This window comes from Porites lutea, chromosome 9, assembly GCF_958299795.1.
Source record: "Porites lutea chromosome 9, jaPorLute2.1, whole genome shotgun sequence".
NCBI lineage: Eukaryota > Metazoa > Cnidaria > Anthozoa > Scleractinia > Poritidae > Porites > Porites lutea.
Genome location: NC_133209.1, coordinates 9,491,645 through 9,562,405, shown reverse-complemented (window position 1 = coordinate 9,562,405; position 70,761 = coordinate 9,491,645). Strand labels below are relative to the sequence as shown.

Sequence of the window (70,761 nt, the reverse complement as noted above, 5' to 3'; positions counted from 1 at the left end):
AAGACGTCCATAAAGCTTTTAGTTTTTTTTTTTAATTCATTTATTCAATTTTTATGACACTCTTATCAAATCATTTTTACCCAGGTTTTTATTTTTTATTTATTTATTTATCATTATTTTTTTTGCGCAAATTATTGTGTAATTGTTACCATAAATTTTAGTCGATGCTGCGGCTAGTTACGGTTTGCCGCCTAGCCAAAGCTTTTATTTTTTTACTCTGGGCATCCAGACGTTTGTACTGCCATAATAATAATAATAATAATGATAATGATAATGATAATGTTAATGATAATGATAATGATAATGATAATGATAATGATAATGATAATGATAATGATAATGATAATGATAATGATAAAGATAATGACAATGACAATGACAATGAGTATGACCATGTTCCGGACAGTGTACTTGAAACCGAGGAATACAATAATATAAATAATTTTATTGATAACAATGCTAACTATTAAAATCCTATCAATTCACCTAAAAAAAAATCTTCCGTCAACACACTATTTACCATTCCTTTCGTTAAAAAAGAAACAAACAAACAACAAAACAAAAAAACAAAAAACATAAAAAAAAAGACTTAGTTTTGATTAAAAAAAAAAAAAAAAAAAAAAGATCTCACGAGTGCGAATGAGGTTCTGGTTCTGATCCATGTGATGGTTCTGGCATACTCCTCCCCTATTTTGATGGCAATCAGTTGTGCTAAACGGCTTTGATACATCAAGCACTCCTTTCCCATTCCTCCAGTTGTGGTTAAGACCAAAGGTGTTAATGTTCCATGCTCGATTTCCAGAACTCTCCTTGCGTAGAGACGCTTTTTCTCGTTATCATGGATACGATAAATTTGTTGTAGCTCGAGGTCCCTTTACGATACAGCATAGGGTGGCAGACCCTAAAATAGAAGAATGCTGATCGATGTCGCTCCCAGAAACCACGCGCGTGGACATCTAACCTGGCATCCTGAACTTTATTAGATCCTCTGTTTAAATGTTCGCCCGAGACGTCTAGAAGAACTGGCTCGATCTCGATATCGCTACACACCATACTCAGAAAATTCAGCTTTGAGATCTCTTAGCTCGTTGTGGCGTTGTGTAATAAAACCTCCTAGTTAGCAAATCATAGAGCAATCAACAATGAAGGCTCCCCCACAAGCACATGGAGGAGATATCTTCCACCGGCCAGTCGTAGCGTAGTTTAACAACATCACGGAACTCCCTCTTATTCAGGTTAAACCCTAAATCCTGGAAGGGAAGCACTGTAAGAGATTCTGATGATCCCTTTTCTGCTGCCAGATCTAACGCTCGCTGAGTCTTTCTTGGTGCCATCTCCTTAATACGCTCTGCCCTGTGTTCGAGTTCCTTTAATCTTTCACTTCTTATTTCCTGCTATGCTAATTTTGTGAGGGAATCTTCCTGTAACTGATGTGACTGAGATACAATTTGTTCAACAAGGGGCTTTGTTACTTTGACAGACAAGGCATTTTCGCACCTTGCTTCAAGGGACGGGTTTCCCACACCCAGGTCACCCAAGCGAACTGGCAGCGCTAGAATATTCCTTAAGGAATGAGGCATGAGATATTGCATTCTCTAATGTCTCTAATAGATCTTGTGGTTGAGATAGAGAAAATTCAGCTAACTTAGCTATGTCATTGATCCAACTGGATACCTTTTTGCTGACATATTCCTCTAAATGCTCCCTTGGTCCTGTTGCCGCCCCAAGGTGTTTCTGCCCTTGTACTGTTACATTAATGGACGTTTCCTTGAATGCTTCCCCGACACTTTCAACCTTAGCTGGTTTTGCGATGATCCAGCATTTCCTGTCGTTCGGAAAATACCCAAAATCTGGACCAAGGGTGCTAAGAGCATCCCACCACGTCCTAATTTCGGTAATACAATTATAGTTATGGCAATTCCGGATGATGGAAGGAGTGAGAGCAAAATAGGACGAGAAAGAAGAAAAATATCAAGATCTCGCTAGAGAAATCCGAAAGATGTGGGGCGTAAGGACAAAGGTGATACCTATAGTGGTGGGGGCATTGGGGATAGTACTACTCAGGTTAAAAGAAAATCTGAGGACCATAGGTTTCGACACATCCATTGAACTGATTCAGAGATATGTCCTTTTGAGGTCAGCAAGAATCCTTAGGAAAGTGTTGGAGAGAGTAAAAGGGAGCAAAGTAAAACGAAGGACGCTTCTTGGCTTTCCTAGGCAGCTGGTTGTTGCCTGGAGCCAATGAAAACCACACCTTTTTCTGAGAGTATTAGAGTATTTTCTGAGAGTGGTAGGAGCCCTGGGACTAATGAAGAAAGGGCTGACGAAATAATATATACAACAGATCCTGGGTAACATCAAAATACATGAAGTACAAAAGATCACACTACTTGGAACATCTCACATCCTAAGAAAGGCACTCTCCATCATGTTGTATTATGGTATAAAATAATACTACTACTACTAATACTACTACTACTACTACTACTACTACTACTAATAATAATAATAATAATAATAAACAAAAAAGAAAAAAAAAAGAAAACGAAGAAAAGAAAAAAGTTAATCGTTTAAAAATAAGTAATAGATATTAAAGAAAAAAAAAACTCCATCAAAAATAAAATCACAGTAATAATATTGATTAAAAAATAAAATAAAAATAAAGTAAAATTGCTCTTCTACACTGCCCCTTAAAGTAAAATTTTGTTCTTGGCTCTGTAGGAGAAGTTTCGTCTCATATGGAAAAATCAAATCATGTGTATCAGTTAAGCCTCGCGGAAACAAAGGTATTATATATTCCGACAACTGAATAGGCGTCCTGAATTACTTATCAGCGCCTTGATTTGAAATTTTAAACGTTTTAAAGCGAGCAGCTGTACATGACTACAGATCAATATATATTTAGTTAAGTATTGATGAAAATATCTTGGACTCTTCAAAGAATGAAATAAGAGCGAATCTTCATACAGTTTAATGCAACAATTCTAAACGAAAAGCACTAAATGAAAGTGATACGTTAAAACGAACGACCTAAAAATTGTCTTTTGAAATAACGTTTTTTTGCATAGTTAACATGTAGCATACGTAATTGAGTTGAGCGGAAAAAAAGGATATCAGATTTTTAAATACAATAATTATAATTAACAAACGAAAACTAAAGATTATTGCGAAAAAATGAAACTTGACTTGACCAAGGCTATATATACACGCATCTGAAGCTCAATTTGAACCGAGTTTTCCCTTTTTTGAATACTATTCAGTATCAGTTTTCTATACAAATTGACTTTAACGCCCTGGAAAAAAGAAATTGTGAATTTTAATTTGATTTCTTTCCGATGACACAATAAAAAGATAAGCGTTGAGAGAATACAATAGGTCAATTTAGTTACCTTTGAGCAGCGTGAAGTCTCTGTTTTTATCATTTCATATGAGTTCAAACAAGTGCCAGAGGTAATTGTTTCGACCAGGAATCAACAAACTCAAAATATAACATCACGCCAGTCTAAAAAAAACATTTTGTTGTTCGTTTTATTATGATTTTTTCTTTATACTTGTCATCCAATCTGGTTCGGAAACATCAAAACTAATTTATTGCAAGCTACTTTTTGGTATTTTGTTCCATTTCGTTTGAAAGATCCCATTAAATTACGCAGAGTACAGTTTATTTGCTACGATCCGCTTAATTTCTTGACATGTGTCACTTATCGATCACTGCATGGTATTGTTGTACTTCAATTGGCTTTGTTGCCAATTTAGTTCAAACAACAGTTCGTGTGAGCAAAACCTTGAAACTATTAAGACGAATCAAAGAAAGTCATTGATCTTGCCTCGTGCGGACTGAATTAACATTTGTCGTCGCCTGGTAGGAGGCAGAGTAAAAATATTTTATGCTGTAAATTAAAGCCCTTCACGCACAAAATATTGATTATCACCTTGTCTGCAAGGCGTGAAACGCGTTCTGACTGAAACACGACGATAATTAATCTAACAGGATTGTGTGGTGATCAAAGCTTCGATTCGAGGGAAAGATGGATAGAGCAAATCTCTTGCGAAGATCCGTGACTTTTAATGTTGGAGTCTTCATTTACCTAGTATGTTACGGTAAGTAAGAATAAAAGGAATCGAAGTTTCCACTTAATTCAACGACTTTAGAAGAGGAAAGGCATTATTTAGAAGACGCAACTTTTTATATATACATTTTTATTTATAATATTTTTCTTCTTTTTTTTTTTCAAACAAGCTGATATACACTTTGTAGTCATTTTTTTTTTATGGTAAGTGATAAAAAATAAGTGAAAGCTGCAAAATAGAAATTATTTGTCTACAGAAACCGCAAAGCCTGGATATATATATATTTTTAAAATACAGCATAAGTTTCACTTTGTTAACGCTTTAATATCCAAAGGTTGATTTGCATGTAAAATTCAAAAGCTTTAAGATATTTATCGATATATTGTCAATATAATTAATAAAAAAAAAGTTTATAGCTATTTTACCGAGGTTCTAACTCAGAGACGAAAGTATCTAGACAAGTGACTTTGTGGACAAAAGAAAATATCCTTGAATAAATGAATAAAAATAATACTTCCTAGAATTACAAAAAAGCAAGAAACCTAACAACGCTTTTCTTGGAGTTATTTTTGGGAGTTGTAAAATTGAAAGTTGTTTGGATTTTTCTGGGTTGACTTGGATGAATCCCTATGTTTTAAGTGGTATAGGCTAGAAATTGCCGTCTGGCTATGATTTTATGCTCCTGATAAACGAAACTGATAAAAGCGTCCAAATCCGATTAAAATCCCACAATATGAAAACTAGATCTCTTCTGCAAGCGCGTGTCTGTTTAGTGGCGGCCATTTTGAATGTGAAATACGTGGTCAACTGCGGTCAACCGCAGTATGGAATGAGGAATGATAGGGAACTACTCGAAACTCTTCTCGCCGTGATTCTTTTTCTCCAGATGTTAGAACGGCCCTCAAATCTGAATAAAATTCCAGTTCTTTCTGCAAAAAAGTGTTTTTTATTTTATTTTATTATTTTTTTTATAAACGGCCGTTCAAAATACGAAATACGCTTTCAGTCGAAGTATGGGACCGAGAAATGTTTGGAAACAGGTCGAGATCCTTTCCACTATTAACTATTTTTTTTCTCCAGATCGAAGGTCTCGCCTTATATCGAGTTGAGAACTTTACTACTATAATCGTTGAGAAAATCTCTCAATAGATTAACGGTGATTTAAACTCAAAATCGAAGTGCTACCGATCTGGAATTTTCAAAATTGTTGATCTCCAAACTTCCCAGACATTAGGCAATTTCGAGAGCTCACAAGAGTTGACGGGTTTTTTTTTTAAATTTCCGAATAGCTTCCTGGATAGCAGGATCGTTAATTTGGGGGTTGTTAGACTTTGGTACAAGAACGAATTCTTGCAGAGTCTAGGTTTCGCTGCCTTAAAGACGTTAAATGGTAACTGTGTTTTTGATAGGTTTGGTTGCCATTACTCCCTCTCGAGCACAATTTACAGGTAAGGCCACGTTTTTAGTGATTTTCCTTGATTATATAAGTCGTTAAAATGGGCGATATAGTTCTAACAGTATCGCCGGTGAGTATTTAGAGTCACATCATACCGTGGTGAGTCAATACTTAACATTCAAGCAGCAACATTTATCCTTTAGTGATGCAAATGTCGGGATGGTTGCCATCCTCACTCCCTCCTTATGCTTCAATCATATTGCAATATTCATTTTTCCGTCATCGTTAGGGCATCATAATATTAGAGACCTTTAGATTCTAACACGAGTTCGACTACGAGGACGAGATTTTCTTTAAGATACCGCGACTACGGACTACGACTACGGTTAAACATGCTACTGCGCATGATCCAAACCACGTGACTGTTCATTTTTCCCCCGTAGTTCTGCGGCTATGGTGAGTTGTTGAGCTGTTTCGCGTAGTCGCGACTACGGAGAACATTTTGCTCGCATTTTGCCGTCTCGGTAATTCAAGAATATCGTCTTTTCGTAAAATGTTTTCAATTCACCTGCTTTAAGTGAGAGGGAAGCGAAATATGTAAGTTTTGTCTAATTTCTGCTCAGATTTACGCTTTTAATCTACTGTTGTGACTACATTTTTGTCTAGCTAAGCTCATATTTAATTAAGCTTAGCTGTTTATACGCCGAGGAGAAGAGAAATCATGCAGGTAATTTACTTTCTCTTCGCACTTGTAAAGTTTCAATGTTTGTTCGAACTGATTAGTGTGTCTTTCTACTTGCGTAACCTTTGTTTATGCGAGTTTTTGTATCGCATTTGCTGAATGAAAATGATGTAAACATCTTCGAGACAATCGAAATTCGGCATTTCAATACTTCAAACTACATCAGATCAGTAGTCGGAGAAGTCCATCTTCTAAATCTAATAAATGAGCTATTACTATTTCTGTCAATTTCTTTAATATTTGACATAAGTATTCATGGGCGAAAAAATAAAACCTGTGTAACCAAAACTTTGTTCACTAATTTCACCCGACGTAATTGCTTCCTTCAAGTATGGAAGAATTTGCTCATTGTCCTAAAGATAAGATCACATGCAAAACTGACTTGCATTTTTGTGAACTGTGATGAAAACAAGAAAATCTTTGCGTGTTGTTTCCCTCTCCGCCTCTTCTCTCGTAGTCTACTGTCTGTAGTGCAATCTTAACGTTCTATAATTGCACGACTCAATCCAGTGCTACAAACAAAGGACAACGCTCGTCCAGCCGTAGCTCGTAGTCCGTAGTTTCCGTGTAGCTGTCGTCATTCTACTACGAGTTTTAGCGAGAATGTCGTAATGACGGAAACGAATGTTAGAAGTTTTATCATTTTGCAATCGAGAGAGGGCTTAACCTCCTTCGATATGAATAAAAAAAAAACAAGAAAAACAAACAAACAAAAAAAACAATGAAGCTTTCAGGGTGTCTTTTTTTTCTGAGAATACGCGAAAAAAACTTTAAGTACTCGTAGTCGTTATTGTCCTCGAATCTAAAGATCACTAGGCCTTCTTCAGAGTTCAACCAATGTAAGGTAATTTGGATTCTGCAATCCAGAAATTTTTCCCAGTGGAATCCGGGATCCTACGCTTCGGAATCAGTAATTCATTCTGTTCCAAGCATGCAAGCCACGCAAGGCCTAGCGCTCGAAAAGTTAAAGCCTAAATTTTTGTTAAAGAAAGGTTTAATTCTAGGTCTTGGACTTGTTTTATAGCGTGTACGACACGCGGAAACCACACAGAGGATATCTACCGAGAAGTACCCATCAAAAACGCGAGAACCAGTGTAACAATTAGCAGTCCAAACTTCCCCAATCCTTATCCCCGGAACATGCAATGCACATGGAGAATTTTGGCTCCAAAAGATTACAAGGTCCAGATTTCTTTTCTGGAATTCAAACTAGAAGAGAGCTACCTTGACTCTGGTTGTCATGACTACGTCAGCGTCAGGTTGGTGGTACCTCAGCACTTATCAAAGCCAGGTTTACTGATGAGGGTTTCACCACAATTTCTTCTGGAAAATCGAAAATTCAAACAAGGCTTGAAATAGTACAATTTTTTTCTTGGAAATGAAGGGAACGATCCTTTTGCAAAGAGTATCAGCGAAAAAATACAGACCATTGTTGCCTCGTTGCCTCCTCACTCCTCAATAAGATATAACAAATTTTTCACTGTATTTTTTTTTAAGTCCTTATTCTTTACTAAGTGTAGACGTTAAATGTCTGCCATTTCTAAGACCTCCTCAGGTGTTCCCCTATAAACTGCAAGTATGGTGCACGTAACATGGGTTTACATGCAAAAGTAAAAAATCACTGTTCCGCATCTTAAATAAAGTTACTTTACAGCCTCGTCCCTAGATTTCTGGATATAGACCTGGGCCTAGTTGTTCGAAGGCCGATTAGCGCTTAACCCGGAGTTAAATTTAACCCGGGTTTCTTTCTCTTGTGTTCAAAAGCATTTTCTTGGATAGTTTTCTCTGTCATTTTTAGAACTTCCGATCATCAACGCGAAGACAAAAAGAATTAAAACTGAAATGCTTTTGAAGCTTTCAAATCTGAATTCAAATCTTGCACTAACCCGGGGTTATCTTAACCCAGCTTTGAACAACTCGGCCCTGCAGTTAACGAGGTTAATTACTTTAGACTCAGCCAATAGTGCTCCATTTTGAGAATTTCGTAACCTACCAGGACTAAATGATATGATCATTGTTCCACCTATTAGAGAGAGCGGAACTACTTTCAGGGACGGAAGAGAAATAAGAAGGCGTTGTGGCTTTACCAGTCCTCCCACAGTCCAATCCAGCAGTTCAATCCTATGGATAAGATTTCTAAGTGATACGAACAAAAAGACTGAGAAGGGGTTTGCCATTAAAGCCCTCCCTGTTAATGGTAAGAGTTTATTGTCGTTGCTGCACTATTACAGAAAGTTAAAGCTCACCTGGTAAATATTACGTCTAGGCATCAAATAAGTTCTGAATAACTAAGGGGGAGGATTGGTGCCTTGTAAGGATTAGTATGGCCGTGGGAAGAAACTTATTAAGTACATTGGCCAACAGTCCTATTTCAAAACTTGAAAAGAACTTCGCGATATTTGTAAAAAGCTTTTAAAACCAAAAAGGCCTCTGCACATTCTTCATCACTGCATTTTCCCTCATGATGTTCAGTGTGGAAGAGTATCTGCAGTCGATCTGCAGTCGATTACTCGATCGCTTACTCGTCTGAGTTAACTGTAGTATACGTATGTACTGCCTAAACTTTAAGGAAATGACTAGGTAATTTGTCGTTCTTTTTTCCCTGCTCTAGTTCACTGTTGACAAAGCAATCTGTGTCAATTAGAGTATTCCCTCCTGGCCGAACAAGCTGTATCAATAATGCACACCTTCGTTTTGTTCTCTCCAGGCTCATCGCCGAAGCGGTACATAGCTATCGGAACACTTGTGGCATTGCTACTAATCATAATAATAGTCATCATTATTTGCCGGAAACGATTTCAACTAAAACAAGATAAATGCACTCCTAAGGTACGTCAATACCGAGAGCTGTCTATCCCCATTGATGCAGAGCTTGACCAAACAAAGTCCCCAAATGAGGAACCAGAAACGCCGGGTATACCTGAGGAGGACCCTTGGAACGGCGAGTGCAAAATGACCCAAGAAGATCCTAACGCCCAGGGTGCCTTTTATTTGCGCCCCATGAGAAAGTCCGAGGCTTCTGGGTATTGCTCTCTCTCCGAAGAAGGAGATTCACTCGAGTTTAAGACAACCAGGACTTTTACCAAGCCGACTCCGAAGAAGAGCGCCCCCAATGAACAAGACGAGTTGGAGTACACAGAGTTGCTGACTGTTTTGTAAATCTGTGCTTGGTCGTCAAAGATCGGTAGTAATGACAAACCATATAGAAATGCGGGATTGAGATCAGTTCTCGTCGTCGATGGATAAAGCTGTTATTATTATTATTTTTTTTCCAAAGCAAAAACTTCTTTTTTTGAATATGGCCCAAAAAAATCTCCAAGCTTCATTTTCTGTAAAATTCAGAGATTTTATTCGAATAATCATACCACAGCGGGACTGAAAGACTTCCAGTCAGTCTTAATAATTATTTACTTCATCATAGGTGACTCATATTGCTGGAGAAACCGAGATATTTACCGTTTCTGCCTATGTAGGCTACGCTACTATAAAAAAGTTAAACCCAAGAGAACACAGGTTAAATTTTGAGTAAAATTTTAATCGAAATTGTTCTTTATGTCAGACACCGAAGGAGAGGTTTTATATGAACTGGCACGCCACAGGATTTAGCCCCCAAACTCAAAGGCCACTAACAACAACAATAACAACAACAACAACAACGATGCATTTATTTAAAGAAATATAAAGTTACAATACTCAAAGGCTATAAGGTTTCACCAAGTATTCAGACTTCGTGACTAAGAAGCTGAACAAGGTAGATCATTTGGCATCTAATCTAATAAAAGCCAGAAAACGAAACAACAGAATTCTTGGTTCCAAACAAAATAAGAGCAAAAAAGCCACAACAACCTGAACAAATGTTAGGCAAGAATTATTTACAAGAAATGCCAACGTCATCAAAGGGACCTTTAATTATTGCAGAAACTCACAAGGGGTTTTGTCCAATGCTCGTGATTATTCATTTTCGAAAGTACTATATTTGGAACGAGAAGAAAAGATAACTGACCAATCAAACTTCGTTAACGACGTGACGTAATTTTACTTCTCGTTTCCGCGCCTGCTTAAAAAAAATGGCCGACAAACGGGGGAAAAACTCCCGAAAGCCGAGTAAGCTTTCAAATATTGAAACCAGTTTCCTTACCGAAATACTGAGCAGGAAACTGGCTTACCACCCGGGCCAAACTCAACAATATGAAACGCCAGTGACGATCGCTCGACTTCTTGAAGTTGTCACTTCAAAAAACGATACCTCGGTGACCCTCTTCGCAATAAACTTCTGCTGCAAATAGGCATTGAAAAGTCTCATATTAAAAGTACAGAATAAACAGTAAAACGTATTTTCGAATAAAATTCATTAGCAGGCTGCGTATCGAAAAGTGTTCAAAAACTTAACCTGAAAGTAAAAATTGTATAAGTGATTCGCCAACATCTCCGCGTGAGGAATTCACCTTGGATGCCTGTTTCACGATCGTGTTTTGAGCCATTTTTATGAATAAACCAACTCAAACAATAGACAGAGAAGCCATTTCACTCAAACTCCACAAAGTTAATCCTTTAAAGCAATTCGCATAACACTATTTGGATCGTGGATCCGTTTACGCAAGTAAAATCGGCTGAGCACACGGCATAATTCAACACAAAATCCATCTCAAATCGGGGCGCATTTTGAAATTTTTCTCTAGCGTCTATTAAACATTAATAAATACAAAAAATTCCCTCTCGAAAACGTAAGTTTCTCGGCCATAGAGTGCCAAATGTACCTGAAAATTCAGCAAAAACTTCGCTGCCTTGGTTGCATTTCAAAACAGACCATGCGCTCTGCAGTGAAGAAAACAAGGTTGAATTCCGCGAAGGACGATTTGTTGATGAAAAGCTTCCCTTCCTCCACAAAAAAGATATAGTCTGGGCAGTCATCTTCGTTTCTAATGCGCCTAAATATTAAACTACCCTGTTGAAGATTTACTTCGTCCTTAAACGGCAACCAAGAAGAACAGACGTTGCTTTACTTTCCTTTTCGTTCTTTTCAAAAACATCGGCGAGCGTGCGAGAGAGGAAAGCGCGGGAGAACGAGCACAGGGGGGGAGAAAGAAAGAACGTCTGTAGACATATTTGGGAAAAACGAGGTTCAACGCCTCATCATTTATTATCTCCTCCGCGTTCGCAGTACCAATTAAATTGGACCAATGGAATTGGAGATATAAGTTGCTTGTGTAATTGGCTTAAGTACTTTACAATCAAACAACAATGACACTCGGAGTCGCGTGTTTGTTAAAGCATGTCTTCTTTTAGACCTTCCTTAAGACTGCTTCTCTGCTTCTACGCCCAAAAGACCGGCTAACAGAGGTCCAAAGCCGAAACAAATCGGCACATCGGATTATTGTAGGACGTGTGGGTGCTTTGTATACCTCAATAGTACTGGGCAATCTTTCCGTTCCCGTAAAGCTACAGAGAATCTTTTTTTGAGAGTGTTCGTCACGGTGTTAATTACAAAACGAAAGTCAAGGTTTAAGAGATCTTGGTTTTACCGTTTCGCAAACAGAAGATCAGTCAAGTAGGGTTTGTCTGCATTGCAGTAATCAGGCTAGAAGCACCCGAACTGGATTTTTTTTATTAAAGCCAGCTTTCAAGAAAGCGAGCACGACGATGATAGCTTTCGGTCAACCTCGTTACCAGGATTCTCTCCTAGATAGGAGAGAACCCTGGGGACGAGGTTGACTTTCGGTTTGAATATCCGCATCACCTGATGGTCTGCGGCAAGGTAATGCAATGACTGAAATGCCAACTTCCCTCATTACTTCAACTTGATCATTGATAATACTTCGTAATTGTGATGCAACTACAATTCAACGTCCTTTTCTCTTCGTTTGAGTTTCACTGCCGCAAACAACTGCTAAATTAAACTTTTCGCAAAACCCGTGGGAAGAACCGTCACAAGATCCTTTTGCTTCAGTAAACCCAAAACAGCCTGGCGCTGCTCTTCTTTTTCTTTGCTTGAAAATTGAGCCAAACAGTCGTCATAGTCTACACTCCGATAGAAAAGATAATTATGGTTAACATGGTCAACACAAGCTCGTAGTATGACTCCATCCCAAGTTCATAAGTCGGCGGCGCTTTCAATCGATGTTATTTTCTTATGCAAATTACAATAGCAAGTGTCGCGGTTAGCCCGCTTCTGGGCAATGACAAACGCTTCTACTCGCATGACGCGAGCGTGATGAGTCATTGAAATGACTCATCACAGGATAATTGCCCTTCAGCCAATGGTAATTTGCTTTCTCTGGGAAAAGCAAGTTTCAGTTGCTCCCAAAGATGTCTACAGACCGTGAATTTTCTTCTTCCCCCACAACTACCCCCTTGCGCTGGCGGCCGTCAATAAATCCCCTGCGGTTTATATTTTATCGCCAGCGCTCGACGGACTTTGACGAGAAAATAGAGGGTCTGTGAATAGGTTAACCCCTTTTGAGTTTCTGATTATTTAACAGTTAATGAATGAGTCTGGGTATCTTATGAGGAATTATGGAGATCGAGGAGGATGTTATCCGTCGATGCCTTAGGCCGAGGAGGATAACACCCTCTGAGATCTCCATAATTCTTCATCTGATACGAAAGCCGAATTCAATAACTGTTTTATTATTCATTCAAAATAATTCCTAGTTTTAAAAACATAGCTAAAACATGCTTACCTCCATCGATCTATTGATGTTCAGTTCATCTTCGATAGTGTACGTTTAGGTTTGTCCAGCTCCGCAAATATTCTCCAAATAGTAGATGTCACCCTACGAGTTGTCTTCTTGCTGTTTTTGCTGTTTTTAACTATTAGTTCGCCTAGTTCCAGCTGTAGTTCTTACTCTTAAAACGAGTGAAGTGTCGACCATTTTTGTTTTCACAACCAAAACAACTCAACCTCGTCCCTAGGTCTTCTCGGTTAACGGTTCATTAACCTGTAGAGGGGTGCATTTTTGACGTCATTTCCTCGTTAAACACAAAATTCTTCCAAATTTGGTAATCAGTAACTGGTTATGGTGAATTAAACGTGTGCTTTTAGCCAATTAGAATCGGGGAAATATTTTGAATGAATAATAATACTAATTAAGGTCTGAACATTTATGAAGTTATTTCTACAACTATTAAACAACTTGTAAAAATGAAATATCCACTCGTAATCAGGATTTAAGGGAAATACATAAGGTGGGACGAATTCTCGAATTCATCACTTTTTACCAGAATGCATTGCATTTAACCAGAGTGCAATGCACTCCCTTTTACCAGAATGCATTAGGCCACGAACAACTTAAATAAAAACACGAGGAAGTTCGGTGGGTGGGAGCGTGCATCGTTCGCTGTTTTCTTTGAGGCAGGTTAGAGCACGGTTAGAGGTCTTACCAAATTTAACACACGCAGGAGTCTTTAAGATGCGTACGATGGTTAACTTGGGGACTGGATTTCAATTCATGAGCCTTTGACTCGTCCAGGCTTTAAACTTGACGAGAAGATGAGCATAGATACAGCCGAACATCAAGATTGTCCTTTTTTTTTTACCGTATTTCTAACCATAAAAACTTTATCCCAAATATCTCGATAACGCTCTAACAGATTTCACTTAAACGTCACGAACATCGAGGCCGCTATTGGAGTAAAAAGCTCCCGTAAACGATTTTCGAAGAACAGTTCCCAGTGCCGCGAAATACTGCTGAAAGTAAAATAGGAAACAGCGTCATTTCGTTGCTATGACAACTCCGATGTCGTTGCAACCCTGATCTTAACAAATTTTCATCCTTATCTAATACAACTGTGCTGGCGATTTTTCTAAATCTTTGTTTATGGCGACGTAGTTTATGCTCAAAATTTGTAGGTATTGACCCTGAAAACTGTATCGAGCCACCTTAAAGACTTCTTACCAAGGTTACGTAATCAGCCTCTGTGGCGGGTTCGAGTCCTACTCATCCCTTTTTCTCCTTCTTTCTTTCTTTCTTTCTTTTTCTTTTTTTGTGTGCTGTTGTTTTCTATTAAAATTGTATTCCTAAATAACTGTTATTTACAGGGAAATTCGTTGTATCGCGCTGCGCGTTTTGCAAACTTAGAAGGGATTCTGGGTTTTTCTGTTCCGTCAACCATTTTAGTGAAGTCGGGGTTAATGCAAATCACAATGTAACGAGCTCGCCCAGCTTAGCTAAGAATGACTCCAGCTGCTCAGGAATAGCGAAGGAAATCGCGATGGTAAGTGAATTTTTTGTCGTAGGAAAGAGGCAGACGTAGCTTTATTCTTTCTAGTGACAAGAATGAGAAAGATCATAAAAATCTGCGAAGCAAACTTAACTAGACTAGTCCATTATTGCACGAAACAGGACGATCACAAAGCAACGAACATTGAAAAACGAAACAAACAAAACGGATCAAAATTAACCAATCACGAATCACAAACCATGACCTTTTAAAACTCGTGCAAGTAAACATCTGCTTCCTAATAGGTCCGCTAAGATGATTGAAGGAACAGAAAAAAAAAAACAAACAAACAAACAAAATATGCAAAACGTACAGCACGATACAACGAATTTCGCTATAATAAAGTACAGTAAACAGCAAGAAAAGCATACTGTTTCCAGAGAAAAGATAGTACAACGTATATTAAATATAGTGATAAACAATCTGAATTTCTATCATTTCCGACAATTTACTGTGGGAAAACCAGAGTTGATAACCACTTGATCATTTTCTAAACAACGTTCCCACGAGTTCTTTCTATAGACCGATAGTAATTATTACTTTCCAACATGTAAATAGGACATTCATTGTCATTTTCGATTCTTTTAAGTCTCACTGCCTAACTAATGCCAGTATCAACAGAATATGCCGCAGTATTACTATCTTTTAGATACCCTAGTTTATTCAATTAAACAATATACAGTTTGCTAATTGTTCACGCGTTTTTAAAATATGTTATAGAGGCATTTCAAATTATATTATTATTTAAAGATATAAAATGAAAACACTCATTACTTGCCTCTTGCCTTACTAAGACGGCATCAAGGCACACGTACACTTCATCTGACGAAGTGTTTCTACAAAACACAACTCCCCCCCACCCCCCCCCCCCTTCAAAAAAAAAAAAAAAAAAGAAAAGAAAAGGAAAAAATTTCATGACGCACACATTGCCCACCATTCTAGAGCAGTTTGAATTCTATACAAACACCGCCCCATTTTCAAAACCTTAAAACCCAGGATAAAACCCATATTTCGGAAATTTTTTTCCCACTCCTAAACTGCCTTGAACCCCCGAATGACATAACCGTTGACAAATGTACAGTACAACTATTACCTAGAGAAACGTCCGCTTGTGACCTGTGACTGTCAATTTCAATGAGATTAATTATGGTTTATGTCCATGATGTTTACGCCTATACAGAGTTTTATTTCAAAAGTGTAACTCTCAGTAAGACAACCCAAGCAAACGATTAATCAAAGTGGACTTTATAGAGACTTTGCAGTTTTATCACGCAGCAGTTGATTATGGCAGTTAACTTGTAGAGCTTTTAAAACCTGTTGATTGTTTGATAACCTTCTAGAAAAAGGGGGGACAAAAAGAATGGCATGTGCTCCCTCAGAAGCTCACAGTGACGTGGTATCGTTGTTGTGGTATCCTTCTGTAGCTCTTCCTGACCGTATGCCATCCTCTGGGTTTGTTCCGTTGGACTCTTGCCTCCTGCTTGTTACATTCGGGGTTCCAATCTCTCGCTCGATGAACATGAGGGAGAGGTAACTAAGCACGAAAGCGTCCGCCATGCAGATAATGGCGATCCAATAAGCCCAGTTTACAGTACAGTTTCCTATCTTGTATCTGTCTGCTTCTAGACCGCAAACCGCCTTGACGGCGGTAGAATTCCATCCAACCGGATAAACGAGACAAGTGATGAGCATGCAGAGACCTGAATATAATATTACAAAGAAAAAAATTAGATACAATAGACCTTTTTAGCTTGAATGTTTGTTTTCCCATTTTAGACCACGTGATGGTACCCCAGAGAACTGTTTCTTTCAAATGTCGTCTTATGCACGTGCGGATTATTTGAAACGTTACAAACAACAAAAATGAACATTTAAAAAGAAAAAAAAGAAAAAAAAAATAGGCTTATGAGGCTTCAGAAACCACAAGTGCCACCCGTTTCAATCTTCTCCCAATTTGTCCATACGTGCCTCCTCTTGTGTACGTCGCGTTATTTGTTTCCTTTCCCTCGATTTGGTGGTAGTTTCCAATTATATCTACACAGCTCCTTTTTATATATAATATTTTCGGTACTATGAACATACATAGACTCCACTATGAGGTATTGTGATCCTTAGAAAATAACTCGTCTCACCAACGAGGTTGCTAACAGCCTTTTAATGCGGCTTGTTGCAAACTTCTCAGACACGTCAACATTTCCCAAGACATCATACGTTATTTTCACTAAAATATGGTTTAGAATTCTTTATAAACAACTCCACAGAAAATAAATTTATAAACTGATATCTAAAAGAAAGACACTAATGTATTAATGTTACTTTGACAGATTCTTTGATGACTTAATTACTAGGCCCCCAGAACGTTAAATGACCCGAACAAATTATCGTATATTAAAAGCATGTGAAAACTGGTAAAGCCTTCACTTTCAGTATCACATTTCTCAGAAACCAAATAAGACAATTACCAGCAAATGAAAAATATGTTCGCAACAAAGAATAGTTCAGACGGATTCCGCTTAAAGTACACAAAACTTAGTACTGTTATATTTAGAAAGTTCATCAAGTGCTTATATTACACGATTAGTCACACAAAAAAGTCAAGCTAGTGAGTAATAAAAAACAATGCTAATCAACTAAAAGGAAATAATAAATAACACCTAAAAGTTCAAAAAAGTATTTTGAAAAGAAGAAAACTGAAGGAAAAGAGAGAAAACAGTTCGTGATCGCTGGGTAAGAAAAGGCCAATATCCTGTATTAACCTTTGGTGGGAACAGAAGCAATATTGGTACCAGTTAATCAATAATTGGTTTTCAAGAAGGCTTAAGGTCTTAATTGGTCCCACAAAATTCATTGTCAATGATACATTCTCAAAAACTTCCTTAGAACATTCTACACTAGGTGCTTGCGTAAGATTAGATGATAACATGTACATCAATTTATCTGAATAAATACACTTAACTTGAAGCAGTATTTTCAAACGATTTTTGCTCTCAACATCAGTCAGCTGTAAATACGTCGTCAGCTTATAATTGTTCAATTTTCTGCTTAACTAACCAATGTATTACCAATGAAAAACCATTCAATCATTCAAAAGAAATATTCATTACTCGAATCGAAAAGACTGCTGTCACAAGTCACAGGTTTCCGCAGATGAAATTGCCATTTTGCGTTTTATATAAAGAAGAGAGCCCAAAAAATTGAAAGGGATACATGAACAAACGGGCTTTTGATGTTTTTTTTTTGTTTTTGTTTTTTTTGTTTTTTCATTTCCTCGCGTATTTAGTATGAATTCTGAATAGCCTTGCAGTACGTGCAGAAAATCATCCAGGGTAGAATACTTGAGGCACAACCGATGCATAGGGAGGAAAAAAAGTAGTGTCTTTAGAAGGAATTTCCGTGTGCCTTTGCTAGTAACAATGAAATACGTATTTGTGACTTTTGCTATTTCCGACTCAGCTTAGAGTGCAATAAGTGCTATGTCTGAATGAAGGCAACCTCACAAGCACGTAAAAACGCACAGGAAATTTAATGACACTTAACTATTGGTCCACCTTTCAGGGAAAAGGAATCTTCGAAATCAGCACGTTCACCCCACATGGAGAGTACCGATGACTTCGTTGTCAAAGATGTTGCAAAAAGGTTATAATTCAATAACAAGCTAAAAAAGGAGCAATAATTCCTCATCTTTTCCCCATTACAGAACGTTTCTACAAAGCCGCAGATACGTACACTAAGAAAAATACGATTATGTGCGAGTTGAAAGATTGACACCATGATTTTGAAAACGTTCTTCTCTTTTAAGTGGTAATGGTCGTAACCATCGAAAATAGTTTCAACTACTTCACTGAATCTAAGCAACCCTATAGCAATCTTGTAATTTAAGAAGTCGAGGGTCTACACGGCAAGCAAATCACATACATATATGCTTAAAAGACCGCGACCCCTAAAACAATAACTGTTAGGTAATAAATAATACATACCCGCAGTGGCTTGCAGTCCACTACTTGCTCGAAAACCAACTCCTGAAGACTCAAAGCAACACAACCAGTAAAGCAACATTATAGCAACCGAAAGAAACGTGGAGATGAACGCCAACGCTACGAAAATGGTAGAAGCCTTCCAGGCGTCCGAGTAGATGTTGCTGAAGTCATTCAAGTTTCCAGAACAATCGTTCAAACTCTCTGTGCAGTTACGGTACAAGCCAAAATTCACTGTCCTCTTCGGTTCTTGAATCGTTCCACTAATCCAGTGGGGCTGAACAAAGATCACGACGATCATAATTCCTAAGCAGGTCGTGAACAGTGCCCAAAGAACCACCAAAATGGTCAAAGTTTTCGACTGGTACCAAGGTTTCAAGACATTGCCACGCGCCATGTTTTGATTTCTTTACTCGCACAGCTGTAATGTGTTTACGGCGTTGAAGTTTCAGTCGTCTTTCTTTCTGGATGAATGATAATGCTTTATGGCGAAACGCTGTGCTTAATATGTATGACGTACACCCCCTTGTGAGGTGCCTTATATTGAACGATATCAACCTCTAAAAAGCTTTTTTTGCATATTCAATGACCCGACTCGACAGGTGATTTAAGTGTTTAATACCACAAAGACATCGTTACTTAATTTAGATGCATTATAATGAGCCTACATGGGTCAAAAAACCACATTTAAAGTATATAGAGAAACCTCACTGCTTAAAACACCGACGCGGTGAATATGATTAAAGCAAGAGAAAACTTGACTGTTTCAGATTTCACCAACTTTCACGAGAGTAAGTTAGGAAAAGTTGATGAAATGATAGACGTTGATCTCAATTGTTTTTGTATGCTGGGAATGTAAAGCGCAAGCCTGAAGCAATCAATTATTAAAAATTTGAAGAGCATCGTTTAGTCGCTGTATCGTTATAAATATCAGTAAAAAGGCAGAAGTTACAGTCACCGTCGAGTTGTTACGGCAAGTAGGTACAATAACAAATGGAAATAAACGTAACTTTGGAATCGTTTCTTCCGAAATGGAAGCCGCTGAAAATATTTAAAAAGCTGCTACGAAGTTACCTTAAGTTTGCGAAAAAGTCACTCGAACCGTCCTAAATAAAGGCAGCTGTGTGGTCTTAGATAGACATGAACTGAGTATCTGTAATCAATAGGACTTTCTGTCGCACTTCGAAAGACAACTTGATATTGATAATCTCTCTCAAAAGCAAAAGCACGGTATGCACATTTAACCCACAAAACAAAAGCGACGCTGCTAGGAAGGTAACAACACCCAGAGCTTTCGTCCCAACCGTACCGTCATTCCTTCCGCGACAGCAATACAGCCAGTTACGTCCGCTAAAGAAGAGACAGTCGACACTGCAACCAGTTTGAGACAATTCCCAAGCGGCAAGGAACACAAATGACAAAGAAATAGACCGCAATATTTTTTGGATTAAATCTCTCAAAACTGAATTGCGTACCTTTCAATTAATGGGTTTTAAACAGAGAGAAGCTAAAAACTGATTTATTTATTTATTTATTTATTTATTTTATTCAACTATTTACAATGATTACATTATTATTATTATTATTATTACTTTTTTGAAGACAGAATATCGTTTATTAGGCAGTTTTCTAATTATCCAGATGATCATAAAAATTCTGGGTGTGAGAAGAATTGGCAATAAAACGTTACTGCGTTATATAACCTCGACCAAGGTACAACAGCACAGGGGTGAAAAAAAGTTAACGTCATTTAAGAGTGAAAAAGGGGAACTGTCTGCACTTTGACGTTAGTTTATCCGGACCTAAAGAGCCTTCAAGATGGTTAACAAATAGCAATATTAGTACAGAAACAAAAGAGGAAGTTTATTCGTTTATTATTCTTTTATTTATTATAACTATTTTTATTCATTTATTATTTTTTTGACAGCGCGATATTTAGTTCGAAAGCACTGACTATTAACGAATAGTTCTGCCAGATCTCGAAATGCATTACTTTAAACGGCCAAACCATGGCGTCACGTTAACAAAGTCAAAGTGCCTACACGATAAACACTGATTGTGAAATAGTCCAAAAGGCTTAAAAAAGAAGACGATGTTTGTGATTATTACAAAAGCTAAAACTTAATGGTCTTCTTCTCCTGGGGTAGTCAATCGATGAAAATCAAATAAAAGAATAACGGGCCGCGAGTCGACAAGGCATTTTCACAGACATCCTCGTTTTAGATATCCGTTCTCTCCCAATAAATTAATCAATAAGACAAGGGCAGGTTGTCTTATATTTCCATACTGTCTTCTTCAGGAGATTCCGCTGGAGGTGGCAGTATAGCGGGCTCGTATGTCCATTTAGGAAATACTCGTTTATATAAGTTCATGCAAACCGTGTCTTGAGCTTTGATGACCCCGTCAAAGACGCATTTCATGTGACCATGCGTTCCTACAAATAGTTTAAAGCATGAATCAGTTAACCCGTTCAACCAATGGTAACTGAAGTAGACAATGCAGTAAGCCAATCAAAACTTAAAGAAGGCGAATATGTCAACACCGAGCGTGGGAAAAGGCATGCAAGGCATGTAAGATAAGTTACTGAGTCGATATAATAAAAGTCATGACGTTTACCGGTATTCAATATACAAGGAGCTGTTACCAAACGTAGGGGTTTCAATAAGCACCGACGAACGACAAAATACGTCAGCACTTTGTTCAGAGAAGTCGGCTACTTTTTAAAATTGGAAGCTAAGAATGACGTATCAAATTAATGAATATTCTATCAAAACTTAATTTAAAATTTAATTTGCTGGACTTAAAACATACTTTTAGCTTTAAGTTTGTATTCATGAAAAGATGGAGTTTTCCTGCGCATTTTGTGTCCATTCTGATGGGAATTACGTTTACTTATCTTCTCAATAGACCTTTCCCGCATTCCTGTAAACAAAGGCAGCAACTCGAGGCTTGGGTGAACAAAATATAGTGATTTATATAAACTTGTCCACCCCAGCCTCGACCTCATTTCTTTATGTTCGCTTACTGGAGCGTAATGCGGGAATGGTCTATTTAGTGCCCAGAATACTGGAAATCGCATTTTAGGGCATTGAAATTTCAAAATAAGGGGCGTACTCACCCAGACCCACCAAGAGAAAGGAGACTAGAAAACCCCTTGTTGATACAGTCAGGTATTCTCTATTCAAACCAGGTCCCAGTTGTTGAAAAGCTGGATAGCGCTATGCACCGCATAAATCAATATCCAGTGGATAAGTATTAGGGAAACCAATTGTGCTATCCGCCAGAAAAAAAGATTTATCCGGTGGATAGTGCTATCCAGCTTTTGAACAACTGTGGCTTTGTTAGGCTACTTTAATATTCATTGAATCACCTGCGAAACTGGGGACCAGACCAAGGCATGAGATGAAAAGGGACGAACTCGCGTGCCGACGAAGCTATTACATACCCATGTAGGGTCATTGTGTTGGTAACGCATAATTAATTCAAACAACTTTTTAACTAAGCGCGTGTTGGTTGCTCACCCAAAGGTTCCTTGATGTGACCCCTCCTTCCGTACTTGGTGAACAGCTCTACGGGCTTGAACCACTGAATATCCTCTAAATAAACGCGACACAAACAAGACAAATAAAATGTAATTGCTACTCCATTACATTAAGTGATACCCAAAAAAGGACACTCGTTTGCCTCAGTTTACCCTACGAGCAGAGTCTCCTTCGATCTTCCGAGAAAAATCGGGAAGGGAGGGCGACTCTGCTCACGGCCTGCACTTCGTTTTATCCGCCAATAATCCAAAAAACTGGATGAGTCAGTCCAGTTTCGAACCGGTCAAACCGGTTTTCCCCCGGCGGGCATGCTCAAACGTTAGAATCGCTGGCTTTTTTCGCACCCACAGCATATTGTTTACAATCATAACAACATAACATTAAAGGTTTTTTTTGTTTGTTTGTTTTTGTTTTTTTAATTTTATTAGCATTCCCATATAAAGAAATGGTATTACTTTTAAACTATTAAAATATAGTTTTAATAATAATTAAAATATTCAAATAAACAGATAGTGTTGATTAAAAGTTTGAATTAGAAATCTCTATTTCCCATGCTTTCGTTTAATGGAATAAAAGTCTCTTAGTTGAAATGCTTCATAGACATTGTAGTCAAGCTTTTAACAAACATATGGATCAATATTGTTAAACAGAAATATAACTTTTTCCGCTTTTTTCAAGTCTACGAATTTGTCAATTGATCGACAATCGATCGACAAACATGGCAGCCGTAAAAAGCCTTTGACAAAGCCGTGAAATTTGCTATCACAAAAGTTAAAATCGGACGGATTTCAAGCCTCACGAAACCACAATCAAGGTCTCTATAAAATTTTCTGTGTGGCAGGCATACGTTTGTCTCGCTTCCTTCTCATTTATAAACTCACTCGATTTGAGAGCAAGGCCGAGTCTCGGTTACATTTGAATTTGGAGCATGCTCAAAAGGAATTGTGCAGGCCGCGAGCAGAGTCTCCTTTCTCTTCCCAATTTTTCTAACGTTAAAGTGAGAATGCTTTAACAGGGTTCGCGCTCTTTTGAGCTTTTCAAAATCCATGACTTTCCATGAACTTTTCCGTGACCTTTTCACCTTTTCCATGACCTTGGGCTTAGCTGTCACTTTCAAAAACGTTCAAAACTTTCCTTGTTTCAAGGTATTTTTTGACCTTAAAAAGTTCAACAGACACAAACTCTAGTGTCCACCAAAATACGTGCCGTTCGCGCTGTTCAATTACTCCACCTTATCCTACATTGTCCTTGCTTTGTTATTTGCAGTAACTAACGTAGCAAACAAAAAAATAAATTTCCATGACTTTCAATGACTGAAAATAAAATTCCTTGACTTTCCAGGCCTGGAAAATGAAATTCTGGCATTCCATGACATTCCAGGTTTTCCATGACCTGTACGAACCCTGTTTAAAGTGAGAATGTAATTCTCAATCCACAGATTTTCCGTAAAGCCCAACGGTTTGAAATGGTGCTACTTAATATTGTTATGCTTACAACCACAAAACCGCTGGGACTACGTACATACCCATTTTTATTTTCGACATAAAAAAAAAAGCAAAGGAAATACATTCACAGAATTTTTTCCTTACTTAAATTGTCTTTTGTTATTTAAGAAAAAAATAATAAATTAAATACATTAAACTGAATAAATAAATGATAAATAACCAAATAAGATAATAACAACGATAATAGTAATAATAATAATAATAATATAACAATAATAATAATAATAATAACAATAAATAAATAAATAAACAAATTGAATTTAAACAAAGCGTGCTCACCTCTGTTGAAAAACATGTAACGTAAAACAACTGATCGTTTGTTGATCTTGAAAGGATGACCGCTAAGTACGATTTTCTTTGCTACAATTCTATTCGGATCAACCTTGTACAGAGAACCTGTAGCAACCAGGGTGTGACAACCTATATGAAGATACTTGTGGTTAATAACGTGAACAAAAGCAAGTACAAAAACAGTGTGCAAACGTCTATTTCGCTCCTGGAAAAACAAAAAAATATATATATATAATACAAATAGAAAACATACCATGCGAATAGCATCTCTCGTTTTGAAAGGTCGTGTTAGAATGGGTATAAGTCCCAAAACAAATAAATAAATAAAAAAAAAATAATAAGAAAATTAATTCCGATATACCAGATACCTCACTGATGGAAAATAACATGGCCGTATTCACACTAGAGACGGACTATCTGTCTGAGACGGGTTATTCGTGCCAGACGAAACTAAATTTGAAAATGGACAAGTCTTAATTTTGGATGGACAATCCGCTTGATTTTATCCATCTGTTTTTCCGTCAATTTTGATGAATTTTGTAGATGGATTAGACGGATAATCCTTATCTAGTGTGAAAACAGCAAATGTTTGTATCGAAACATGCCTCCTAATTCGTCTTCTCAGTTGTCACCCAACAATACTGCAGTACTTGACAGCTGAATTTACCACAAGTGCGTAGTTGAAGACCACCAAACAAAGCGCCGCCGAACTCAGGATTTTTTCGCTGACCTACAGAAATCTTACCGTGCCTAAATTACATCAAGGCACTTACTTGTGTGTTTATCCTGTGTGAATACCAAGACAGGCGCAGGAGGGAACATGATTGGTGCGTACACTGTGGCAACGAATGAACCTTCCTGGGGCATAAAACGCTCTAACTGTGAAAGAAACAGCCAGAGAATTAAAAGCGAGGACCTAATCAATAGCAGTTTTAGCACTTGAGCCTGTCTCCAAGGTTTTAAATCGGTAAGCAGGAACTACGTGAAACAGAAGCAGCACAAATGCTAATAATATTTCAACTCGTGAAATCCACAGGAAGCCCAACTTATAATAATAACAATCACCTTTTGTTTGTCCCCCGATGTGTGCTGAGAGAATATAGGACATGCTGTAAACCGGCGATAGCCGCAGTGAAAAATCAGTCGTTCCTGGAGGGAGAAGCGATATGTGATGTCGCTCAGTGTTAGCCAAGAATAAAATTGAACTACAATTGTCGTACATTAATATAGACAAACGCGCTAGAACTACTAATATTTGGGGTCTGTTATAAATGTGGTAAGGTGAGTTTTTAACGCACACAATAGTGCCAAAATAATATATCAAACGCAGCCTCCTCCTCAGGCGCTTCGTTTTTCGCATGGCAGAGGCTAGCGCGAAACGAGTGACTGGTGATGAACCGCAAGGGACCATGGGAAGGGTACACACGGCAGGCGAAGTTGTCTCCTTCCCGCCTTCCTTCGCGCGCACATTTTCATCAAAAGAGAGACGTCTGGGTACGAGGCAGTATCAAACGAGAACATAGACGCGGGACGCAGAGGTAACAAAATCAATGAAGGTATGCGAAGAAATTTTACTGAGAACCTGTACAACACGTATTTAATAAATTATTTTCAAATCAAGTCATGTTTAGACCTCTTCACTAAAGGGATTCTGTAATTCTTGACTCAATGGCGCGAACATCTCTAATAGGCGACCACCAAGTATGACTGTAATTTAAACATAACACGGCTACAGTCATGTGTGAAGCCGGCAGCCCGTTGGCCTTTTACAAACATGGTGGAGGCGTTGAATTCGGAGCTACCAAGCAGAAAAAAAATATATATATATGTTCCAACTATTGCACAGAACGAGACTTGAACACAACGGCTCCTGATTGTAATGCAACTGCACCGGCGACTAAGTCACGCAGTCGCCGTCTCTTTCTGGTTATTATATAGTCTACTCATACAAAATGCCAAGATTATTTCTCCTCGAAGAGGACGGAGGGAAAAAAAAGAGACTGGTGCTTTATAAAGTGAATATTCCGGAGGAACATGCGAAACATTCCCTAGATTCTGCAGACAAGTTAAAAGTATTCATTACACGTACGGCACCTTGGACTTGATGGGTTCCTTGAATGCGGGATACCTCTTTATTACAAAATGTACAACTGACATCTGTGAGATTTAAACAAGTCAACCACATAGTTAATTGAGGGTCAAAATAGTAGATTTGTATTCCAAAAAAAACAACAACAACAACAACAACAGGGGTTCGTGAAATTCCACGACTTGCCATAACCTTTTCAATGACTTTTCCAAGTTTCCATGACTTTAGTTTAGCTATCACGTTCGATTTTTTTCAAAAGTTTCCTTTCAATTTTTCAGGGTATTTTTTTGACCGAACTCAGTTAATCACAAAAACTCTGGTGTTCACCAAAATGCGTGATCACTGGTCTCTATCTTACTTTGTCCGTACTTTCATATTTGCAGTAACTAATGTAACAAAAAGTAGCTTTGTAATTTTCCATGGCTTTCCAGGAGAGATATGCCCAAGATTGAACGCACTAACAAAATTTGCTAGCTTTGTTGTTTTTTTTTTTTCGCAATTTCAACAAAAAATGAAGCACAAGAAGATTTTGTGAGACACTCACTTACAAATATAGCAAGAAAAAAGCAAGAATTAGGAATTTGAATTCCACCTCCAATTCACCTATGGCTCCCCTTCGATTGAGCTGTCAGATTTCCGCCAATCAGCTCGAAGCGGAAACGAGCGCGAAAATTGCGACAAATATTTGCTACCAAATTTCTGCTACAGCTTGCAGTCCTTGTTACTCTAGCTATATTTGCTATTTCTTTTATACATTTCTGATAGCAGTTTGCTTTAAATCTTTGTTTGCTAAAATTTCGAAAATAATTTGCTAGCAAATTTATGCGGATACGTTCAATCACGGACATAAATGTTCCAAGATCGATTATTAGATTCGATGACTTTTCCAGGCCAGGAAAATGAAATTCTTAAATTTCATGACTTTCCAGGTTTTCCATGACCCGCACGAACCCATTCAAACGTGCTACACCGACTGTGGCTTCAGACCAAGCAAGACACAACTTGGGGACGGTGTGAGCAAGGTAAGTTTCTAGAAAGGAAAGGATATGCGATACGCGAAAGGGGTACTGTGTGTATCTTTCACGCAAACAGCTGTTTATCCTTTTTTTTATCAGCTTCGCCAGACCTATCTATGTGAGGGACATCCCAAACGCGTGAACTTATTATTGTGGGCACAGAACGGTCCTATCGGTAAAACAAGCCATAAAAAAAACAGCAACAACAACAACAACAACAAAATAGATCACAAGACCGATATGATCGCAGGGGTGAAAGCGCCCGGTGAGTGCAAACCTACGATTTTTTGTAAGTTTGTTTTCTCTCTGGGTTATTTACCTTTTGCTCGTGTGGAAGCAAACCAAATATTACAAGCGGGGAGCTGGGGTCGTGAGATTCTGAAAACAGAGCAGCAAATTAGAATAAGTGAGACATGAACATTTTAGGTTACGTTCAGTTCCTAAAGCTGCGATGAACAACTCTTTATTTGTTTATTTTTTTTTATATTGTTATTATTGATGAACAAGTAGTTGCTTATCAACAACAACAAAAAAGTATTAACATCATATTTGGAAGAAATCACGTGGTTCTTACCCATAAATGCACTTGGAACGTTCACAATGTGGATGCAAACATACCACCCTGGCTATATGTACATTTACAAACATAAGAAATAATAAAGAAAACAATTAGAAAATTAGAAATGCAATTAGAAAGGGTGAGTAAAGTGTATGGTATGCGATTTGGAAACCTGCATCATCATACGAATGCACTTCTAAAAGCCAATTTCCAAAATCAAGCAATTTGCATTCCTGGAAGAAAAAATGTGACTTAAAGGACGTTCCCTCAGTTTTGTCGTTTGGAATAGATATTCCTTTAAATTACGGGTACAGTTTAAGCTTTGAAATTCTATTATTTCAAGACTTCAGAAGTCTTGAAATAATAGAATTTCAAAGCTGAAACTTTACCCGTAATTTAAAGGAATATCTATTCCACAAACAAAAACTGACAAAATAAATTGGGTCTGAGTGGCTGGAAAATGATAGAATCTATCATTTTCCAGCCACTCAGACCCAATTTACTTTGTCAGTTTTTGTTTCGCCAAGACGTTGGCCCGCATTAGCCTCGCAATCATGCTAAGAAGTCTCTCGTCCAAGGGGCCGTCGGGGAATACGAAACTTGCCTATTGTAATTAACGATCGACGTGGTGAAGTTATCTTACCAATGCTCCATCCACCTCTTCCTCTTCCAAGACACGCTTCTTTGTTCTTTTAAAATTTTGAAACTGAAAAATCCTACAAATATGCACATGAAACTCATTAATAAGCAACATAGCAACATAGATAGTTAAAATATATGCTGAACAGGAGAAAAGGACACACAATAAGAAACACAATAAGAAACACATAAGAGAAAATTAAAAATATATAGTTTGAAAGCCAAAGCAATGTTGACTTCATCCTCGGCTTCCGCCGCCATTTTTTTCCCGACCCGAAAGACCGCCCCTGATCCGAGGATGGGCTGAGTTTCCTTACAGTACAAAACACGTGGTGCGTTTGATTGGAAAATCTGGATTTAGATTTTGAATTTGCAACAACATACGAAATCCAAAATGGTTCTTACACTGAGAAACCCGTCTTTGTATTTCCTTTTACCTTTCTTCTTTCGAAATCTGGCCTAAAAAAACTGCTCACAAAAACAGCGATCTTGCACGAGCATATATTATTAATAGAAAAAACAAATACAAAAAAAATTACAAATCCTTTATCGGATTTCCAAATGAAACAGTAAAGGAAAATCAATGAAATCCGTATTTGGATTTCTTAATTGAAATCCGCCTTGAGGATGAATTGTTCGAAGTTGAAATCCATTTTCGGATTTTATTGCAAAATCCGAAATCGGAATTTCAGAAAGTAAATCAAAATCTTCCAATCGAACACGACCATAGCCATTTGAACACCAGCAGCCTTAAACTAGAAATGAGGTTTACCGCAGTGATCGACAGTTTCCCTTGCAAATATCACTGCGGTCTCTTAAAAAGCCTTTTAATATAAGCTGCAAAACTCAGCATAAGGAGCCGGGATTAGCTGTAACAGTGACTTGCAAATGACTGTACCTCGCGTATTCTGATGGAAGGTTCTCTTTTGGGTCCCATGGAGTCGTACGGAAACTCTTCAGTCCACGATACCTACCGAAAACAAAGGAGTTTAACTTGATAGCTACATAAATTTATGAATACTTTATTTCGTCCGAATACTCCAACTCCATTATTGTTGTGTTTTGATCCTTAAGTCAAAAGAATATCAAACACTTGCGTGACTGCAAACGAGAACTCTTCGCAACCTCGACAGTCGGCGAATTTCTCTTTGTTTTGGAAGTGCACTGTTATTACGATGTATTTATCAGCACTTTGGGTCAGCACTATTAAAAAAATGTTTTCTTTTTTGTGACATTCGAACAATGGTGTTCTTGCAATACGTGATCATGCCAGGTGGTCGCTTACCAGAAAATTCCTGGCCTTAAAAGTGGTCGCGTGTAAGAAATCTGAGAAGTGGTGGCTTACGACAGAGTTTTTGAAACAGTATTAGAGCACGAAAGAAAACGGTTGTTTACTAAGTGGTCGCTTACGAGAGGTGATCGCTTACGAGAAGTGGTCGCTATGAGAGAGCTGACTGTATTAAGCGGATATCCAGTATTAGTGCGGACGAATAGCTCAGTACGTTTCAAAAGGTTCCGTCGCATATTTTTAGAAAAACAAACCCGAATTTAGCGGACACAAGCAAAAGTAAAGGTGGGTACCACGCTGGTTATCCGCCAGGTTTCAACGTGAACAAATAAATGAATAAATAATTGAAAAACAAAAAAACATAAAAAAAAACATAAAAAAAAACATAAATAACCAACACCTGTAACAGAACGTTATTGAAAAGGATCAAAGTGTTACGTTTAAGGAAAAATCTTACCGTCAGCTACCCGTCTGCTTTTGTTTAACTTTCTTATTTTGTGCCTACCTCTGAAATCGAACTCTTGCACTTTGGTCCATAGGTGTATCTATTTCATCCGGAAACATTTCATTCTCTCTCTCTGCACGAATTTTTTCCAACCTACAAATTAGACAAAGAATTAGAGATCACTAAGAAAGACGCTTTCAAATTTGAGATGGCAACACACTTACTGGTCTCGATCCTCGTCTACATCGATGCTTTCATCATATTTACTGTCATCTGTCTCGGTAGCCGCTATGCTCACCTACAGAATTAATAATATAATGACACGATTCACTTATCACTCAAACATATTATAAGATAACTATGTTACAAATAATATCGTTCGATTAATTTACACTTCAAAATAATAATAGTAACTAAAAGTTTTGGAGTTGAAGCACCGGATCCGGCCTGTTCCAGGCTTTCAGTTTGTGACGATGACTCATAAGTGAGAGGCTCGCGAAAAGGGGGCGGTGGTGGGAAAAAGGTTTCCTCTCGTTTTATTTTCGTGTTCGTGCTTTCACAATTTCGCGGACCCGACTATCTCAGAGCCTGGAATACGCTACACTGGACTGGACGACATGCTCTGCGTCCTACCTCAAACTCAATCCTGCGGCTGCGAGCCGCTTTAACAGTGCAGATTGTCTAGCTAACTAACACCTTTACCGTACCAGTCAAAACCATTAAAACCTAGAACATAATGCACCTATCAATGTAAATCCCGTTGGGGGGGGGGGGGGGGGGGGGGGAGTGCAGGCAAGGGGCGGGCATTTGATGCCTGAGTTTATCCCCCTGTCGGGCTTTTGATCGTACGAAGCGACCCCGGGGTCGGGACATTTGACTTTGACTGACAGAAGCCTGGTATCAATTCAGAAGCGGTCTCCAAGTCCGTTCCTCGAGGCTTTCTGAAAGTCACTCTGTTGGAGAAAGGTGTGAAGTTTTCATTTGTTTTAATCGCCATAATCCGATACTTTAAACTGTCATCTAAACAGATAATGTCTTTTTTGAGAAAGTTTTTATCTTCAAGTTCCCATCTGATTGAAAAACTCGACTGAAATCGAATTCCACCATGAAAGTCAGAGGATTTTTTACGGGTCGCTGATCCGACCTGTTCCGAAATGTTGAGCAGATGTTAAAATTAAGAATTTGTTCATGCTTAGCGTGCGTATATCGAGTTGTAGATGCACGCGGGAAGTTTGGAGAGCACGAAAGATGCGTAAGAGTTGCACGAGGCGATAGCCGAGTGCAACTCTAGCTTCTTGAGTGCTCTCCAAACTTCCCAAGTGCATCCATAACTCGATATACGCACAGCTAAAAGCATGAGCAAATTCTTTTATAACATAGCTGACAAAAATGCTTGCTTTTTGATCAACTACAAAATTCTCGTAAGGCGCTACACAATAACAAACGCTTCTATTGGCTGATTACGAACACACCACAATCATCTAGTTTGAATGAGAATATTCTTTCTGTAGCTTTTCTGTAAAACTGAGAAAGAAAATTTGCTTCTTTATTCGTTAACGATCAATGGAAACTAAGCAGAAACAAAGGTAAAAGAGTCTTAAAGTTCACCTAAAGTTAAAATACTAACATGTTCGTAAGAAGTCGTGGAGTATGGTTTGGATTTGCTGAAAAGATGTTTACGTTTTGCTCGGCGAAATCCAGAAAACATGGTTTTAGCGAAGACGACTGTCATCCTTCCTTAAACTCATATTCATTTACAAACACTGGCTGGTCATTACGGCTTCTTGAGAAGACCTGGCAGCAGTTGTTTTTGTAAGTAATAAATTTATGTCTTCTTGTGTAATTTGTGTTGTTATTGCGAGAGAAATCTTCCTGCTTCAGTCGGATTGTCCGGAGATAACAAAAGTGCATAACAAATTTAAAAACAACAATAAAAACGGAAATTTAACCTCTTAATGTTGTTGATGACCAGTTGGCGTCTGTTCTGTTCCCTGTGAATGTCTTTCGGCCAAAATTTGCTGCAGCTGGTCTTCCGACAAATTTGCGAAACGCGCAACGTGCGAGTTTTTTTAATTCGGCTCTATTTTTGCTGCTTGTTGGATCAGGACCTAAAAGGTCAATGCCGATAGAAAAATTGGGCAGTTCTTCGCTGGTTTCTTCTATAGTTTAAAGAGAAGGAAAACTGCACTGTAGCTTAAAAGACGACAACTCTGCAGCCAGGTAAAACAAAATGCTTACGTCATCTTATTTACGCACGGGCGTGCGTAAATAAAGATTTTGTTCATAGCGGCTCAATAGGACTTATATAGGGCAAGCACGCGCGCTATGTTATAAAACATTATAAAGCATTTTACGTTTCATTAATATTATAATAGCACGGTCAATCTTCGTACAGTGATTTTGTTGTTCCAAATAAGAGATGCTAGTGGAGAGAGAAAATACTTAATTACAGCGAGTAACTTAACGGAGCTTACGTTTAGTAAGGACGTACTTTTGAAATGTTCTTTTAATTCGTTTTATACATTATTATAGTATTGTTTGTTTAGATTTTTTCCCTTGGGGTGGGTACTTACCATTTACATGGCCGGGAAAACCGGAAATTCTAGTAGGAAAATCAAATTGTTCGCGCTATTCCGTTTGGGAATCATCAGAGAATATGGGCTGTGTTTTGAGGCGAAGCAATTTTTCAAACTCTTTTGAGTAAGTTCAGCTTATTTGGATATACGTTGATATACGCGGACCGTTCTCCCACCCCGTCAAATTTTACAGTTTTACGTTTATGCACACGATGTCCACCGTGGTCGTTGTGCACTATGGCAAGTACCCACGTGTCAGCTGTTAAATCTGACGTTAAGATTTTCGCAACACACCCTGGGACTTTCAAGGAAGAAAGAGGAAGAAAATAAATTTTAGGAACCTGGAAAAAAATGTAAGTTCGGTGAGTTTTTTGACTAGACAAGGGGTGGTGCGAACAGGAGAAAACTATTAACTGTAGGTTTCGAATGTTACAAAGTTACGTAGAAAACATCTAAGTACTAAATTCAACTTACAGTTTCATATTGTTCATCGTCATCGTTCTACAAAAAAAAACAACAACAAGAAAACAAAAATAAAAAAACAAATACATAGTGAACATAAAAATAAAAGGAAGAAACAAACAATTACACAGATATAATAGCTGAATAAACGTCAAGTGTCCTGACTGCGTTCCTTACCATGGAGTTATCGCTATCACTAGCTTCCGCCATTTCTTCGTAAAACTCATCATCTTCATTTTCGTCACCTTCTTCATCATCACTATTTGTTATCCACGCAGCCTGGTATTCTGATGTCCCCTTTGGTACCCTCTTCAAAACTTTTTTCTCTACAAGAGCATCTGTTTTGGGTAATTATAGATAAGAACTAAGTTTTCCTCTAAAACGGTACATTTTGTAACTTTCACAGAGCAATCCTGTAAATCACCTGTGGAATCTGCTGGATAATTGTAATCACGGTTGGAGGAGTCTGACGAGCTCCGTAACCATTTCACTGTAATGACTATGGAGAGATGGACCCTTGGCGGTGATGAGTTCCTGTGCACACTCACATTTTCTTTAGAAACTACTTGTCAGAACAAACCACGGGTATTGCAGCACTTACACGCGCGTTCATGTAAAACGCGTGCAACATAGCGAATTTACACGCAAATAAAAAAGCACAAACACACACACACTTCCGGTACCTAAACTTTCACCCTTTCGAGAACGTTCATCCGTGATTGTTATAAGAAGTCTTATATGACAGAAGCTCATCGCAGTTATAGACGCAACTTTTGCAGTTGCGAATAGAAAGCCTGAAAAAATTCAGGCTTGTATAGGATTCGAACCCTTGACCTCTGCGATACCGGTGCAGCGCTCTACCAATTGAGCTAACAAGCCAACTGGGAGCAGGTTGTTGAATTGGTTCGTATTAAACCCGTGAAAGGATGATGATGAAGTTATGAATATATGAAAATCATATATGAGGACTGCGGGGTGAAGAATTATTTGAAAGAAGATCACCACCAAGCCTCGGTTTGACTAGTACTTTTACCCGCACCTCGTGGTTTTTCGAGAGCGGTCCTGGAAAAAAAACTTGTTCGGTTTGACATTTCTGTTATCAATTGTACTTTAGGATAGGATTATCCACATTACACGTGGTGCGATTTCGGAACTATTTGTTGTGTTCTCGTATTTTCCACACCAAAAGTGGTGACCCTGCTGCGTGAAACTATCTTGCAACGAGGAACACTGACATTAAATGGAAGATTAAGCTTACTAACTGTGAAACATAGTGGATCTTACGCAAGAAATTACAAGAAGGCATCGAAAAAGGCAACCTACTACGTCAACGAAATCGAGGAAAAACTAAACTTTAAAGTGACACAGGATTTACGCTTGGCATACAAGAGAATAATATGTGACATCAACAAAGCACTCGAGGATTCTGCAAACGGTGTTAAAGACGCCATGTTGGATGCTGAGACTAGTTTTGCCGAGGTAAGAAAGTGGTCAAACACCCATAAACAATATTTTATTCCTGTGCGACACCTAAGAGTGATAAACTGAAGGAGGCGTTAAGCAATTTAGAGAAACAAGGATTCCATAAGAAAGAGGAAGATTGGTTTAAAAAAAAGTGTGAGCTAGAACTTGCCTTAGATGCAAAAAGGCTGCAAATGAAATGAGTAAACCTCCGGTAATTAAATTACAGAAGTATTCTATTACACCATTTAAAGGGGATTACAAAGATTGGCTTAGATTTTGCAACCAGTTCGTAGTAGAAGTTGATAACCCTAAAATCTGAGATAAGCAAATGTAATTATTCCCTTGAGCTGGTAGAAGGGGAACCGAGGAGTCACATTCTTGGCTTACTGCACACTGTTGAAGGCTATGAAGAAGCGAAAAGGATCCTAGAACTTACTAACGGTAAAAACATTAAGGTTCTCAAGGCACTAATGAAGGATTTGGAAACACTTCCAAACATTACAAGCCTCACTAAAGTAAAAGAGATCCATGAGTTATACAACCAGTTGTCTAGAACTGTGAGAGCCATAAACACAATGAAGAAATCGCACAGTGCACAAGGCTATGTTTACAGCATTATGGACAAGTTCGGACCAGTGATAGAAGCTTTAGTACAAAAGGATGATGATTGGGAGGAGTGGGGGTTAGAGGAGCTTATAGAAAGCCTACGCAAGTACGCTGTCAGATATCCTTTACCTGAAACGTCTTCCCAGCACCAAGAAGTCAAGGAACCTGCCGGATCGAATCAGGCAAATTAGTAGAGAAGAGGAAAAAAAATACGTATGCCTGGCCCAAATCAAAGACTGCCTAGGCCCCGTGCATACTGCAACTTCCACCAAAACAGAAGTTCAGAATGTACCAAAATACCTGATGTTGCCAGCAGAAGGGAGTTTCGTGGATGTGGAAGTTGTAATGGCAGACACCATACGTCTATTTGCGACAGAACCTTTACAACACTTCCACCCAAGGCTAATGCTGATAGTAAGCCTCCCTCAAACCGGTTCTATGGAGCAAATGATTTACAAACGACCCTGCACTCTTCAGTGCTGGCTAAAGTAAATGATGTGCAGACACGGATCATGCTTTATAGCGGAACAGGTAGCTAAAACATCAGTGCAAACCTGTTAAACAAACTGAACATTAAGCCGTGCCGAACTGAAGGCAAAGTGATTGAGAAAATGTATGGGACAGTGGACAAACGTGTTGAGGTATACAACGTCCACGTTGAATCAAATGTCATTGATAGTTTTGGAATAGAGTTGCAATGTGTCAATGCTGAGAAGCCTGTTTTAACGTACCTGCCTAACGCGGATTTGTTCTCAGGAGGTGCTTGGCCTGAAAGATTTGGAGAATGTACACGATTCATTCCATGAAGATTTCATAGATCAGCTACAGCAATTGGAGGAAGGTATCTACTGCACAAGGTTGCCTTGGAAACAAGGCACTAACAGTCGGGAGATTAAGAAGTGTCACGCGAAAGCTGGAGAGGATGCAGAGGCTTGAGGAATATCACACTGTTATGGAGCAGCAGTTAGAAGAAGGAATCATAGAGGTGGTGCCAAAAATACCCACTGGAGAAGCCATGCATTGCATTCCCCACCAACCAGCAACCAGAGACCAGGCAGAGTCTACAAAGATGAGGATAGTGTATGATTGCTCAACTTAGGCCAATTCACAAGTACCGTCTTTGAATGACTGTTTAGAAGTTGGACCCCCTCTGCAGCCTATCATCTTTAACATTCTTCAACGAAATCTTCTGTGGTTGCTGTGTATTATCGTGGACTTCGGACCAAAAGGCTTTTCTTCACATTAAAGCGGACCCAAAGGATAGAGATGCCCTTCGTCTGTTATCGTACGGGAACCTTGACTCAAGGACAGTTACAGAGTATCGATACACCAGAGTGACTTTCGGGTCAGGGCCTAGTCCTTACATTCTCGGCGTGACACTCAAAAAACATGTGAGCCAGTATACTGAATAGTTTCCTGATACGACTGATAAGTTGCTGAACAATGTGGATGATGTCCAGTCAGGCGGGGATCACAGCGATAAGTTGATTAAGGTTAAAGAAGAGTCCACAAAGATTATGGAGGGAGGTGGTTTTCACCTCCACAAATAGCGAAGTAACCTACCAGAGATAGAAGAATGTCAGAGAACTGAAGATAATACAGTGTCCTCTCAAGCAAGTACGACTTACGCCAAGCTAGGGATAAGAACAAGTCCTAAGGAAACAAAACTACTGGGAGTTCCTTGGAACAAAACAGAAAGTAAACTTTCCGTTGGCTTCATGAAACCGTTACAGGCAGTTGCGGAGGGCCCATTGACAAAGAGGAAAAGGTTGTTAACTGTCAACGATGTATACATGTATGACTTGCTGGGTGTTGCTGCACCAGTGGTGGCCACAGGAAGATCCTTTACAGTGAAACTTGCTTACTCAAACTGAAGTGGGATGAACAGGTACCTGATGACATTTAGAGATCCTGGAATAAGTGGGTGAGAGGATTAGAGGGGTGCGTTGTGAACACAGATGTGACGAAAATAGCTCTTCACGGCTTTTCTGATGCCAGCAAATTTACAGTTTCAGCAGCTATCTACGCCCTTGTGTTTCATAAAGCTTCACCAGTTTGTCAAAGTCTTCTTGTTGCAAAGTCAAAGATAGCTGCAAGAGAACTCTCAATCGCACGCTTGGAGCTTATTGCTGCACACACACTTGGCAAGCTCTGATGAATCATGTGAAGGAAGCATTATGAGGTCGGCCAGTTGAAGAGTATCACTGTTGGGTCGACAGCACCACTGTTTTCTACTGGATTAAAGGACAAGGAACTTGGGCTCAGTTTGTACGAAATAGAACTCAAGCTATTCAAGACTGGCAACGTGTACCTGAAATGTCATTATGTGCCCACAAGTGGAAACCCGAGCGTCCAAGGAAGCAGAGGTGCTGAGCCCAGAGCCAAACTGGCTAAGTATTCCAGACAAGTGGCTAGACAGTAGTAGAGACTTTAAATCCTAAATTTGAGAATCAATGAAGAAGGAAGAAGAAAAGAATCTAATGGTGGATCAGCTTCTACACAAGTACTCATCATACTGGAAGCTTCTAAGAGTGACTGCTTATGTCAAGTGATTTGTTAACAACTGCAAGAAAACAGAGAGAAAGAAAGGGACACTGAAAACAGAAGAATTGCAAGTAGCAGAGAGGTTCTGGATCACCCAGGCTGTTTGAAGTCCAAAATCAGATGTAAACCTTTAAAAGGATGAAGATGGAATATTGAGATGTGTTACCCAATCTTCCTACCTCGAGAATGTGAACTAACATCACTGTTTGTTTTACAAATACACAAGCAAATGTTGCAAGGGGAAGTTTGAGTAACCATGTGCCGCGTGCGAGAGAAATTCTGGGTACCCAAACTGAGGTCATCGACGAAGAAGGTGATTCGGAACTGGAAAAAGATTTGAGCTACAGGGAAATGAAACATATCTTGATTGACATAAATAACTGTACGAACCATCGACCACTACTTTATCAGGGAGAGGCATTTGAGCAACCGGTGCTTACCCCAAATATTTTACTAAGAGGGAAACCAACCCCAAACGCGGAGGAAGATCTTGAGACAATTGGGGAAGAGAAAGTTTCAAGGCGGATGAAATTCTTACAAAGAAGTATGGAGTACTTTCGAAGAAGGTTTTTAAAAGAGTATGCACACGCCCTTGGGGAGCGAAAGTCTAAATCCACCGCAGACAATCCCCAAAATTCCAGACACAGAAGCAGTGGTGTTATTGAAAAGTGAAGCGAAGAAAACAGCACTGTGGAAGCTTGGACGAGTGGTAAGATTATTGGCAAGGACGGAGGGATTCGCGGATTGAAGCTGAGGCAAGAAAATGCAATTATTGTCGAGCGTTCCCTGCAACTTGACTGTAACTCGGAAACTGGAGGAGAGAATCCTGATTACAAGCCTAGCCCAGGAGCAGAAGTGTTCGTACCAAGAGCGACGCCAAGCAAGAGGACCAAAGAGATTACCAATAAGCTGTTCAAAGCCATTGCTGAACAAGAAGTTGAAGATGTTGACTGACGTTTAAGCTGATAAACACTTAAGTGGGTGGGGTGGGGGGGGGGAGGGGGAGAGAGTGTTGAGAACGTTCATTCGTGATTGTTTTATGAAGTCCGTTTGCTGAGGTTCGTTTTGAGTAGTACTTTTACTCGCACCTCGTGGTTTTTCGTGTGCGTTCCTGAAAAAAAACTTGTTGTTGTTGTTTGGTTTGACGTTTTCGTTATTACTTGTACTTGAGCATAGGGTTATCCACATTAAACGTGGTGAGATTTTGGTGTGTTCACGTATTTAACCTTTAGTTGGTTTCCGCTGGTCTCTTTAACTAACTATTGTTTCTTAACTTAACGAGCAGGAACGGCAGCGTTTCTAAAATACGTGTCATATATATCATGTCCGGCTCATTACTCACCTTCTGCCTGTCGAAGTTCGTCATCAGTCGGCCATGTTTGCTCGCCTTCCATTGGGTCAGGTTCCACCTCTGACTGCAGTGATTCCTGATGTGCTGGGTCAGCTCGCGCTAACAGCTTTAGGTCTTCGTCCATGGCAGTGGTTCCATCTTCGCTGTCCTTAATAAACATAATTGAGACCATTAGATTCGAGGATGAGGACGACTGGCACGTCGAGATTTGGTTTAGAGAATTTTGCGTTTTCTAAGGTAACAGACGCCCCAAAGAGCATCATTTCATTCTTTTCTTTTTTTATTGGAGGAGGTTAACCTCTCCACTGATCGCAAAATGATGAAACTTATAACAATCGATAACTTGTCTACACCACTACGACATCCTCGCTAACACCTACAGTTGAATGATGAATACTATCTTGTTTTCCCGCCAAAATGACGCTGGTTAAAGCGCATCTACTATTTAGTATTAATAAAATCTCGTCCTCGCCTCGAACCCTGGCGCAAACGCAAACTAAACTTGATCTCCCCTCGTATTCCTTCAAACGTTACATTAACTTTACTCTTGTTAGCTCGAACCCTCCATAACCAGAACCTACCGCTAACTCGAAGTAACTTTTGTTTTCCTTTAGATCATTTCTATAATTAAAATCTTACCCTCGATAATTTGAACCATGTTTTGCGCGCGTGAAAAGTCGCAAAAAAAAAGAAAGAAAGAAGACACGTACAGCAGTACGAAACATGAATTTGTTTATTACATCATTTTTTTTTTCTTTGTTTGTTTTTGTTTTGTTTTGTTTTGTTTTGTTTTTTTGCTTTGTTGCTAATTAATTCCTTTTAAAATTCAAAATATCGATCAATATATCTCTTGCTGCTTGACGTGAAGTGTGCATGATAATTGTAACCCTTTTCCATCCTATTTACTTGTTTCCTTTTTTTCCGCGGTTATTTGCTTCGAACTCCCGATAACTCGAACTTTTTCTATTTCCCTAGCTGAAAACAAACGGCAATAGCAGCTGTCTGTTTTTAATCTAGGTACAGGCGGTGATATGTATGGGATTTTACGGGATCCTACAGTTATGAGACTTCAAGGAAAAAAGAAAAAAAAAGCAACAACAACGACACCACCAAAGACAAAAACAAAAACAACAACTTTGGAAGGCGTTCTTTCAAGAGTTGCCTAAGAACTGAACAAAGTGTAAATGAACGGAAATAAATGGTTACACTAATTCATTTACACGGGGAAATGAATAACAAAGAATAACAAAATTACCACGGCCATGGATTCGCCCTTAACGCCTGAAGAGATTTTTCGCTTCTGCCAAGGGAAAGGATCTGCTGGAGCATCAATCTAAATGAAAGATGAGACATGTATGTATGTGTTACATCAGAAAATAGATACAGTAGCAATGACTGAATATTTCATATACGGTGCAGGCCAAAACTAAACGAACCACGAAGACGCGACGCTGACGCACGTTAGCGTCAGCGCTTACGCGCGTCTGCGTCAGCGCTTACGCGCGTCTGCGTCAGCTTAAATTTAAGTAAGCGTCGGACCTGACGCATGTGCGTGCATTTCCAGACGCGTGTTAAGCGTATACCTTGGTTCCCTTAGTTCTGGCAGGCAATGTAGCCACAGTTAACGAGTCCAAAAATCGTTCACGGCAATCTTAACGGTTTAAACAAAGGCTAAAAATATAGTTACGACTGCATGTCTAAAACAAAACAGAGCAAAAGGGAACAAAACATATACAGCAAAAAAACTGCCGAAAAACCTAACAGTGTAAATTGTGTCACACGTCATCTTTCCTTGAATAATAATTATATTTTGTTAGGTTACTTTACGTTGCGTTATCCCGAGTTACCTAAAGTCATTATGCCCTACATCAAGTTCTCCTAGGTTTTCCGCCCTTTCCTTTAGTTACTTCACGTTGATTTACGTTGCGTTGCGTTAGGTTACGATGCGTTATAAGCGTTGCGTTATAAGTAGTAAATGAGCGGTACACTACAGTTATTCGTCAGGAAACTAGACACCCTATAATATCTATGGGAAAACAACTTGGATGAAAACATCCAACCAGGCGATTTTATATAAAACAAATCACACACTCCACAATCACCTGTGACATTTGAAAGTCTCCATAACCTGGTAAATGGACCAGTCTATTCACAGAAAGGTTTTGACCCCTTACAAACCCACAGACTTTAAGAGTGCCTCTAGGAACGTCTGTAACTGTACTGTTTGGTTCATATGTCACGCTCTCTGCTAAAATGTGGGGTCGTATATCACGGAAATGGATCATTCTTTGATGCTGGTTGGACATTAGCCTTAAGGCCACTAGGGCATCCTGTGAATTAACCAAAATAGTAAATTAATACGTCAAGCCTAGTTTGACTGGGGAAAATACATTGTACAGCAATAAATTCAGGCATGTACATGTAACAGCACGACGCACAAATGACGTCAGAGTGACTAATTTGCAATGTTTGTCTGAGGCTACGCTCACAAGGCACTGGAAGAAGTCTAATTCTACCGGTTAAAACTTCGTGCGTTCAGGTGTTCCGTTCACCCTAACCGTACGGAAATTTAGACCCCTGTCCCTTTCAAAGTTCAGTGTGAACAGGGCATCATACTGAACGGTCTCGTGTGAACGAAGTGTCCGGTCAAATTATTCAGTCGTCGAAACCTTGTGCGGGCCCGTGTGAACGCAACCTGGCTGTTGTCTTTAAAGAGATTAAAGTCAGATAAGTGATACATTTTAACGTCAAAAGACAAACAAAGGTAAGGAATTCGCAAACGTTAATTTAAATTGTTTTGTCTGAGCCTCAGAGCTATAAATATTAACTGTAAGCAGTTATCTGGTAAGTAGGGATTTCTCCGTGCGTTAGTACAATCTGCCTATTAAATGACGGAGGGCAGAGCTAAAAAAGAACGGCAAGTTATCCTCAACCTTGTTTCTCTGTAGATTTTGTTGTTGTTTTTATGTTTTCCAGTTTAACGCTCGTAAAATACATTGAGATGTAAACTAAACAAAGGACCACACAAAATTTAATTTCCAAAAGCGTCGATGTAAACGCATTCTCTTTTCAAGGTAGGTTCAGTCTTTACCTGTGGGGTTTCCAGTCCATAAATTTTGTCTCTTGGAAATCTAAGTCAAGAAAACAAATACAAAAATTAATGTTTTAAAATAACCTATCAATCAAATACATGTGACAAAAACATGCAACAACAGTTTTTGAAATGAATATCCGGTAAAAATTTGCGTTTGGTTCGATTCGCCCGAACAAAATAATGGTCACGCAGTGACAAAGTAACTTCTCAGTTCTCAGTTACCAAAGATTCTTACATAGATTAATAAAGCTGTTTTTAATTTGAAAAACATGATTCAAACTAATCAGAGAGACGATTTCTTTTAGATTTGCAGTTAAAAAAACATACGCAGCATGCGTGCAATAGTAGAGAGGAAAATTCCCTACAATACTGAATGCATGCATCTTGCGTGTAATGTAAGCTTCGTGTAATTGTTGGAGTAGAATTCTACACACACGTTTTTGTTTTTTTTGTTTTGTTTTTTTTGGCGTGCGTTTTGCGTGTAAATCCGCCATAATATTGCACGCAATTTACACGCGTGTAAATATAACTGCAATTCCCGTGGCCTGCACTGTACATGTAGGCTACCAGGTTAAGTAAAGAGGGTTCTATTTAAAATATGACCTACACTGCACATGGAAAATTTGGGGGTACTGGGTATTGCAAGTTAATGTGGCGTGCAGTGCACTGTAAACTGTACATCTGCATGAATGAGGAGCTATGAACACAACAATTTTTATAGCTCATTTGCATAATTATGTACCTTTTTTCAACTATCCTTTGTACGTTTTTCTTCACATCATTCCTTTTCTTTGAAGGTACATTTTCTAGTCCCTACATAAAAGGGAAAACAAAACAAAACAGTTGCATCATTAACATTTACAATTGTACCAGGCGAAGGAGGGTGGGAGGGGTTGGAGGGGTGGGGATCAATAGCGGTTTTCTGGGCCTTTCCAAACATCCCATACAATGTGTACACATATTGATAATATTTGGATTACAGTGGAACCTCTATTCAGGGGACGCCTTCTGGACCAAGGCAGGTGTCCCCTGAATAGAGGTGTCCCCTAAACGGAGGCTGGGCTGGGGTTGTTGATAATTAACCAGCAAATAAAATATTTTTATTACAACCGAATAAGGCATCTGCCCTCGCAGGCTACGGAATCTGCTGTAGTCATTACTTCAAGCAGCTAGATCATGTATAAAAATCATGATTGACTTATGTCGACAATGCCGTGTGTTGAATTCCAACAAGTGCAGTACATCGATTTAAGTGAGTTAATTCACGCTTTTAAAGCTGTCACTTTTGTCACTAGTGAACACTTAAACTTATCAATGACTTTTAGGGTCAGTCAAAGTTTGATTGCTAAGGTTTCCCCTGAATGGAAGTTAAATCCAGGTTTCAGGACCCAGAAAAAGTGTCCCTTTCCCCTGAAAAGAGGTAGTGTCCCTTCAATAGACATAACAAATACAAACATTGTGTGAACATTTTTTGGGGACCAAATTTTGTGTCCCCTGGATTGAGGTGTCTCTTGAATAGAGGTGTCCCAAAGGAGAGGTTCTGTGGTACAGGTGTTTGTGTCATAGGTAAATCATTCATCAACCATTATTTTTGAACTGCAGAACTCAAAGGATAATGGATAGAGCATTGAGTCCAGTCATCACAAAGGTCAGGGTTCCCTGATAAGCCTGAAAATTACCAGATTCTTTTTCAACCACATTGGTTGGTCATGAATATTATTACATTGCAAGGATCTCTGCAATCACTTTCATATCTTATCCACTGTTCAAATATGATTTATTTCTTATGTTCCAAGAGATTTCATTTCCACCATCGTTTATTAAATATTATTACCTTATTGACTTTTTCAAAATTACTGCAAGTTAATTAAATCAAATTAGTCAACTCGACCTCAAAGCACACAATAGTTACATGTTGTTACATGTGAGGCATTCTCATGCAGCCAGTTATATAGATATATACCTGTACTCCATGGAAGGTTGTTGGCAATCCTTGAGCAAAAATACATGATAAACACTTTTCACCAAAAGAATCTACAGGGTGCATGGCTGAGTGAAGAAACAGCAGAGAATCTGCTACCTAATTCAGCAAAACAGTACATGTAAAACAGTTTACAAAACAAAAACATAATTTATAATTAAAGACAATCTTGTAACTTACAGGGATCATGCTCTACTCAGCTTTCTTTTATTTCTTTTTTTTTAAATCCCATGACTTTCCATGGCTTTTTTCATGACCTTATTCAGTTTTCCATAACATTAGGGCGCTGCATATAATGAATCTACTCTGTAAATGTCTCTACTGTGGTCCCATGTAAGGGAATCTGGTCTCTGGAATATGGAACATTTTTGCCTGTGGGATCCTGAATCTGGAAAAACAAAATTCCTTGGGGATGGTCAGAATCGTTGGAATTGGAATCAGGAATACAGCTCAAGGAATCTGGAATCCCTATGATTGGCATCAAGGATCCAAGCTTTATTGAAAGAGACTGAAATCCAGTACCTAGAATCCCCAAAACAGAATCCCAGACTGCTTTGGATACTTTTACATGTGGCAGCTACTGTCTTCTTTGATAAAGCCAGTGACTCAGAATTATTAAGCTGAGGTGCACTGACATCCATAATTATGACAAACAGTTAAGCTCAATATCTGCCGAGCATACAACAATAATATAATTACCAATAATATCATTACCTTCACTGCATCCAGAACTGAGTATAAATCTCCATACTTCAGCTGAAGAAAGGAAAATCGCTGCTTGACCTGTTGTGAACTAATGAGAGAGAAAACCATGCATGACTACAGTATTTTTATCTAGGTGCCTGGCCATGATGGAAGAACACCCATAGGAAGATATACAATGTATGCTGTACTGCATGCTCTGACAATTTACTGTCAGTAAATAACCTTATGTACTTTGAAAAAGTTTTCCCCAAGAATCATTGATCATTTAGGGCACAGCTATTTCACCATGCTCAAATAATAATATTGCACTTCCTTAGCTGGCACCTTATACCTCATCATAAAAAGAATTTAGCCCAACCTCTCATGACTTAAGATAATTTAAGCGGACTTTCATATGTGAAAATGTCCCAACAGGCACCCTTAAATCCTTTTTAAAAATCAATACACTCAACTACACCTTTTATTTTTATTTTTTTTATTTTTTTAAAGATGTACACATACAATGCACTAATGATAACAAAGTGGGGTCTAGATTATCAGCCAAATACTCCCTCCCAAATCTGGTGATTTAATATAATTTATAATACACTGTAAGCTGGATACATACAGATTTAATATAACTCTACTCACACTAATGTGACTGTGTTACTTGAAGGATAAAGTGAGCCATCATTGTCACACTCACTAAACAACTGCACAGCATGCCCAACATTAACACGGGATGACATGGGAATAATTGCCTGAAAAAAAAAAAAAATTTATTTTAACAATTAATGAATGAGGTTGAGTATCTTATGAAGAATTATGGAGATCGTGGAGTTGTCTTCTTGCTGTTTTTGCTATGTTTAACCATTATTTTGCCTAGTTCCAGCTGTTGTTCTTACTCTTGAAACAAGTGAAGTGTCCACCATCTTAGTTTTTACAATGAAAACAACTCAATCTCGTCCCCAGGTCTTCTCGGTTAACGGTGCATTAACCTGCAGAAGGCTGCATTTTCGAAGTCATTTCCTCATTAAACACAAAATTCTTCCAGATTTGGTCATCAGTAACTGGTTATGGTGAATTATGCATGTGCTTTTAGCCAATGAGAATTGGGAAAATATTTTGAATGAATAATAAAATACATTAACAATAAAAATAATATATAGAGTTCACGTTAAGTGACAAACAAAACAGCAATAATTAAACGCAAGAGGATGATGGGGGTCAATTTGCCGATTTTGCAGGTGGGAGGGCGGGTGTGCACCAAAGGGAAATATTTCCAGAGGGTTCTTGTGATGCATAAGAGAGTAACGAAGAAAAAATACAAAAATGTACGACAACAATTTATTTGCGAAGGATAAGGATTAATGAACATAGCAAAGATATTTTGTCAGTCCCTTGGAGTGACCTCTCACGCGAAAACGTTCCCTATGGTTTGCCATTTTCGAACAAATAGCAGTTCAAAAGAATTAGTGGTATTCGTTCTAACGGCTTGGGCTATCCGTTCCAAAATAAGAATGTCATCCGTTCAAATGGCTTGAGCTATCTTTTCACAAAAAATGTCATCTGTTTGAACAGCTTGTGCTATCCGTTCGAACAGCTTGGGCTATCCATTTGAAAAAAAATTGTCATCCATTCGAACGGCTTGGGCTATCCATTTAAAAAAAATTGTTATACTTTTGAACAGCTATTGCTATCCATTCAAAAACGAAATTATCAACCATTCGAGCGAATGAAGCCTAAAGTTCAAAGATAAATTTTAGCTGAGTTTCCATCCCAAAACAATTTTGTCGCTATTTCGTGTCGAATGATCTGTTATATATTCTTGAGTGGTCACGTTACGAAGTTTGTTTAAAAACGCGTCATGAATACTGTCACAGATCTCTGCAACTTCGTAGCCATCTTTGCTTTCATATTATCATTTGATTATCGACAGTGTCAAAATATGTTTTATTCAGTACTTAAGGGTTTTTTTCAAATGGCCGACAAATGTCTCGCAAAACCGTCACATGGTCTCTTGCTGACGGCATTGTACAGTTAGTGTGTTGTAAGGAGTAAACATTTCAGTTTTTATTGAACAAAGAAACATTTCATTTCAGAATGATATTTCACTAAAAACCATGAGATTGGGAGTCGCGTGTCGTGAGAAAAGTAAAAAAATCTTGAGACTCATGGCAGAATGGTGAGCTGGTGCTTGGACCAGCTTAGGATTCGAAGAGCAATATATTGTTGACCTTTTTGTCATGTTTATCGACTGGACGAGTCAAAAGCTTGAAAATTTCATAAACTTCTGTCTCAAAGTTGGCCATAGTGCTAATTTGAATTCAAAGTCCACATGAAGACAACTTATCGTCCTGTGAAAGGTACAAAATCATAACATCAAAAGCTCTGGGCACAATGCATGCTCAGCACTTCTTGATCCGTAGTTGCTAAAACAAGGAATGACCTACAATGACCTACAATGATCTACAATGACCTACAATGATCTACAATGATCTACAATGATCTACAATGACCTACAATGAGCTACTATATGACCGAACGTGTAATCCCTGTAATAAGCTAAAATGAAGATTTTAGAAAAAGACAAAAAAGAAAAGATCAGGGGACGCGTGTCGTAGTTACTAAAACAAGGAATAACCTACAATGACCTACAATGGCCTACAATGACCTACAATGATCTTCGATGAGCTACTACGAGCTAAAATGAGTTAAAATAAGCCCTACAATGAGCTACAAAATGACAGACAATGATGTTTGTCGTGTGTCACGCTTGGACGTGACACTAGGCTCATAGTATTAAATTGCCAAGCACATTTTGAAAAGGCAAAACAAAAATTGTGCCTGATCTCAGGTAACTTGAGAAACTTGAAAACAGATTATTGCAATCGCGTTTTTACCGGTATAGCACTGTTATACCCTGTATTGACGGAAGTCATGCAGACACTCCCTTATTTGGCCTAGATGGGTATGGGCCGCTGAGCAGCATATGGATTTTACTATTTAGCGTTACAAACAGTGCATCCTGTTGGACCGAAAGCCATTTAAAGGGTCTTATGATGTCTTATACAGGCCAGAGTACTTAAAAAAAAAATGAACAATTTTTCTTTTGAACAGGGTCAGGATTTGAAGGCCTCCTTTGTTCATCCGCCTGTACCCTTAGGTCCCTTGAAGATCCCCCGGATCCACTGTTGGGGTGACTGTGTTTGTTCAATTTGTTTGAAAAAAAGACAAGACAAAATAAAACTAATGCAAAAGGTTGCAAGGGATGGTTTGGACAAAAGTCACAGTATCATCATACATGTATTATTACACTCTAAATTTATCTCCAAGCGTAATAATTAGAGATGCTGTCATCGTTAAATGGGCTGTCATGCAGTAGACTAAACACGTTACGTTTATGCACTCATGTCCCCTGATCTTTTTTTTTTTGTCTTTTTCTAAAATCTTCATTTTAGCTCATTACAGGGATTACACATTCGGTCATAGTAGCTCATTGTAGGTCATTGTAGATCATTGTAGGTCATTGTAGGTCATTGTAGGTCATTCCTTGTTTTAGTACCTACGCTTCTTGATCACAGAACAGAAACGATCGATCTACGACAGTTGTCATTTTGATACTGGGTGCTTTCGTGCGGAGCCGACTAATTATGAACGGTGTCTACACCCAAGTGACACATTTGCATATCGCAGTGCCTACAATAACTTGTTCCTTAGGCTTACGCATAACCCACAAGTTAAAAAGGTTTGTCGCTTTATACAGACAACTTTTTTTTGCTTTTGTTTTATTTTGTTTTCTTTTTGTTTTATTTTTTCTGTAGACCTTTCACTATCTTATGACAAAAGAGGTGGAAGAAGAGGCTTTTTTTTTTTCTGCGAAATATTCTCTCTTTCAGTAACCTGAACTTTTCTTTTAAAAGTATAATATTTATTACTTACAATAAGATGTGGAGGGCTTCCATGCTTTCCTGTTTTTCTCTTTTGTTCTAAAACTTCCTCTCTCCTTTTCTGTCGTATTTGTTTTGCCTACATGTAATTATTCCAGAAGTTACCTTAGATAAGTAATATGAAGTCTCATAAGAGCAGTTGAACTTTTGATAACAAATTAAATACCGTTTGCCTTCACATGAGGCATCCACTCCTGTAATTTTCTGAATTTTTTTTCCTTTTTTATCCCTTTTTCTTCACTATCCGTCCATACTTGCTCCAAACACAGATGAATAACAAATGCAAAAGATGATGGATCGATTTGAAGATTTTTTAGGTACAATATAAAGTCTGTGTGATTTTTGTCGCTGTTGTTTAAAGATGTATATTTATTTTAGTCTTTTTTGTGCTTTAAATATATAGCACAGGAAAAAATAACAGATTGCCATTTTTGGATATTTTAGGGTATTTAAAGAATACCCACAAAAATCCCAAATTTGGAAGAGTGAGACAAGTCCCACCCAGGGAGCTTGGTTGGGAATTCCTTTTTTTTTTTAATTTTTTTTTTTAACTGAGACTCATTGGTTATGGGCAGGGACTCCTGATTTTTCACAAAATGAGTCCCACGACTCTCCATAACTATTTGTACATAACAAAATCACTGAAAATAAACATAAAGCATCAAAATATATATTCCAATGACAAGCATTTTAATCCTTGAAAAAACAATGACTAAACAAGGGGAGAGAGGAAGAGGGTGGAAAGCACAAGGGAAAAAAATAGTTTGCCCTAGGTGAGAATTAAGGTTAAACATTTCTTATACTGATCCACAGTACACCATGAGGTGATGCATCGACAAAAATCTATTCATCCCAGGCCTCAGTGTTGGGATTACTCTAATATTATCTACACTGTAATATGAATGATATACCAGTAAGTTTCTTATTAGCAGGAAAGCCACACAAAGAATCTTTCAAACCTGGTGTCTGCGATTAGCTTTTCCTACGGCTTGCCTGGTTTTCTTTGAAACAATTTTTACACCTACACGACCTGTAAATGAAATGGACAGGCTACAAATATATCTCCATGCACACTTTTGATTTAGGCTATGTTTACATGATACTGGATAGCTATTAACATGCCGACACAAAAACCATACCATTGTAGGCTTCTTTCTTAAAAAAGAACAGTGATTTAGGAATGATTTCTGTAATGAAGCAAAGCTGCATGGTGCTGATCTTGAAGGTGGATCATCACACATTGAATAGGGTTCTTGCAGTCTTTGCTGCAGTGTGAAGAGGTACTCGGACCACCGTGGAAGCAATGCAGAGAGAAGTAGCAAGGTCTGAAACTCACTGAATTTTTCGGAAGTGAGAATTGAAATTTAGTGAACCAAATCCTATCAGGCAACTGCTCTGGGAAAAGATTTCCGTACAACCCCATGTATGCAGCAATTTCATACTATTTCACACACACAAGAAATAAGGTGATATGAAAGCAGTCCAAGAATTCATCCATCCTTAACTAAACGAAAGATTAGCTAGCCACCACTTTGCACACAAAGTGATTCGGACAAAATCAGTGAACTTAATATAATACAATTTTTATTCATTTTAAAGGAGGTTCCCTTGATATTGCACAATAACTTTCCTATCCTGATCTTGCGATTAAAAAACAATGAACTTTGAAAAAAATCAGTTAGGATAACTCTATTTACTAGGCTCAAGCTTTAGCTAGAGCCCAACAAATTAACAAAAACATATAGAAAATATGAGTCAGTACCTTTATTTGTCTTGTCGACCTCGCTTTTACTCCTATGCCGCCCGTGTTTATGTGTCTTGTTCTGCTGTTTGAGAGGACCAGACTTGTGGCGAACACTTTCTTCGAACGCCATCTTGATTTACACCACACGTGCCATAAGGAAGCCGCTGACCAATACCAAATCCTCTCTGAGAGGCTCGTTCCCAGTATCCAGTTGCTAATGTCATTGCCTATAAAAAGGACCTTTCCAGCCACAATTTCACTCTCCTTTGCTGGCAACCCCAGAAGCACTAACTATTAAAGCAGCTGACGAAGGAAACCATCTGAGATTTCCGAAACCGGTCCTGCTATTAAAACATTTATCAACACTCTACGGCTACCATTTTTACTTGAACAACAACACTAAAGGAATACACGGTTAGGGTCGAGCGACAATATTATTACACTTTTTTTTGTATTGCTTGATTTTTCTGACTTTGCGAACCCAACGGACTACCCTGGGTACCAGAGGTTTTTCTCGCGGAAAGCAAATTTTGCGAACTAACTAAAGCCGGAAACCGCGCTAGAAAAGTCTCTGGCACCCAGGGTACCAACGGGCGCATATAAGTTTCCTTTTTATGGCCTTCTTGATCATTGCTTAATTAAATAACTTGAGAGTGCAGTGCTACTGGGAAAGTCTCGAGCAATATATTTAGCTTGAACGCTGCATGCGGTTTTTATTATTAGCGTAAATCCTCCCGGGGGGCTTATTTTTTTTCAAGCACTTTTGAGGGGGGGGGGGGGTGGGGGGCTTAAAAGAGAGGGGGGGGCTTATTTAATTAAGCAAAACGCATCACCTGTAACAAAAATACCATGGTATGAGACAGAGTAGACTTACGCGTTGTACAATTAAATTCACTGTCAAAAGTATTTATTTCACTTGTGAGAGCCTAAAAGTAACAAAAAAATTCTTATTCTTCAAAAAATAATGTGCTTTCGGTCTCATTTTCTTCGGTAATTTTTATGCGAATGGTTACTTGTATTGATTTGTCATACACAACTTACAAACGAAAACCTCTGGAAAACTCGTCTTATATCAATCGTTAATTTTTTTGTGAAGAATAAGGATTTGGGGAGGGGAGGGGGGGGCTTAATAGGGAGGGGGGGGGGCTTATTAACTTTCCTCCTCTGAAAAGGGGAGGCTTATTAGAGAGGGGGGCTAATTTGAGAGGGAGGGCTTAATAGAGGATTTACGGTAACTCAACTCACTGAAAGTGCTTTACCTAAAATGTAACTCAAAGTTGAAAGATCCTCACTTCAATTCATAAATCTTAATTTACTAAGAACTAAACGAAACGAAAACTGAACGTTCTGAGGCTCTCCCTTTCAATCACTATTTGACTGGTTTATGTTATCGTCCGGTGGCCGGACCAAGGACCTAGTTCGCAAAATTTGCTTTGGAATATTCCTCCTACAACTTTGGCAAGGGGTCCAGAGGAGATGTGTTTGTCTTTAGAACATCAAACCCCGTCGAAAACTTCTGAAAAAGTGGCTGATAAGAAGCGAAGAAATCGTTTACAGTAGATTCATAAAGATTCCATTGAGCTAATTAATCGTGCTAAGCGACAGGTATATACATTTTTCAAGGTGAGACTTTAAATAAGTAATTCATTTATTAACACGAAACTCCTCTGGACCCTATGACTTTGGTTGTAAAATTCAGCCTGTCGACCGAACTTTTTTGCAATTCAAAAGAACATTTCTTGAACCCCATGTACACCGAAAACTAACTTTCTTAACGCACTTAATAGCGTATGCGTGAGGTAAGAATATATCCAAGTAATTTAACCCGGACGTACAAGGAGGGGGGGGGGGGAAGCGGAAGGGAGGCGTGAAAATTGCGTGGGGGGGGGGAGCTGTCGTGAAAATCACCCTACGCAAGAAAAGGCGACACGCGGCGGGCGTGTCGCCTTTCCTCGCGTGGGGTGATTTCCACGCGCGCTCGCGTTTCGCTCGCTCTACTATCCCTGAGGAAAAATGGGGGACTATAATTATCTACTCGTAGTCTATCCATCGCTGTGCTTTGTGTAAGTTTCACGTGACAGTAACATCCTCGCTGAGATCGATCAAGTCAGAGAGCGGAATTCGAAGAAATCATTACAGTCATTTTGTAAGACGCCGCTGACATATCGATGACTCATCTGGTTTAGGTCGATGTTATCTAGTAGTGCTTTCCGTGGCTGTAGAAATTTAAGTGTTTTCGCTCTGAATAGTCTAAAATCCAAGTAAGTTTAAACGAGCGTAATTGTTTTGCCTTCAATGTTGCGACTTCTATAATTTTGGCAGGAAATTGTCAGACCCGTTTTGATTTGGTATTTATTTATTTATTTATTTATTTATTTATTTTGGTCTAAAATAATCAATTTGTAAATCCAATATGGCTGGGATAAGTTTCTACGGAAGGATCTAGATGGGAAAATCCAAGAAGAAAATCGAAAAGAAAACCTGAAAGCCGAAAAATTTCTCAAGGGGGAAGCCATTTCCAGACGGCTGGACCTCCATCTTTGGAAGAGATACCTGAAGTGTTCTTTCAAAATTCTGAGGATAAAAAAACACCTTACAGACGGTATACCTTTAATTTTCCAAGACAAAAAAGTTTGAAACCTCCGAAAAACTAGTCCACTAAACAACCGTTCTTAGTGTAGTCACGCAACGCTCCTCCCCACAAACGGCCGGATGCTGAGGATCGAACCACATTCCTGTCCTGCGATTGGCCAATTAGAATTCTGCTCCCATTTTCTGGAAGGTGTTCGGGCCACGTTTGCGGTACGGTGGCTCCTCTAATCACACTTTACTTTTTTCAGTGCCCCATGTATAAATGACAGAACAATCAAAATCGTCGCGTTAAAACAAGTAGTCAACTGAGAGTAGTGTTTTGTTGTCGAGTCACATTCTGAATTTATGATGAGATAAGCAGCAGCAGCAAGCAAGTCGAGCAAATGTGATGCATAACATGGATGTGCTTATAAAGTTTCCGGGTATATTTCGCATAATCATTCATCGATAATTTATAAGATTGCTTTTGTTTGAATCAGTACCCTTGAGAGTTTAGTCTTCACATGTTACAGCAACACAATGAGCACATCTGGCACATGAAATTTATCATACACATGCACATTTACAAAAAAAGAACCAACCGATCCTGGTAAGAGTTATGTAGGCCTATCAAACCTTTTCTGTTCGTTTATTGTTTGTTTGTTTGTTTGTTTGTTTCTTCACTTGGAACTTTATTAACCGCCTAAAACAAACTTTTCTGCAAATTAACCTTTTCGTTACTTGCCGCAACATAGCCCGTCCAAATTCGGCGATGATTGATTGATTTGTCGAAAATTGAGAAGAGTATTCGCTTCCAAGCGACGTCATGTATGATTGCAGAGATGGACCGATGGATCTGCTCCTCATAATATTTGTTCTGCATGCAATTAAAGTTTTGATGGCTGGGACATTTGGGAAAAATGATATGTCCTTGGAAGGAAAGTGTTGCTGGGAAAGAGACAGTGCAGGGTGTCTGAGGGGATTTGTTGTCTAGAGTACCTGCTATGTGGTATTTATTCGCGCTATAATCAGACCCAAACTGGCCAGTAATTGTTGGACATACGTCTGCTGGGAAACTTCCCAGTAAGTCAGGTTGCAGAGTACGTGTAGGTGCACCTTGCTCGCTGGGAACTTTTCTATCAGTCCTGCTGGGAGTGAGGAACAGATAATTTTTTTCCCAGCATTCTCCCAAAATGCTTAAAATGGCTTCGGAAAGCTTTATTCATGCGTTGTTGTTGTTTTCAGATCTTTTTTCTCAAAATTTCACGTTGGGTGCCCCTGTGATTGGTTTGTTCGTTAGACCACGAACAAAAGGGAAATGTGATGAATGTGGTTCGATTCTCAGCAGCCGTTTGTGGGGAGGAGCATTGCGTGACGACATTAAAAACGGCTGTGTTGCAGACTACCGGAAAACCGCTCTGACTGGATATAATAATATGTTTCTGCTAGAGTGGCACACGACACCGGCGATGAAGCAGGCCAATGGGATAAACTCTGGTTCTGGAATCTACTCTTGTATCGTGGTTTTTAACAAACTCACCGGAAAGGTATTAGCCGCAAGAGATAGATCATGTCCTGCAGGAAAGGGCGGGTTCTGTAAGCACATTGCCGCTTTCTGTTATATGAACATTTAAACATAAAAAAGTTTACGAAAACTGAAACAGCAGTTTTCTGCGTCATATGCCTTCGCACTTCATCTAGTGGGAAGCCAAGCGTTTTCAACAATTAGCTATAACAATTGGGAAATAAGCTCAATTTACATAATTTTGAGGAAAAAAATACAACGTAACGTTACCAAAATTTGAATACTTGATCATTAACAATACTTCCACCTTATAGCAAATGACACCACGTATTACAGTGGAGAACAGACGGTGTCAATGATATCTATTTGGTACAAACAACGCAAGTCAGCTCATGGCCGTCAGTATAGGGTTTACACGGTAAGTCTGTACTACAGGAAGTCTCAACCACGTACAATAATGCTCCGTTCGTGTCGCGATGGCTCCCCGGTACAACTTCAGCATCCACGTCAACGCAAACAAATTCGGTGCCGTGTTTATGGTCGTGATGCGATGACATCAGGTATCCGCCGTACTCTTTTGTCCATCCCGTCGGGCACTTGTTTCTTCCAGGGACCATTAATTGCGAACCACGTGACGTGACGTAACAAACAGCGCAAGGAGCATCGTGGTTTGTAAGGCTTTGGATAGATCCCAAGAAGCTCCCTGACTCGTACTCGGTACTGTGTATTGCAGTGCCCTGCCAGCCGCCGTTGTTCTTGCCATGGTTAGGGATGTTGGGAAGACAAAGGTAATTAGAGCCGCTACCATGCAAATTGTGATGACCATTGGCCATGACTCCTATTAACAACAACAACAACAAAGACATTTTGTTTATTCGAGTTTATTCGACAGGCAGGCGAGTTGAATTAAAGCTTACTTGCTCAAAGAGGGGGGAGTGAATAGGGGTATGCAAATCCGCCGACCCGTTATGTTTTATTAACCAAATCCGCCGTTAAAATTTCGCCTGAACCTGAAATCTGGGCAAAAATACTTTTAATACACGCAAAGTCCAAAATCCGGGCCCAAAAAATGGATGAATCCGCAATCTGTTGGAATTGCAGAATCCGGAAATCCGTTAAAATCTCGCTTTGAATCCGAAATCCGGGCAAAGATATTTTCAAAATCCACCGATCCGTTCGCCTATTCACCCCCTCTCTCAAACCTTTAAAGCTTACTTGCTCAGTGGCAAGAGTCCAGGCATTTCAACTTCTAACAAAATTGAAAACTTTGAGGGTCAGGAAGTGGCCCTGGGCGAGCAAAATTTGAATTAAAGCTGTTTTCCCAAAAGAAAAGCTGGAAATAAAGTTCTTTTCGAGTTCTAAAGAGGGTCAAGACCAGTGTTATATCTACAATGTATATAAGGAAGAGGGGGAAACATCCTGCACTCTTACCGTTATACACCAACAGGGCATCTCCGTAGCAGGTTTTTCTTCCCCATCTATTGTATATAACGCCTGATAGCGAATATCCTTGTGATCCCTTCTCTCCTTGAGGTCCCGGAGCTCCAGGAATTCCCACCGGCCCGATATCACCTAATTAAACAAAGAAAAACAAATCACATGAATGCTCATTCTGGACCTTGAAATTAAAATTTGAAAGAGAAATTTTGCTTGACTGAACTGAAGGTCTCAGATATTGTAGCTTTCGACTTTATCTCACAGTCTTCCTCAGTAATGAACGCTCACTGTTCTCACGTGAATTACACTTAGGAGACAGCACTCTCCAAACACTTACGTTAAAATCATGGAGGCCTGCTAACGTCATTGAATATTACGGAGAAGATAACTGCCACCTGGACCCACTTTATGGGCACCTTTTAATACGCACAACTCGTTATTATCGATGGGGAAAGCCTTTACATTTCCCTTGAGTTTAACCCGCTTAATTTAGACACCCTTGATTGCGAATCGAAAATTTAAGCGAAAAAGGGCAATACTAATTTTTTTCTTGTTCAATCCAAGGTTAACCACGTTCATAACTCGTCTTGGTCAACTGTTTTAAGTTCTAAGTCTCGTTTCATTTAGTTTATTGTATTCTACATTAAGAAAAAAGCTTAAACATGATTCATGAACAGTTAACACTAAAAATATGAGCATTGAAAAATAGGTTTCATATACGGCTTACTAAACAAGATATTTCACTCAGCAACTGTATTATTCTTGTTCCTCTACCTTTTGGCCCTGGCAGTCCTCGTGGTCCTGCTGGTCCTTGGTTTCCGTCTCTACCATCTCTTCCTAAAAGTTGATGAATGTTTCATTTCTCTTGTTGAACATGTTTCCTTATAATATCGCCTATGTAAACCTCTCTAACTAAATAATTAAGAGTAAATGGTAAACGCGATGTAAGAGGGAATCTGAGAGATAGTTTGTCGCTTTTAATTTACTTTAAAGTTATCTATTTACCATCAATCATTTATTTATTTTTGCCAACATTAATGAAAATATACTTCATGACCAGTTTCACGGAACACAGCGCCTCTTCTTCATCATCATCATCATTATCATCATCATTATCATCATCATCATCATCTTCGTCGTCGTCGTCATCGTCGTCGTCGTCGTCGTCGTTGTCTTCGGCGTCCTCGTTGTCGTCGTCATCCACATTGTCATAATCATCATTGTCATCATCATCTGATCGTCACTGACCCTCGTGGCGATGATTATTAACATTACAATCCTCATCCTAATATGGGTATTTTAATTATTGTCCGTCGTGATCCTATTGGTGGTCTTCACCTGACGTCACTAAAATTCAAACTACAATACTATCGATCCAACTGAGATTTTACTTTCATGGTGTATTAGAGCAGCTGAAAACTAATTTTCAAACAAATTTTCGCTTCAAAAGGGTTCTTGGTTTTGTAATAAAGTACGCTTGAATTTCTAAGCTGTTGCGTGACGCAGCATTTTCATGACGGCCGAGAGAGCTGTCATTTAGGTTAAAAAAGTGACTTTTTTCGAAGAATTTTGCTATCTAATCAGTTCAAGTGTTAGAAAAAGTATTACTTTAATGTTTGTGAGTTCCACTAGGAGTAAATTCAAGCTTTTGTTGCAAAACTGGGTAACAGATGTTTCTGTTGGTTTCTGTCCGCCATGTTGGAGCTCATCCAACATGGCGTTGTGGTAGTTAGGATGGTTGTTATTGTCATCGTTATTATCATGAATACCACTTTGGATGTTTTTGTTTTCCAATTATGGTACCCGAGCTTGGTTTCGTGGACTGTAGAGAAGATATCAACACTTACCTGGCGTTCCGGGAGGTCCTTGCATGCCATCTCTCCCATCTCGCCCTGTGAAAAATAACAAAACAAGAAGTGTAAAGTAAAAGCTACAGAGCAGACCGAAATGTAGCACGTAAGCATATTCTGTTAAACGGCAGAAAACGAGTACAATTTACAGCCCACAAAGTTTGCGCGTTTGTCTACGAGATTGAACCGAGCGTATGTTTAGGCAGATAATGGGCCCTTTGTATCGCGATACAATCACAAGGCACAAAAAAAACCTTGCTGGATGGCAAAAGATATGGAGGGGCAAGAAAAAAAAAGAGATTACATTATTCATAAAACTAATATCCTTTCTTGTTAAGGTCCCCTGTCGTTTGCCATCCTTCAAGGTTCTTTTGTTTTCTTTTTTGTTTTTTTGTATAATGTGTCCGTATCGTGCCCCAGCGCCCCTTTTTTGTCCTGTAATTGTAAATGTTTTCTAGTACGTATACTATGTGTTTCATTATTTTACAATTCGCCCCGGCGTACTGAGTGACTGATTCCTAGTTAGTGGCTTAGTTTTCAGATGCCAAGGGGTTCCAGTTTTCTTGAGCAGTATTATAGATTCTAAAGCCAGGATTCTAGATTCCCCAAGCAAAAATTCCTTGATTCCAGAATCCGGATTTCCTAACATAGTCCTGGGCGCTGCAAACATGTACATACTTCACTAATATGTTTCACTCCCACCCACCCAATGCTAACGTTTACAAACCTGGAAGTGATGCCTGTCCGCGTGTACCGTTGGAAATTTTCACGGAACTATAAAAAGGCGACAGAGAAACAGTTTCTGTTAGCAGCACTTGACGCCCCAAAACTGTCACAAACTGAATTTTATGCATTATAGACGAATCTATTAAAATCATGCATGTACGATCAAACACACGCTGCGCTAGAATAGGAACGTGCCCGAATATTCATCACCCCCTTAGCGTCCTGACGCAAAAGACTCTCCTTTATTATTTCGCCATATAGTAGTTTTGGTACCCTTTTTTTCTCAGTCTTGAAAAGTGTAAGGCGAATATTAAATTAAATGAACTTAGACATTTTTTTTCACCACTTTTAGCTTATTAAGTAACTTTTCGACCTCTCAACAGACCCCAACAGGCCAGCACGGGATCTAGGGCAAAATCTCGTCTGCGCGTTTGCTTGTTATCAATGCACCGGGAAGAATTGTAAACTAAATAAATAGAAATATCTTAAAATAAGTTGAGACTGAAATATGAAGATATTTTTACCTTTAAAAAAAAGCTCACGACGGAATCCATCAGGAAATTGAGTAATGTTAATTTTCAGTGGACAAAAATCTTGTACCGGAATAATCAATATCGCATTCTTGCTTACATTTTTCAAGGGCTATAGATCTAATTAGTTATCTGTAATAACTCCAAGGAAAATTTCTTATGAGAGTCCAAGAAAATGAATGTCCAATTTCACAAAATGACATCTTACACATGAAATTTTAAGAATTTTGTCTGTGTTTTCACAATTCATGTGAAATTTGACATTTATTTTCTCGGGCTCCTGTGAGAAACAGTCTTTGGTGTTATTACAGCTAACTAGTAATTATCATTTTATAGCCCTTTAATTAAGTTATTTTGGTACAAGGTTTTTGTCCACTAATAATTGAAATTACTCAATTTCCTGATGGATTCGGTCAATTTTTTTTTATTAAGGTTGTATGTGAGAAGCAAGAAAGTACCTTGAGTGTTCTCAAAGTTAAGTTAAGTCTTCTTATGGTCAAATTTCTTTCTGATAAACTTAATTATCATTACTAACCTTCTTGTCGGTGAAATATCCAGTCTTTCGGGTTTACTACAGTGCAATTTTGAGGGGTGTGGTATTCGAATTCGGCTACTGAACTTTGAGGTCCATTTCTACTGATGCAGATAGAGTTTCCTTATTGAGGTCCGATTTTAAAGTTCGTAAATTTAGCGTGACAAAGTCTGTTTTGATCTATTCACCAGTCTGGGCAGCAAAATTTAAAAGAAGAAACTGTGCGCCTTAGCAGAATCAAAAAATAAAATAAAATAAAATAAATGCATGCACCTTTGCTGATGAGAGATATGACTTTGATATGGGCGTAAAATCTACCTTCATATCGACTCTATTAATACAAATTCTTAAGAGTTCTTTATACACTGGCATGAGTTGTGCTATTAAATAAACTCCGCCTTTAGACAGTACACAAGGCTTGAGGAAGCTTACCTACTGCATCTTAAATTTGCATTTCAACTCTAACCGTGGATTTCCTTACCCGCTTTCCAGTAAAGCAATTCTCCTGACAAGCTCGGAAATTTGCGAGTTGCTAGCTCTCCTTTTACGCCTCGAAGGTGGATCTTTCTCTCCAAGACTCGTCCTTGAATCTTTAATCGCTCTAAGCTCTTTCTTTACCTCAGATAGTTGCTGCTTCATCGAGACGAACGCGACAGATATATACACGATGCTCAACACTAGGAAAGCGACGGTTATCAAGTACAGAACGCAACGAGTTCGTTCCTGCAGAACACATTTCAAAGAACCGAAAGTTCTATCCGACTTCTTGTCCATCGAGCCTCCGGAGAAAAAAAAGTCAGATTAGAGCAGTCATAAGTTATGCACTTTCCAGTGATGCCAGAGACTACACGCTGTACCATTTTATATATTTGGCAAAAAGGAAGTTATAGTATGTTCCAGAATTTGTTGATAAGCCGGAAATAGATAACCTCAGTTTACACAGTGTTTGCTTCATCACTAAAATAAAAATTGGATGTTCGCCGTGAGGTTGAAACAATAGCCGGCAGACAATGACCTTACTTAACCCCTCCTAAGCCGATCAGTTGCATAAACTTAGTGCTTCCTGTACTTTTATTTGGCTTTTTAAGGACGTTGTCAAGATGGAACAAAAAATAAATAGATTTTAAATCATTTCTGCAAATTTATTTATAGCAAATGAGTTATGAATTCCGGGCCACAAAAATTGAATCAAATTCGCTATAAGAGGTAGCGTATCTGTAAATAAGAATATTTATTTCATATCATGCCCTGGATTTTTATAGAGAAAGCGTGGCTGAAGGTTACATTGTGCTACAAATCCTCCTTTTTTTACATGTACAGCAGATGATGTTTCAAACGCCTTAGCATGAGACTAACACGATTCGCACATGGGACAGCAAGTAGGATACAAAAAGGTACACTTTTTACAAGGTCAAATACATCCAAACATGATAAACAACAAATACCTTCACTTCTTTTAAACGTTATTTTCTTAGGATACAAATAATAACATTTCAATTAAGTTTACCTTCATTTACATAAAGGCCGTAGGGCTAATCCAGGATTGTGCTATTAGCTACGCCCTTAAAACCTATCATCATCCTACCGTGGCAAAGTTCCAGTTTTCACATGAACCGTGCCAAACTATTTGATCCCATTTTTACAGAATGATGATCCGTCTTAAAGACGATAGGTACACCGGAAGAGTTTGGAAAACAAACAAGTACAAAATAATAATAACGTTCCTTGGAGAAACACTTTGAATACCGGACATCTCTAAGCTGTCCGGATTCCAAAGCCCAAGATTCCGGATTCCACGAGCAAAAGATTCCCGGATCGAATCCGGATTCTCCCCAAGGAAAAGTTTCTCGGACTCCCATAAATAGGGCGAAAGAGTGCTAAGTTCGAGAGACGAGAGGCCGTGCGAATTTTATATTTCTTAGAAAGAAAAAAAAAAAACGAAAACAAAAACAGAAAAAGGGGAAAGGGGAAAGGACAGGAAGGAAAGATAGGAACGAACGAACGAACGAATAAAAAATAAATAAATACATAAAACTGTTTGCACCCACAATAGTTCCACCAGGAACTCTGAAAACTCAACACAAACTCTGAATTATTTAGTGGCATAAAATAACGTGGGGGAAGTTAGAAATCCTTCTATGTCGACTTTATGGGGTAACCCTAATGAATGGATTTAGGTAGCTGCTTCTAATAATAAATTATTAAGTAAAACACCCTCAGCGCGGTTACAGCAGCGTTTAACCCCAGTTTCATTTTGCTTAGAATGCCGGCCGGATGTTTGACCATACTTAACTGAGGCGAACTTCGGTTACCTGCTGCGATTGTTATGTCGGGGCACACGAAATGTCTGAAGCAGATCAGAAACCTCTTATCCCGGGGGGGGGCGGATACTTTAGGAATTTCTGGGTGGGGATGTGCCGCTGGGACCCTGGAATCCTTACCCTATACCAGAGCTACAATTAGTTCAGCTGAATTTTGCTACCCTATACTAGAGTAAACTCGCCAAATCTCCCCTATCCGAGAGTAGCTGTTTCCCTAGTCTAGATAAAATCTTCAACCAACTGATCAGTTTCCTGAAAATTGATACCCTATTCTAGACCAAAACGCTCTGATTTATATACCTTATCCTAGAGTAAACTGCTTGAAAACCATACCCTTCACAGCGGCACATACCTATAATTATAGCCCATATATGGCAGTACCCCCCGGCCTCTTATAAAGGGGAAACCAGGGGGAAAACCTTTAAAAGAGATTAACAAGTCTCCGTAGTAAGCCGCGTTCCCGCGTGCATGCAAACGAGAAAATTAAAGCTGGTGCGAGAAGATAAAATGGGAAAGAGGTCCCGGAGATGCATACCGATCATCCTAATATGTACGGGGAAGATGTTTTGTCCATAGCCTTATTTAGTAACTATGATAATGCCATGACCCAAAACAAATCAGCGCTCGGCTGACGATTAAAGCAATCAGTCAATTAAAAAAAATGTTAAAGCTCTATTCTGATAGATATTAGGGCCAGAAAAGACAAAATTCCATTGATTTAACAGTTTATGTTTTATTTAGTCTTAACTCTGGAAACGAAAAACTTGGATAGGCAATTCTATTGTCTAAATATAAAGGCGAAACTCGACGACCTCTGTATATTAACTGAGTTTAACAAAAATGGTAACGACTTCAGTTAACCCTTTAAGCCCTAAGAGTGATCAGCATCAAATTTCTCTTTGAAATATCCATGCTTTGTTAAACAGAGCGGTCGTGAGAATTACGGACACGATCACCCAAAATGAATTTGCTAGATATTTTATCAGCTTCTCCACAACTTCTGTAGGAAATGAATAAGGGCGACAAAAGAGAATTCATATTTTGATCTTAGGGTTTAAAGTGTTAAGAGATCCGTTATCTTTGGCTTTTAATGTTTTATCTCCTTAATTTTTCAAGTATTCATGGAGGCACTCCCGCTTCATATTCATTCCTGTTTGGCCGTTTTATTGTACCTGCAATGAAAGAAATAAAATTTGTGTTACAAAGAAGCAGAAAAAGGAAAAAGCGAAAGTGAAGAAATGTATGACAAATAGAGGGAAACATTTCGTCCTTTGGACTAGAAAGGCTTACCCCGGCTTCCAAAAAGTAATTTCTTTTTTTCTGAGCTTTGCAGAAATAAAATAACTTACCTCTGTTGACTTGATGCGCTTTTTTCCCTTTTATGAGAGCTTGCTTTATCTGTTGAAAAAAATGAAATCTATTCTGAGGCATGGAATTTATCACAACAGCAATTACCTCTTTGTTAGGACATCGTCGATGGTACGCACCTCGAAAATAAGAAAAAGGCGGTCTTCTGATGAATATATTTAATTGGCTGAAATGGTTATTAGCCTTGTAGTGAAGCGAAGTGTCAGTTATTACTAATCATCAGTCGATAAAATAGGCTTACAGAGCAGAGCTTAGTTTACCCTACTTCGATCGTGTGGATGATCGCGCATGAGTCTACTCCTATCAAATTTTAATTTTCAGGTACGGTGTAGTTAAGTGGTTGGTTTGTTTGTTTTATTTTTGCTTACTTGATTCTTTTTATGACACTTAAAGAGTCAAGAGTGTCTAAAAACAATATCAAACCGATTTCATTTACACAGTATAGCGTATCTCTATTACCAACATAAACATCATGAAGGGTTTTAGAAGTTTAACTTCTTGCCTGATCTTTATAAAAAAAACCAAACAAACAAACAAACAGATCTCTGTTTCTTTTGGCCAGCGTTTACAAATCGACAGCTTTGGCTGATTAACGCGCAAGCGCAATAGCTGCCATATTTGTAACCGTTGGACACGTTGGAAACGGTTTAATATTTTGTTTTAAATTTCTAAGGCGGCAGAGAAAGCCGAAGTGCTCAATTGCCTACCTTGTCGTTGAGCGCACAATGAAAAATAAAGACCATTAAGCCCTGAAGAGAATTGAAGATGGCAAATATGTACTTGAAAACGATGGTATCATAACTGAAGCCCAGAAGACCAAACAGCCACGTGATCCCGAGCAAAGGAAGAAGTGCAACAGAGGCTCTTAGTCCGACTCTCAGTTTCACACTTTGTGTTTTGTTTTCCACTTTTCTCGTCACTTTTTTCGTTATCTCACGCATCACCTGTATCAGTATCGCGGTATTTACCTGTGGAAAAATAATCAAGCAGTTTACTACCTCGTTCTCAGTGCCTCTCCTACTCCTATGGACGAGTAGAAGAAGAACCTGAGAACGAGGTTTTTGGCCTTTGTTGCTCAGACTATTTTGGCATAACAAAATGAAAAATAATAATAAATAAAAAATAAAATAAAACAAATAAATAACAAGGAAACACATTCTTGCTGGGAACTATGTAGCCTCTGTACTGACGCCCCCTCCCTTCAAATTAATTCGGGCGAAAAATCTCTTGCCCGATTTAGTTTTAGGGGGGTGCGTCTGTACACAGGCTAGGAAATATAAAACTTAATTCAATAGAAAATAATATGGAAATGCAACAATGCTAACAAACAGTGAAAAGAGGGTAGTACAACATCAAGGTATTCTCTTGGCATGTTTCTTCGGATCAGACAGGCGAGATACCCATTTTTTAAAACATTGAGTACTAACGAGCAACAAATGGCCACTAGTGTAGGAGGTGAGGGGGGGGGGGAGGGTAATTTCTCACAATTTTGCAATAATATATAAGCTTATCTGATATCTAATTCACTCAATAAATTATAATTCACTTGTACTTAAATGAAAGAGACGTAGGCAAAATAATTTGCACCAACCAAGATAACGAATAACGCTGGAGCAATAAACGTCCAAATCAATCCACTCTTGATATCCAGCCAACAAGCTGCCTTGCCACCGTAACCATTTGTTTGAGTGACAGCCAGTGAAATGCTGACTGTAATGGCTGGGAAACCTACAAACAATTAAAGACAATTAGTTCCCCAGAAAAGACTTTTAAAATAATTGAACGTAATACTAATAATAGTAATAGTGACAATAATAAAAATGATGATGATCACGATCACGATCACGATAACGATAACGATGATGACAATGATAATGAAAGCAAAGATAATGACGCTAGCGATAGCGATCGATAACGATAACGATAGAGGAGACCTCTCAGGACCTCTCAGAAAACACAGGCTTTCTTCACTTTCTTCAGCGGGTTCAAAAGACCACGTCTGTTGGTTGCGATTGGTTAATTTCGATCCACCGTTTACTTCGTTCCATTGCAATTATGATTGACTACTAATTTTTTGAGGAATGTATTGTTATTTTCCTGCAATTCGATTGGTCAACTTTGTTAGCGTGGCCCCGGTTAGAGTGGTCGCAACATGTCGCACTCTAAATATCAGCGTCGAAAATGAGTAATGAGTTTTGTTTTGTTTGTTTTTGTTTTTTGTTTGTTTGTTTGTTTGTTTGTTTTTTTTTTTGCTATTGCCCTGAAAGTACCTTTTAAGGTACTAAAGGGACTTTTAAAAAACAAAAGCACCTCCTGAAGAAAGTTTTTTTCGTCGATGGAAAGTGTAAAATTTTGTCAAGTGTCTGCAAACGAAATAGAGTGTCGAATTTCATGGAAAGTGTGGAAATTTGAATTTGAAATTTCATGGAAAGTGTCTGCAAACGAAACAAAAGCTGATGCTGGCAAATTTCGGCACTGAAACACATACTACCAACTCCGCCATATGGCCAGTAACTTAATCATGCGCACAGCCTTATTACCCAGGCAGTGGCAGCCATTGACAGATGTTGGCCCTTTTGAGTCTTCGGCAGGAAAATCTATATTCTTATTTTTTGTTGAAAATAAGGCTTTTGGCGAGAAATTTACATGATCAGGTTTCGTATCTACCTAAGAACTAACAATGAACAAAAAAATATGAAAGACATTGATTTTAAAACTCTTGCCAGAAATTCAAGATTTTGTTCGATATTTCCTGACCGTCGCTCTTGAAAAGTGTAGTTAAATAGACTGGCTAAATCCTACAACTTCTATTGTTTAATTCAGCAACGGCTTATAGTAGAAGGCGGCCTTGGAGCAAACCTACCCCACCCAAAAAGATAAAAGGACTTCATTTTCTCCTCAATGGCAAGACCATATTCCAGCGGTTTGACGACCTTTAGGTAAAGCGATATACCCTCACAGAGCATCCACGAAAATAAAGCCAGCAAGAAGTACTGCAATAACGCCGCTACCACAGGACAACCAACCTAGGAGTCATTAAACAATACGTACGGCTTTGTTTAAGACGAGGAATAAATATATCAATAATTTGCCATAGCTCTTACAACATTCATTGGGCGGCTGTTGACTTAGCGTCTTTATTTATTTATTTACTTGCTCATTTGTATGTGTGTGTGTGTGTGTTTGTGTTTTTTTTTTTTTTAGCTGTTTAGGGGAGAATATTACCCTCTGTTGTTACTGCGAACTATCTTCTTGATCTGTACTACATTTTATATCGATGTATGAATGTTGTGGTTTAATTTTAGCCTTGGTTTAAATGTTATTTTCCTTTGTTTCAAACTCATTATCATACATTAGTATAACCCAAAACAAAGGAAAATAAAATTCAAACCAAGGATAAAATTGAACTACAACCCATATATTAAACGATTTCAATGCAACACCTAGCACGCACCTTACTACCTCGTGCCAATCCCTCAAATATTACAAGCACGCAAGTGATTGCAATTGCAGCACATAAGTTAATGAGCACTTTAACCCCTGCTTTGAGTGGTCTGGAAAAGAGACTCAACACAATGATGGTAATAACCACAGCTACCAACGAAATGGAACAGCCAACGGTAGAAATGATTTCCAGGGCTTCCTTGTGGCTTTCTTTTGTCTGTAATATGTATCAAAACAATATCTCTTAGTTAATTATCTGCATGTCGCTGGCAGCATTTTTAATCCCAAAAGCTAAAACCCAGATTTTCTACAGGGAAAGGGGAAGAGGGCAGGTCGTGCCCTCAATGATTTGGTTATTCCTTTCATGTCTTTTCCAAACAACATAGCGGATGCCGAGAGCAATCTCTGTTTACGCTTCACTCAAATGTACAATTTTTCAACCGGTTAAATTAATCTGCAAGACTGACGGGGAATTCAAATTCCAGATCATTGTTTCTTTTCAATAGTTAAAAAGGGATTACGAGCTAACTGGTGCATAAAAGACCGGAGATTCCCCCGGTTTCTGTAAGATGAGCCACCTAGAAGTATTGCGTATTGATATCGCCGTGTGGGTTCGACAATTTGGTGTCAGTGGATAGCTTCAGATTGCTTCTATTTGCAAACCTACATTTTCTGCTAACATAGCCACAATAAAAATAAATAAAAAATAAAAATAAAAAATAAAAAAATAAAAAATAAAATTGCGTTCCTCTGGTAATATCTTCTTGTTACACCGAAATATAATCTTAAATCATACGGGCAAAGGACCTTTTCACTGAGTGTATTCAAATCTAAGTTGACGAAATTTCTTATTGAGCGTATTTTTATTAACGAAATTTTTATTCGACTGATTATTTAACATATATTATTATATTTCTCCTCCTTGGCTAGTCCATTGAGGAGTTCCCCAGGAGTGTGTCGTCGGTACCCATTTTTTAGTACATAACCACCACGCGCAAAATCACATATGAATTCAAAATAACATATCTTCACACATGAAAAGATCACCGTTGCTAAGGCTACAAGATAAATCACACTTTTTTGGTATTTCATTGGCGTTTATATAATAAATAGAACATTAGTTACATAGTCGCTTGGAGATACGATATTTCTCTTCTCGTTTTCAAAAAGGTTAACTCGAATATTTTTCAACACTCGGAAGAGAAATTTGGTATCTCCGTTAGGCCATATGATGTCATCTACATATTATATATATACGTGGTTGTCATTAACTTACGGGTGGGCCGAATGGATCCATGAGTGCAGCAAAGACTGTCAGGTGATCACACTCGCAAGTTGTCATTGCGGCGTCCGACTTACTGGGCACACGTCTACAGCCAGTGGAGTTCCAAATCGAAGACTCTTCTGGTCGCCAAAATACACAGTTTCCTTGTGGTGGCATGTAAGAGTTTACCTTCAAGTGAAGGGAAGACCACATCATCATCATCATCATCATCATCATCATCATCATCATCATCATCGTAACAATCATCATTATTCATTATCATCATCACAAACAGGCGTTAAGGAAATGCATAGATTACTCAGATCTCAGTAGCAACGCGTACCTTTGTGTTGCGTAGTACGATTTTAACTGGTTTGTTGAAAACGTCTGGGGGTCTGGGTTTTACGGTGGTAGATATAACTGAAGTGTTAGGAGACAAGTGGCGGCCACTGTTGTTCTGATTTGTTTTTGCAGCTGGGAGCGACAGGACGTTATGTAACGTCAAAAAGATAATGGTTACCACGGACGAATCTTGTGATGAACTGAATGCTTGCGAAGGCAAATAGATAGAGCTTTGGTTGTAACTGATCTTCAAACCCTGGAAGTCGAACGCAGATGTTAGTAAACTCAGGATTAAAAGATAAGCAGTAAGAATCATATGTTATGCAACTCAGCGTTTTTTTGACTATGTTGCCTAATAATTTCTTTCTTGCTTTCCATCAAAAATCCAGTATGGCAACGCCTAAACTAATTTCCCCATTTGAATGCCATGGGACGTCATATTTCATTGGTCACATTCGACTAGTATAAGGCTTGATAGGCCTTAGGACACAACCCAAATGAACCATATTCAACTTTACGCTCATTTAAATACAATATGGATATAAATTTATTTGCAGATCCGAGAGGTCATTTAATAGATCATAACTGTCTTTCCCAAATATTTATTATAACTACATCAGATCATAATTGTCTTCCCCAAATATTTATTTTAACTACAAGACCAACGCGATAAAATGGGTGAAGAGCTAAGAAGCTAAGAGACCTTTAAGTGAGAATAAATGGAAAAATGTTATATCATAATATATCGCTTTCCAAGCTTCTTGAATTTTGTTTGTTAAACGTGACAAAGCTATACTGATTTTCTTGCAATTAAGGAAGTCCTCCTATGAAAAAGCCGCTCCCCCTGCCTGATCCGAGAGCCTCCAACGCGATTCGAAATCGCTGAAAGATAGCTCTCACAAAACGATACAAAAAGAGTTCCTGATGAGCTAAGCCTTTAAATATATGCGACCTAAAGAAGCAAAGCGTACATTATCATCATACCGGACTGTCCTTTTTTACGCGGTCAATTCGCATCAGCAGGTTTTTGGTTCGTGCAACGATTAGCTTTGTCGATCCATGTAGCGTGGCAGCAACAGCTAGCCCGTACCTATCCATCGCTTTTACCAAGCTCCTACTTCTATCTTTACCAGCCTGTAAGTGAAACATATTGGAGCGTTTAAATCAAATGCAAGCCATCTCTTAAACTCAAGCTCTATTCTGTGAAACAACCTTAAATTTAACCGAAATGCAAATTTCATTTTTTGTAGTCACGATGTCTTGTATTCCTATCTTTCCTGCGTGCCCTCCGTTTTAGTAAGCCCATACATAGCCAAGCAAAGTTGAGACTTGCTTGGGCAAATTTAAAAAAATCATTGTATGTTGTCACCCACTCCTTGTGCTGGTACCTTTGCTCTGACAGCAATGCAGAATGGAGCGGTTGAGAGTTAGATTAATAAACAAGCGTCGACTGAAATCCGCCCCTGTATAGATATCGAGAAGCCCTGTACAGAACGAGTTTCAAATGTTTTGGTTGAAATATGGTTAACGTTGGGAATCGCTATAATTAATTCCAGAATTTCTGCAGTCCAAAGCGTATGACGATGACGAAAACCACTTACACCGGTCAAGTCAACAAGTTAACAAGTCAGCGGATAGTGGCTCTCGTTTCAAATACTTCAATTAAGTTCTAACGTTGCCGAGAAATCAGTTAAATGAAAATGCCAAGTCTTTGTCATACTTACTTTCTTCAGCTCTTTCCAAGTCTTGCTGTTCCTTGTTTCCAACAAATTACTGGCCACGAGTGCAAAGTTTTTAAAGTCATCTCGTGAAGTCACGTTTTTGTTATCAATGGATATTTCAACGAGTATGTCCACCGCTATAACTAGATCCCCTCCATAGATCTGAAGAGGCCTGCTAGGATTATCTTGAATGGACTGAGTAGCAATTGAGAGCTCCCAAAGAACATCTTGTGCAGTCACGTTTGACTCAAGACCTGCTACGATAGCTTTCATCTTAATCAAGCAGAATAATAAAAGAAAAACAGAAACAAATGACCCATTGTAAAACGAGGATTTAGCAAGGAGATGAGAGACGAAAGAAATAGCGATATTAGATATTAAAGTATTATTTTGGATATTGAATGTACGCGTTTTAGCTTACAATGACCATTTGTGATTTGTCAACTTGATTTGAGTAGTGGTTATATTCCAAGTAGCCTCCAACGCAGGCGTTTTAAGGGGAGCTCGTTTTTCATCCCTCCCCACAAAAGCCTGCTCAACCGAAAACAACATTCCTTTCCCACTGTTTTGTTTGCGTGGTAAGTGACCAATCAACAGTTGTGAAATAAAGTGTTGGCAGGCTAATCACGACTAAAACGTGACCCTAGAGTTACCGTTTTCCTTCTTTTCTTTCGTTCGCTAAGGTTCTGCAGTCTTTCATGCAGATCGAGTAATTATCAGATTACCCTGCAGTCAAGGTCAACTTTCCAAAATTTGGAAAGTACAATGTGATTGGCTAAGCTTGGGAAAGGAATGTTGTCTTCGACTGAGCAGGCGTTTGTGGGGAGGGATGAAAAACGAGCTCCCCTAAAAGCACCTGTGTGGGAGGCTATATTCCAAGGCTATGAGTGGAGACAC

General features: G+C 38.7%; 5 protein-coding genes across 7 annotated transcripts in view; 1 reads left to right on the top strand and 4 right to left on the bottom strand.

The window, feature by feature from the left end:
* The first annotated feature begins 3,777 nt into the window (after positions 1-3,777).
* LOC140948586 (uncharacterized) lies at positions 3,778-9,454 on the top strand. Of its 3 annotated transcripts, XM_073397843.1 has the most exons (6): positions 3,778-3,874; positions 3,992-4,101; positions 5,481-5,519; positions 7,234-7,468; positions 8,240-8,406; positions 8,917-9,454. In XM_073397843.1, the coding sequence occupies exons 2-6, from the start codon at positions 4,029-4,031 to the stop codon at positions 9,366-9,368; spliced, it is 966 nt and encodes a 321-aa protein (XP_073253944.1). In that variant the 5' UTR covers positions 3,778-3,874; positions 3,992-4,028; the 3' UTR covers positions 9,369-9,454. The 3 variants fall into 3 exon arrangements, with proteins under 3 accessions (XP_073253944.1, XP_073253942.1, XP_073253945.1); XM_073397841.1 differs by having other exon boundaries at positions 3,791-4,101; XM_073397844.1 differs by lacking the exon at positions 5,481-5,519 and having other exon boundaries at positions 3,791-4,101.
* A 6,203-nt stretch (positions 9,455-15,657) lies between these two features.
* On the bottom strand, positions 15,658-18,981 carry LOC140947250 (LHFPL tetraspan subfamily member 3 protein-like). The gene is made up of 2 exons (XM_073396305.1): positions 18,407-18,981; positions 15,658-16,129 (listed from the first exon to the last, which is right to left on the bottom strand). Exons 1-2 carry the CDS (start codon positions 18,798-18,800, stop codon positions 15,813-15,815), a joined length of 711 nt encoding a protein of 236 aa, XP_073252406.1. The 5' UTR covers positions 18,801-18,981; the 3' UTR covers positions 15,658-15,812.
* Positions 18,982-20,485: 1,504 nt separating this feature from the next.
* On the bottom strand, positions 20,486-50,447 carry LOC140947249 (pre-rRNA-processing protein TSR1 homolog). The gene is made up of 25 exons (XM_073396304.1): positions 50,252-50,447; positions 49,449-49,519; positions 48,482-48,568; positions 45,191-45,300; positions 44,570-44,648; positions 43,838-43,954; positions 42,617-42,687; positions 41,872-41,911; positions 40,883-41,110; positions 40,036-40,113; positions 38,772-38,928; positions 32,993-33,153; positions 32,828-32,854; positions 30,002-30,075; positions 29,838-29,930; positions 28,943-29,014; positions 28,049-28,121; positions 27,421-27,472; positions 27,166-27,224; positions 25,836-25,898; positions 24,807-24,890; positions 24,515-24,620; positions 23,730-23,870; positions 21,925-21,999; positions 20,486-20,837 (listed from the first exon to the last, which is right to left on the bottom strand). The coding sequence occupies exons 1-25, from the start codon at positions 50,361-50,363 to the stop codon at positions 20,677-20,679; spliced, it is 2,391 nt and encodes a 796-aa protein (XP_073252405.1). The 5' UTR covers positions 50,364-50,447; the 3' UTR covers positions 20,486-20,676.
* A 3,009-nt stretch (positions 50,448-53,456) lies between these two features.
* On the bottom strand, positions 53,457-60,267 carry LOC140948050 (uncharacterized). The gene is made up of 6 exons (XM_073397270.1): positions 59,886-60,267; positions 58,344-58,390; positions 57,614-57,658; positions 56,541-56,603; positions 55,761-55,901; positions 53,457-55,167 (listed from the first exon to the last, which is right to left on the bottom strand). Exons 1-6 carry the CDS (start codon positions 60,176-60,178, stop codon positions 54,692-54,694), a joined length of 1,065 nt encoding a protein of 354 aa, XP_073253371.1. The 5' UTR covers positions 60,179-60,267; the 3' UTR covers positions 53,457-54,691.
* Positions 60,268-62,407: 2,140 nt separating this feature from the next.
* LOC140948860 (adhesion G protein-coupled receptor L1-like) overlaps positions 62,408-70,761 on the bottom strand; it is an 18,616-nt gene continuing 10,262 nt past the window's right edge. The window contains exons 8-17 of the mRNA XM_073398129.1: positions 69,868-70,137; positions 69,128-69,277; positions 68,145-68,399; positions 67,814-67,990; positions 66,548-66,754; positions 65,921-66,119; positions 64,685-64,821; positions 63,801-64,061; positions 63,075-63,123; positions 62,408-62,897 (exon numbers count right to left, since the gene is read on the bottom strand). Coding sequence (XP_073254230.1) covers positions 62,845-62,897; positions 63,075-63,123; positions 63,801-64,061; positions 64,685-64,821; positions 65,921-66,119; positions 66,548-66,754; positions 67,814-67,990; positions 68,145-68,399; positions 69,128-69,277; positions 69,868-70,137 — 1,758 coding nt within the window. The 3' untranslated portion in view covers positions 62,408-62,844. The remainder of the gene's footprint in view (positions 62,898-63,074; positions 63,124-63,800; positions 64,062-64,684; positions 64,822-65,920; positions 66,120-66,547; positions 66,755-67,813; positions 67,991-68,144; positions 68,400-69,127; positions 69,278-69,867; positions 70,138-70,761) is intronic.

What these genes read in the sequence shown, in the direction of transcription:
- LOC140948586 (XM_073397843.1), top strand. Translation starts at nt 4,029, where the DNA reads ATGGATAGAGCAAATCTCTTGCGAAGATCCGTGACTTTTAATGTTGGA. An exon ending in CATTTACCTAGTATGTTACG is followed by an intron (nt 4,102 to 5,480) that starts GTAAGTAAGAAT and finishes TGTTTTTGATAG; the next exon opens with GTTTGGTTGCCATTACTCCC. An exon ending in TAAAGCCCTCCCTGTTAATG is followed by an intron (nt 8,407 to 8,916) that starts GTAAGAGTTTAT and finishes TGTTCTCTCCAG; the next exon opens with GCTCATCGCCGAAGCGGTAC.
- LOC140947250 (XM_073396305.1), bottom strand. Translation starts at nt 18,800, where the DNA reads ATGGCGCGTGGCAATGTCTTGAAACCTTGGTACCAGTCGAAAACTTTG. An exon ending in TGGACTGCAAGCCACTGCGG is followed by an intron (nt 16,130 to 18,406) that starts GTATGTATTATT and finishes TATTATATTCAG; the next exon opens with GTCTCTGCATGCTCATCACT.
- LOC140947249 (XM_073396304.1), bottom strand. Translation starts at nt 50,363, where the DNA reads ATGGCGTTCGAAGAAAGTGTTCGCCACAAGTCTGGTCCTCTCAAACAG. An exon ending in CAACCTTCCATGGAGTACAG is followed by an intron (nt 42,688 to 43,837) that starts GTATATATCTAT and finishes CCTTTTATGTAG; the next exon opens with GGACTAGAAAATGTACCTTC. An exon ending in ACGATGAACAATATGAAACT is followed by an intron (nt 30,076 to 32,827) that starts GTAAGTTGAATT and finishes TTAATTCTGTAG; the next exon opens with GTGAGCATAGCGGCTACCGA.
- LOC140948050 (XM_073397270.1), bottom strand. Translation starts at nt 60,178, where the DNA reads ATGGACAAGAAGTCGGATAGAACTTTCGGTTCTTTGAAATGTGTTCTG. An exon ending in CGGACAGGCATCACTTCCAG is followed by an intron (nt 57,659 to 58,343) that starts GTTTGTAAACGT and finishes TATTTTTCACAG; the next exon opens with GGCGAGATGGGAGAGATGGC. An exon ending in TGCCCTGTTGGTGTATAACG is followed by an intron (nt 55,168 to 55,760) that starts GTAAGAGTGCAG and finishes TGTTGTTAATAG; the next exon opens with GAGTCATGGCCAATGGTCAT.